General features: G+C 47.6%; 2 protein-coding genes across 2 annotated transcripts; one reads left to right on the top strand and one right to left on the bottom strand.

Annotated features, from left to right (window-relative positions):
* Positions 1-11,106: 11,106 nt before the first annotated feature.
* Positions 11,107-19,088, top strand: LOC116520170 (cystatin-1-like). Its single transcript, XM_032234321.1, has 4 exons — positions 11,107-11,316; positions 15,623-15,745; positions 18,134-18,217; positions 19,020-19,088. Exons 1-4 carry the CDS (start codon positions 11,107-11,109, stop codon positions 19,086-19,088), a joined length of 486 nt encoding a protein of 161 aa, XP_032090212.1.
* A 9,265-nt stretch (positions 19,089-28,353) lies between these two features.
* Positions 28,354-30,316, bottom strand: LOC116520169 (cystatin-1-like). The gene is made up of 3 exons (XM_032234320.1): positions 30,101-30,316; positions 29,219-29,341; positions 28,354-28,431 (listed from the first exon to the last, which is right to left on the bottom strand). The coding sequence occupies exons 1-3, from the start codon at positions 30,314-30,316 to the stop codon at positions 28,354-28,356; spliced, it is 417 nt and encodes a 138-aa protein (XP_032090211.1).
* Positions 30,317-70,943: the final 40,627 nt, after the last annotated feature.

Genomic DNA, 70,943 nt, shown 5'->3' with positions numbered 1-70,943 from the left:
TTCCCTGGAAATGGCTCACATTCCTGAATCTTCTCATATGTCAATCTTCCGGTGTTCTTTTGACATGTTGTGTTCACCAACTCCACCTTCAGACCATATACGATTGCATCCCCAATTTCCACCTAGATTTAATAATAAGTAAGTAAGCCTTTTAATCAATTACAAAACATGATCGGCTTCATCAGTTTCAACCATGAAAACACTTTATGCCTCGAGAGCAGCAAGAACATCAGTTCAAGCGGAAATATTTCTGTATCAGATACAAACAGCAGAAATCATCAGAACACCCCCTAAGCTCCCTCCAGCACCCCATAACCCTTCTATTAAGAGCCCTGGTGGCAGAGTGGGTAGACTGCAGCATTGCCAGCTTACTCTGCCAACTGCCGGGATTTCAATCCTGACTGGCTCAAGGGTGACTCAGCCTTCCGTCCTTCCGAGGTCGGTAAAACGAGGACCCAGATCACATTCCTGGATCTTCATATATGTCAACCTACCGGCCTTCTTTTGACATGTTGTTTTCACCAACTCCACCTTAAGAAAGTAATCCTTCCAAGGAACCCCCTGGATTTCAAAAGGAATACGTGTCCTTTTAATTAATTCAGAAACATGATCGGCTTCATTGGTTAACGACTTTATGCCTCGAGAGCAGCAAGAACATCAGTTCAAGCGGAAATATTTCTGTACCCGATACGAACAGCAGAAATCATGTCCTTTTGGGCCACGATAACAGTCCCTCCACTAGGACACCCCCTAAGCTCCCTCCAGCAGCCCCAAACCCTTCGAGCCCAGGTGGCACAGTGGTTAGGCTAACTCTGCCAACTGCCAGGAGTTCAATCCTGTCTGGCTCAAGGGTGACTCGGCCTTCCATCCTTCCGAGGTCGGTAAACGAGGACCCAGACTGTTGGGGGCAAGAGACTGATTCTGTAAACTGCTTAGAGACACTTGAAACGGGATATGTCTAAATGTTATCCCTTCCTTCCTTCCTTCCTTCCTTCCTTCCTTCCTTCCTTTTATAATGCAGTATTACAGGCTAATTCTGCTCGCTGCCAGCAGTTTGATCCTGACCCACTCAAGGTCGACTCAACCTATAGTCCTTCCAAGGTGGGTAAAATGAGGACCCGGATTGTTGGGAGCAAGAGGCTGACTCTGTAAACCGCTTAGAGAGGGCTGGAAAGCATCGTGAAGCGGTATAGAAGTCTAACCACTCTTGCTATTGTTTTTAGAACAATTCCGAATCCTTTGGCTACTTCAAGGACCCAAGGAGGCTGCCCCCTCCCAAAAAAACCTCCCCACCTCCAGATACACACCTCCGACTGGGCCTTCCAAAGGCGCAGCTGTTTGAAATAGTTGGCAGCTTCATTATCGTCCTCGTTGTATTGCTCCACGGAGAAGGCGAGGGCTTTCTGCACCCCCGCATCGCTGTGGGGTACGTCGGAAAGTTTCCAGGGAGTCCACAGGAGCGGCTCCGGGCACAGCATCAGGAGGGCGCCGAAGAGGCCGAGGAGGGAGGGGACAGGCAGCCGGGAGCGCGCCATGGGGCTGGCGAGAGAGAGGGTCGCAGGCAGGGAAGCAGACCGGCCTGGAGGTTTTTGCCTTAAATGTGCAAGCAGCAGTTATAGCAGTTAGGCTTATAGCAGTTAGGCTTATATACCGCTTCATAGGGCTTTCAACCCTCTCTAAGCGGTTTTACAGAGTCAGCATATTGCCCCCAACAACAATCTGGGTCCTCATTTTACCCACCTCGGAAGGATGGAAGGCTGAGTCACCCCTGAGCCGGTGAGATTTGAAACGCCGAACTGCAGATAGCAGTCAGCTGAAGTGGCCTGCAGTACTGCACTCTACCCACTGCGCCACCTTGGCAAGGAGCTGCAGATGGCAGCGGCGCTCACCTGCGCGGAGGCCACGCCCATTCTTCAGAAGCCGCGCCTCCCCTGGCTAGCCCGCCTCCGCTGCCCAGGTGCTCGCCGACTCCGCGCGGTTTGGGTTCCCCTCCGGCCCAATTCTCCCCCTTAGTTGAGGTTAGGCTGAAGTATGTTGTGGGAGGGCGAGGGATACCATTAAGTTACTACTCGGGACTGCTACAAAACGCCAGCGTTCCTGGTAATTCTGTATTACCTAAGCAGAAGCCAAGGCTCCACGTGGACAATGGGATGCGGGGAAATACCCCCTCAACCAGGATTGTCGCCCCCTCCCCAAAGCCATGGAGAAGAAAGGGGAGCCCCTCCCACCCTACTACGGACGTTACTAAGCATCTGCTCCTGTTAGTTTTCAAGAAGCTTTCAATAAGAGACTGGACTGCCCATCTGTCAGAAATGGTGTAGGGTCTCCTGCTTGGGGTTAATCATGTGAGGGAGGGAGGGGTCTCAAGAAACAGTATTAATTCGGTGAAAATTGCTAATTGTAGTTCCCCAAAAGAAAACTGGCATCCAACAACCACAGCTAAAGTTTCGAGAAGTTTGGGAAAGAACCAAATTCCTTCCCCATTCAGCATCTGGCAGCTGTTGCAGTTCCCACCAAGGATGCTTCAGGGGTCTCTGATGGCCTCTCTTCCTCCCAGGTGGGACACTCATGGGTTAAAAAGGGCCGCATGGATGGGCAAAGCAAAAGCCAAGGGGAGACCCCATCCCTCCTTTCTTGGACAAGCCATTGTGCTTTGTAGTCCAACTTTAAGGTTGGATGGGATTGGGACAAGAAAGGGACACAAGCAGGAACATCATGCTGATGGATTTATTAAGCTTAATTAACTGAATAAGCAAAATATTGATTCTTCTCAAAGATGAACATGATAGAAAAGAGGAGAAGTGGAAGAAAAGGCCTCCCTGGATGTCAAGGAACAATTTCAGACACTCAGAAGAGGTGAATTTGGGCTGAAGCAAACCGTCTCATTCCTGATTTGTGTCAGAAGAATCAAAGCTTGGTGTGAACTCAGCTTGCACACCAGAGGTTGCTCGGCTGCTGGACACCCTCAGAATCCTTAGCTTGAGCAGAAGAGGCTCCTTTGGAGGTCCAGATCAAATACAGATTGTGTTTGGCAACTTCATTTCATTCGGTGAATCTCCCCGTATAATTATAAATTGGCAGGTTGGTTCCTGGAAGGGAGCGAGAGAGAAGAATAGACTTGGCGGGACCTTGGAGGTCGTCTAGTCCCGTGACACGACATAACCGCGGTAGACTAAAGCGCGCCAACAACACCGTGTTCCCTTCTCCCCCATAGTTGAGGTATTTCAGGTGTTCCCATCCGTTGTGTCTTATCCTGCTTTCAGGTGCTTTGGAGAATAGGTTGACCCCGTTTTCTTTGGAGCAGCCCCTCAAATAACAAACACACGAGGTAGTAGCACCACTTCATAATGCCTTGATAAGGCCACCCTTGGAATATATTGCATCCAGCTTTGGTCGCCACAATTTATTTATTTCTATAATAGAAGGAGGGCAGAGAAGATCAACAAAGAGGATTAAGGAGCTGAAGCAAAAACATACAAAAAAGGTTTCAGGAATATAGTAGGACTAGGAGAGACAGGACAACCATATCCCAATATTTGAGGGGCTTCCAGAAAGAGGAGGGGGCCCACCCGTTTTCCAAAGCAGCAGAAAGCAGGACATGAAGCAACAGATGGAAACCCATGAAGGAGAGAACTAAGGAGAAACTTCCCAACAGTGAGAAAAGTTAACCATGGACTGCTTTCCTCCAGAGATTGTGGGTGTTCCATCACTGGAAATGTATAGGAAATGACAAGTGTTTGTCTGAAATGGTGTAGGGACCCTTGTATGAAGAAGGGGTCGGACTAGACGACCTCCAAGGTCCCTTCCAACCTTGTTTTTTCTCTTTCATTCCCTTCCAGAAACCAATCTGCTACTTTAAAGTTATAAGCAGTACGATCCCGCCAGCGCCAATGACGTTGTCACTCACAGTTTGTGGCTGATCTGGACCTCCAAAGGAGCCTCTTCTGCTCAGGCGAAGGATTCTGAGGGTGTCCAGCAGCCGAGCAACCTCTGGTGTGGAATCTGAGTTCACACCAAGCTTTGATTCTTCTGACACAAATCAAGAATGAGACGGTTTGTTTCAGCCCAAATTCACCTCTTCTGAGTGTCTGAAATTGTTCCTTGACATCCAGGGAGCCTTTTCTTCCATTTCTCCTCTTTTCTATAACGTTCATCTTTGAGAATAATCAATATTTGGCTCATTCAATTAATTAATCTTAATAAAGCTTTCAGCATTATATTGCTTGTGTCCCTTTCTTGTCCAAATCATCTCCATCCTTCAGGTTTTGACACCCACAGCACAAACACAAAATGGCTTGTCCAAGAAAGACTTTGCGTTGTCCAGAGTGGGGCGGGGAATGGGGTCTTCTCTGGGCTTTTCCAGTCGTTTTTAACCCATGAGTGTCCCCCCTGGGAGGAAGAGAGGCCATCAGAGACCCCTGAAGCATCCTTGGTGGGAACTGCAACAGCTGCCAGATGCTGAATGGGATGGAATTTGGTTCTTTCCCAAACTTCTCGAAACTTTAGATTTTCCCCCCTCCCAGTAACTACAATCAAAGCAGAGGAGATGGTGTAGTCATGGGGTCGTGGCTTGCATGCACGTGAGCGCCGGGCTACCTGCGGCTCCTTCAGATCTAAGGCAAACACGTCGAGGTCTCTCTACTTCCGCGCCTCTCTTACCTGACTGACCTAACCTTGACTTCTGCTGAGGAAATACACGACTAACAGGAGCGCTGGCGTTTTGTAGCAGACCGAAACTTGTAACTCAACTGTCTCTCTCCCCCTCCCCCGTTCACCCTAACCTCAACTAGGCGGGAGAATTGGGCCGGAGGGGAACCCAAATCGCACGGAGGCGGCGAGCACCTGGGCGGAGGAGATGGTCCAGCCATTGGGGCGGGGCTTCTACAAAATGGGCGTGGATTCCACGCAGGTGAGCGTCACTGCCACCTGCGGCTCTTGCAGATCTAAGGCAAATCCGGGGAGATCGGTCTGCTTCTGCGCCTGCCAGCGACCCTCTCCCTCGCCAGCCCCATGATGCGCTCCCGGCTGCCTGTCCCGTCCCTCCTCGGCCTCTTCGGCGCCCTCCTGATCCTCTCTCCGGAGCTGCACGGGTATCAAGACAAACCTTCCACTGATAAAATGGTGCAGAACGCCCTCGAAGCCGCCGTGGAGAAATACAACAAGGACGGAAGTGACAGCGCCAACTATTTCAAGGTCCTTCGCTTTCTGAAGGCGCGGTATCAGGTGTGTGTTTGCAGGTGGGGGAGGATTTTTTTGGGGGGGGCAGCCTTGTTGGAGTAGCCAAAGGACTCGGGATTGTTCTGGAAACAATAGCAAGAGCGGTTAGACTTATATACCACTTCACAGCCCTATCTAAGCGGGTTAAAGAATTGGCCTCTTGCTCCCAGCCATCTGGCTCCTCATATTAGCCACCTCGGAAGGCTGAGTTAACTTTAACCCGGTCGGGATCGAACTGGTGGACGTCAGCAGAATTAGCCTGCAATCTAACCCCAGGGAAGTAGGGAGGGAGGGAGGAAGAACACTTAGGCTTATATCCTGCTTTCCAGTGTCTTTAAGCATTTTACAGAATCAGCCTCTTGCCCCCAACAATCCGGATCCTCAATTTACCAACCTGGGAGGGAGTGAAGGCTGAGTCACCCTTGAGCCAGTCGGGATCGAACTCCTGGAAGTTAGCAGAGTCAGCCTTCGAGGCTGCAGTCTAACCAATGTGCCACGGGGCTCTTAATAGAAACTATTTGGGGAGTGCTGGAGGGAGCTTAGGGGGTGTCCCAGCGGAGGGACTGTTATCCTGGCCCAAAAGGACAGGATTTCTGCTGTTCGTATCTAATGCAGGAATATTTCCTCCTGAACTGATGTTCTTGCTGCTCTCGAGGCATAAAGTCCTTTCCGTGTTGCATTCAACGAAGCTCATCATTGATTTCTAATTAATTAAAAGGCCATGTTTTTCTTTTTAAATCCAGCCAGGTGATGTGCAGGAACATCATCTTCTGGTGGAGTTGGTAGAAACAATCTGCGAAAAGAAGGCTGGTTTCGTTAAAAGATATAGGAACATTCAGAAATGTCCGCCACTTGCAGGGAAACATGAGGTGAGATTGGATGCCAATTGCCGATTATCTATTAGCGGTTTAATTGATAAAACCTGCCTTGTCTGAGCTCAGCAGCCAGCTCTGCAAAGGGGATTTTAATAATTTCAATGGACGATTTCAATTCAAAGCATTAGGGGGTGTGTGACACGATAGCGGTGTCTGCTATTTGAGGGGCTGCCCCAAAGAAAAGGGGGGGGGGGTCAGCCTTTCTTCAAAGCGCATGAAGGCAGGAGAAAATGCAATGGATAGGAATACACGAGGTAGTAGCACCACTTCATAATGCCTTGATGAGGCCACCCTTGGAATAAATTGCATCCAGCTTTGGTCGCCACAATTTATTTGTTTCTATAATAGAAGGAGGGCAGAGAAGATCAACAAAGAGGATTAAAGAGCTGAAGCAAAAACATACAAAAAAGGTTGCAGGAATTCAGTAGGACTAGGAGAGACAGGACAACCATATCCCAATATTTGAGGGGCTGCCAGAAAGAGGAGGGGGGGTTTCCACTTGTTTTCCAAAGCAGCAGAAAGCAGGACATGAAGCAACAGAACCCATGAAGGAGAGAACTAAGGAGAAACTTCCCAACAGTGAGAAAAATTAACCATGGACTGCTTTCCTCCAGAGATTGTGGGTGTTCCATCACTGGAAATGTATAGGAAATGACAAGTGTTTGTCTGAAATGGTACAGGGATTCTTGTATGAAGAAGGGGTTGGACTAGACGATCTCCAAGGTCCCTTCCAACCTTGTTTTTTCTCTTTCATTCCCTTCCAGAAACCAATCTGCTACTTTAACGTTATAAGCAGTACGATCCCGCTAAGGCCAATGACGTTGTCACTCACAGTTTGTGGCTGATCTGGATCTCCAAAGGAACCTCTTCTGCTCAGGCACAGGATTCTGAGGGTGTCCAGCAGCCGTGCAACCTCTGGTGTGCAAGCTGAGTTCACACCAAGCTTTGATTCTTCTGGCACAAATCAGGAATGAGACGGTTTGTTTCAGCCCAAATTCACCTCTTCTGAGTGTCTGAAATTGTTCCTTGACATCCAGGGAGGCCTTTTCTTCCACTTTTTTCTATAACGTTCATCTTTGAGAAGAATCAATATTTTGCTCATTCAATTTATTAATCTTAATAAAGCTTTCAGCATTATATTGCTTGTGTCCCTTTCTTGTCCAAATCCTCTCCATCCTTCAGGTTTTGACACCCACAGCACAAACACACAATGGCTTGTCCAAGAAAGACTTTGCGTTGTCCAGAGTGTGGGGGGGGAATGGGGTATTCTCTGGGCTTTTCCAGTCGTTTTTAACCCATGAGTGCCCCACCTGGGAGGAAGAGAGGCCGTCAGAGACCCCTGAAGCATCCTTGGTGGGAACTGCAACAGCTGCCAGATGCTGAATGGGAAGGTATTTGGTTCTTTTCCAAACTTCTCGAAACTTTAGGTTCCCCCCTCCCCCCCTCCCCCGCCCTCCCCCCTCCCCCGCCCTCCCCCCCTCCCCCGCCCTCCCCCCCTCCCAGTAACTACAATCAAAGCAGCGGAGATGGTGTAGTAATGGGGGTGTGGCTTGCACGCACGTGAGCGCCGGGCTACCTGCGGCTCCTTCAGATCTAAGGCAAACACGTCGAGGTCTCTCTACTTCCGCGCCTCTCTTACCTGACTGACCTAACCTTGACTTACGCTGAGGAAATATACGACTAACAGGAGCGCTGGCGTTTTGTAGCAGACCGAAACTTGTAACTCAACTGTCTCTCTCCCCCTCCCCCCTTCACCCTAACCTCAACTAGGCGGGAGAATTGGGCCGGAGGGGAACCCAAATCGCACGGAGGCGGCGAGTACCTGGGCGGCGGAGATGGTCCAGCCATTGGGGCGGGGCTTCTACAAAATAGGCGTGGATTCCCCGCAGGTGAGCGTCACTGCCACCTGCGGCTCTTGCAGATCTAAGGCAAATCCGGGGAGGTCGGTCTGCTTCTCCGCCTGCCAGCGACCCTCTCCCTCGCCAGCCCCATGATGCGCTCCCGGCTGCCTGTCCCGTCCCTCCTCGGCCTCTTCGGCGCCCTCCTGATCCTCTCCCCGGAGCTGCCCGGGTATCTTGAAGACAAACCTTCCACTGATAAAAAGGTGCAGAAAGCCCTCGAAGCCGCCGTGCAGCAATACAACAAGGACAGAAGTGACAGCGCCAACTATTTCAAGATGCTTCGCTTTGTGAAGGCGGGGTATCAGGTGTGTGTTTGCAGGTGGGGGAGGATTTTTTTTTGGGGGGGCAGCCTTGTTGGAGTAGCCAAAGGACTCGGGATTGTTCTGGAAACAATAGCAAGAGCGGCTAGACTTATATACCACTTCACAGCCCTATCGAAGCGGGTTAAAGAATTGGCCTCTTGCTCCCAGCCATCTGGTTTCTCATATTAGCCACCTCGGAAGGCTGAGTTAACTTTAATCCGGTCGGGATCGAACTGCTGGAAGTCAGCAGAATTAGCCTGCCATCTAACCCCGGGGAAGGAGGGAGGGAGGGAGGAAGAACACTTAGGCTTATATCCTGCTTTCCAGTGTCTTTAAGCATTTTACAGAATCAGCCTCTTGCCCCCAACAATCCGGATCCTCAATTTACCAACCTGGGAGGGAGTGAAGGCTGAGTCACCCTTGAGCCAGTCGGGATCGAACTCCTGGAAGTTTTCAGAGTTAGCCTTCGAGGCTGCAGTCTAACCATTGTGCCAAGGGGCTCTTAATAGAAACTATTTGGGGAGTGCTGGAGGGAGCTTAGGGCGTGTCACAGCGGAGGGACTGTTATCCTGGCCCAAAAGGACAGGATTTCTGCTGTTCGTATCTAATGCAGGAATATTTCCTCCTGAACTGATGTTCTTGCTGCTCTCGAGGCATAAAGTCCTTTCCGGGTTGCAATCAACGAAGCTCATCATTGATTTTTAATTAATTAAAAGGCCATGTTTTTCTTTTTAAATCCAGGTAAGTCTTTTGGAGGAACATCATCTTCTGGTGGAGTTGGTAGAAACAAGCTGCAAAAAGAAGGCTGGTTTCGTTATAAGATTTACGGACATCCAGAAATGTGAGCTACTTCCAGGGAAAGAGGAGGTGAGATTGGATGCCAATTGCCGATTATCTATTAGCGGTTTAATTGATAAAACCTGCCTTGTCTGAGCTCAGCAGCCACCTCTGCAAAGGGGATTTTAATAATTTCAATGGACGATTTCAATTCAAAACATTAGGGTGTGTGTGACACGATAGCGGTGTTTGCTATTTGAGGGGCTGCCCCAAAGAAAAGGGGGGGTCAGACTTTCTTCAAAGCGCATGAAGGCAGGAGAAAATGCAATGGATGGGAACACACGAGATAATAGCACCACTTCATAATGCCTTGATGAGGCCTCCCTTGGAATATATTGCATCCAGTTTTGGTCGCCACAATTTATTTATTTCTATAATAGAAGGAGGGCAGAGAAGATCAACAAAGAGGATTAAGGAGCTGAAGCAAAAACATACAAAAAAGGTTGCAGGAATTCAGTAGGACTAGGAGAGACAGGACAACCATATCCCAATATTTGAGGGGCTGCCAGAAAGAGGAGGGGGCCCACCCGTTTTCCAAAGCAGCAGAAAGCTGGACATGAAGCAACAGATGGAAACCCATGAAGGAGAGAACTAAGGAGAAACTTCCCAACAGTGAGAAAAGTTAACCATGGACTGCTTTCCTCCGGAGATTGTGGGTGCTCCATCACTGGAAATGTATAGGAAATGACAAGCGTTTGTCTGAAATGGTACAGGGATTCTTGTATGAAGAAGGGGTTGGACTAGACAACCTCCAAGGTCCCTTCCAACCTTGTTTTTTCTCTTTCATTCCCTTCCAGAAACCAATCTGCTACTTTAACGTTATAAGCAGTACATTCCCGCCAATGCCAATGACGTTGTCACTCACAGTTTGTGGCTGATCTGGACCTCCAAAGGAGTCTCTTCTGCTCATGCTAAGGATTCTGAGGATGTCCAGCAGCCGAGCAACCTCTGGTGTGCAAGCTGAGTTCACACCAAGCTTTGATTCTTCTGGCACAAATCAGGAATGAGACGGTTTGTTTCAGCCCAAATTCACCTCTTCTGAGTGTCTGAAATTGTTCCTTGACATCCAGGGAGGCCTTTTCTTCCATTTCTCCTCTTTTCTATAACGTTCATCTTTGAGAAGAATCAATATTTTGCTCATTCAATTAATTAATCTTAATAAAGCTTTCAGCATTATATTGCTTGTGTCCCTTTCTTGTCCAAATCCTCTCCATCCTTCAGGTTTTGACACCCACAACACAAACACACAATGGCTGGTCCAAGAAAGACTTTTGCTTTGTCCAGAGTGTGGGGGGGAATGGGGTCTTCTCTGGGCTTTCCCAGTCCTTTTTAACCCATGAGTATCCCACCTGGGAGGAAGAGAGGCCATCAGAGACCCCTGAAGCATCCTTGGTGGGAACTGCAACAGCTGCCAGATGCTGAATGGGGAAGGAATTTAGTTCTTTTCCAAACTTCTGGAAACTTTAGGTTCCCCCCCCTCCCAGTAACTACAATCAAAGCAGAGGAGATGGTGTAGTCATGGGGTCGTGGCTTGCATGCACGTGAGCGCCGGGCTACCTGCGGCTCCTTCAGATCTAAGGCAAACACGTCGAGGTCTCTCTACTTCCGCGCCTCTCTTACCTGACTGACCTAACCTTGACTTACGCTGAGGAAATACACGACTAACAGGAGCGCTGGCGTTTTGTAGCAGACCGAAACTTGTAACTCAACTGTCTCTCTCCCCCTCCCCCCTTCACCCTAACCTCAACTAGGCGGGAGAATTGGGCCGGAGGGGAACCCAAATCGCACGGAGGCGGCGAGTACCTGGGCGGAGGAGATGGTCCAGCCATTGGGGCGGGGCTTCTACAAAATGGGCGTGGATTCCACGCAGGTGAGCGTCACTGCCACCTGCGGCTCTTGCAGATCTAAGGCAAATCCGGGGAGGTCGGTCTGCTTCTCCGCCTGCCAGCGACCCTCTCCCTCGCCAGCCGCATGATGAGCTCCCGGCTGCCTGTCCCGTCCCTCCTCGGCCTCTTCGGCGCCCTCCTGATCCTCTCCCCGGAGCTGCACGGGTATCTAGACAAACCTTTCACTGATATAAAGGTGCAGAACGCCCTCGAAGTCGCCGTGGAGAAATACAGCAAGGACAGAAGTGACAGCGCCAACTATTTCAAGGTCCTTCGCTTTCTGAAGGCGGGGTATCAGGTGTGTGTTTTCAGGTGGGGGAGGATTTTTTTTGGGGGGGCAGCCTTGTTAGAGTAGCCAAAGGACTCGGGATTGTTCTGGAAACAATAGCAAGGGCGGTTAGACTTATATACCACTTCACAGCCCTATCTAAGCGGGTTAAAGAATTGGCCTCTTGCTCCCAGCCATCTGGCTCCTCATTTTAGCCACCTCGGAAGGCTGAGTTAACTTTAACCCGGTCGGGATCGAACTGCTGGAAGTCAGCAGAATTAGCCTGCAATCTAACCCCAGGGAAGTAGGGAGGGAGGGAGAAAGAACACTTAGGCTTATATCCTGCTTTCCAGTGTCTTTAAGCATTTTACAGAATCAGCCTCTTGCCCCCAACAAGCCGGATCCTCAATTTACCAACCTGGGAGGGAGTGAAGGCTGAGTCACCCTTGAGCCAGTCGGGATCGAACTCCTCGAAGTTAGCAGAGTTAGCCTTCGAGGCTGCAGTCTAACCACTGTGCCACGGGGCTCTTAATAGAAAACATTTGCTGGAGGGAGCTTAGGGGGTGTCACAGCGGAGGGACTGTTATCGTGGCCCAAAAGGACAGGATTTCTGCTGTTCGTATCTAATGCAGGAATATTTCCTCCTGAACTGATGTTCTTGCTGCTCTCGAGGCATAAAGTCCTTTCCGGGTTGCAATCAACGAAGCTCAGCATTGATTTCTAATTAATTAAAAGGCCATGTTTTTCTTTTTAAATCCAGCCAGGTAGTGTGCAGGAACATCATCTTCTGGTGGAGTTGGTAGAAACAAGGTGCAAAAAGATGGCTGGTTTCGTTGTAATATTTACGAAGATCCAGAAATGTCCGCCACTTCCAGGGAAAGAGGAGGTGAGATTGGATGCCAATTGCCGATTATCTATTAGCGGTTTAATTGATAAAACCTGCCTTGTCTGAGCTCAGTAGCCACCTCTGCAAAGGGGATTTTAATAATTTCGATGGACGATTTCAATTCAAAACATTAGGGGGTGTGTGACACGATAGCGATAGATAGATATATATATTAGTTTATTTATATGCCGCCCTTTTCCCTGGGGGGACTCAGTGGGGCATGATTGAGAGAATGGTTGTGTAGCATGCATGGGAGGACCTGGAGCACCGCCTGGTGCCCCCTCCACTGAGTGCATAAGCAGAAGATAAGATCGCACAGGGTGGGCCTTCTCCGGGTGCCGTCAGCCAGACAATGTCGGCTGGCAACCACCCGGGGGAGGGCCTTCTCTGTAGCTGCTCCGACCCTATGGAATGAACTGCCCCCAGAGATCCAGACCCTACCAACTCTCATGGCCTTCCAAAAGGCTATTAAGACCTGGCTATTCCGGCAGGCCGGGGGCTATTGACCTCATGACTGAGGTCCAGCCCCGATTAGACTGGGTGTATGTTGTGACTTTTTTTTAACCTATGTTTCTTTGTTTGTTTTTAACTTTTCTATTTTTTAAATGTATTTGTTGTAAGCCGCCCGGAGTCCTTCGGGATTGGGCAGCCTATAAATTCATTAAATCTAATCTCAAATCTAATCTAATCAACCGAGAACTAAGGAGAAACTTCCCAACAGTGAGAAAAAATAACCATGGACTGCTTTCCTCCAGGGGTTGTGGGTGTTCCATCACTGGAAATGTATAGGAAATGACAAGTGTTTGTCTGAAATGGTGCAGGGACTCTTGTATGAAGAAGGGGTTGGACTAGATGACCTCCAAGGTCCCTTCCAACCTTGTTTTTCTCTTTCATTCCCTTCCAGAAACCAATCTGCTACTTTAACGTTATAAGCAGTACATTCCCGCCAATGCCAATGAGGTTGACAACCACAGTTTGTGGCTGATCTGGACCTCCAAAGGAACCTCTTCTGCTCAGGCGAAGGATTCTGAGGGTGTCCAGCAGCCGAGCAACCTCTGGTGTGCAAGCTGAGTTCACACCAAGCTTTGATTCTTCTGGCACAAATCAAGAATGAGACGGTTTGTTTCAGCCCAAATTCACCTCTTCTGAGTGTCTGAAATTGTTCCTTGACATCCAGGGTGGCCTTTTCTTCCATTTCTCCTCTTTTCTGTCATCTTCATCTTTGAGAAGAATCAATATTTGGCTCATTCAATTAATTAATCTTAATAAAGTTATCAGCGTGATGATCCTGCTTGTGTCTCTTTCTTGTCCAAATCCTCTCCAACCTTCAGGCTTTGATACCCACAGCACAAAGACACAATGGCTTGTCCAAGAAAGACTTTGCTATGTTCAGATTGGGGGTGGTGGTGGAATGGGGGTCTTCCCTGAGCTTTCCCAGTCCATGTGGTCTTTTTTAACCCATGAGTGTCCCACCTGGGAGGAAGAGAGGCCATCAGAGACCCCTGAAGCATCCTTGGTGGGAACTGCAACAGCTGCCAGATGCTGAATGGGGAAGCAATTTGATTCTTTTCCAAACTTCTGGAAACTTTAGCTGTGGTTGTTTGACGTGTTTGACAGTTTTCTTTTCGGTAACAACAATTAACAAGTTTTAATATTGTTTCTTGAAACCCCTCCCTCCCTCACTTGCTTAAATTGTGTCCTTGGCTCATGCTTAGGCAACACACAACCCGGGTAACAGATAAATGGAGGAGACCTTTCTGAGCCAACATGACTGGAGGAGGAATTCTGGGAGTTGAAGTCCACAAATCTTAAAGTTGTCAGGTTTGAAAACCCCTGGGATTTTTTTTTCTAAAGGGTTAGGGATGCAAGGATCTTGTAACAACAGCTTTAAGATTTGCATGCTTCAATGCCAGAGTTTCTGAGCCAACATTTTGGTTGCTAAGCAGGACCGTTGTTAAGTGATACTGATATTATATAACACTTTTAATTAAGCGGGTACCTTGAATAAACATAACTTTGAGTTTCAAATAATGCTGATTTCGTTGTTGTCTTAGGTGACACCTGTGAAAAAAAGCCAGGTGCTCAGGCATGAAAATATGCCGCTCAAACACTATACTTTTCTGCTCACACTGAAATAAAATTAGAGGGAACATTGCTTGTAGGACATCTAGACCAACCATCTGTCCAAGCTTGCTTAAAATGTGTCCACGGATTTTTTTCCCTTTAGATTTCTATTCAGAAAGATGCCCAGATGCCCCTTGGCTGTAAACTCTCAACGGGGGAGCGGGGACTTGCTCACCATGGCTTGGGGGGGGGGGGCGACAATACTGGTTGAGGAGGGGATTTTTCCCGCATCCCCGTTGGCCACGTGGAGCCTCGGCTTCTGCTTAGGAAATACACTAGCAGGAACGGTGAGGTTTTTTAGCAGACCGCGAGTAGTAACTCAACTGACTCCCCCGCCCTCCCCCCCCCCGACTTCAGCCTAACCTCAACTGGGGGGGGGGGAGAGAATTTGGCCGGAGGGGCACCCAAAGGTCGTGGAGACGGCGTGCATCTGGGCAGCGGAGGTGGTGTAGCCACGGAAGGCGTGGCTTCTGGAGAATGGGCGTGGCCTCCACGCGGGTGTGCCCCGCTGCCACCTGCGGCTCCTGCAGATCTCAGGGAATTCTATGGAGGTCGGTCTGCTTCCTCGCCTGCCAGCCACATGGTGCGCTCCCGGCTGCCTGTCCCGTCTCTTCTCGGCCTCATCGCAGCCCTCCTGGTGCTGTCCCCGGAGCTCCTAACGGGGAGACTTCCATACGTGCCCCTCACTGATCCGGAGGTGCGGGTACCCCTCGCCATAGCCGTGGAGCACTACAACCGGGAGAGAACGGACTGGCCAAACTATTACAAGGTGGTGAGCCTTAGGAAAGAGCGGTACAAGGTGTGTATCTGGGGATGGGGAGGGGTTTTTTTTTGAGGGGGAGAAAAGCCTCGTTGGATCCTTGGAATAGGATCCAAAGGACTCGGGATTGCTCTGGAAACTATAGCAAGAGCGGTTAGACTTATATACCACTTCATGGTGCTCCACGGCCCTCTCTAAGCGGGTCCTCATTTTACCCACCTCGGAAGGACGGAAGGCCGAGTCACCCTTGAGCCAGTCAGGATCGAACCCCCGGCAGTTGGCAGACTTAGCCTGTAATGCTGAATTTTAACCACTGTGCCATCTGGACTCCTAATAGAGGGGTTTGGGGATGCTGGAGAGAGCTTAGTGGGTGTCCTAATGGAGGGACGGTTATCGTGGCCCAAAAGGACAGGATTTCTGCTGTTCGTATCGGGTACAGAAATATTTCCGCTGGAACTGATGTCCTTGCTGCTCTTGAGGCAGAAAGTGCTCTCCTCGTTGCAACCAAAGAAGCCCATCATGCTTTTTAATTAATTAAAAGGCCACGTACTTATCTTTAAATCCAGGTGGGTGGTTCGGTGGAAGTCCATCTTAAGGTGCTCCTGGTGAAAACCGCATGTGAAAAGAAGGCCGGTTGGCTGATCTATAGAAGGTTCCAGGAATGTGAGGAACTTCCAGGCAATCAGGAGGTGAGATTGGATGGCCAAAGTCCGATTATCTATTTGGGGTTTATTTCAACAAACCTGCCTTGTCTGAGCTCATCAGCCACCTCTGCAAAAGGACGTTTTAATTAAGGATGTTTAAATGATTTTCATGGATGACTTCAATTCAAAACATTAGGGGTGACACATTAGCCGTGTTTGCTATTTGATGGGCTGCTCCAAAGAAAACGGGGGTCAACCTATTTTCCAAAGCACCTGAAGGCAGGATAAGAATCAATGGATGGGAACACCTGAAATCGTAGCACTGCTTTATAATGCCTTGATAAGGCCGCCCTTGGAATATCGCAGCCAGTTTTGGTCGCCACAATATTAAAAAAAGATGTTGAGACTCTGGGAAAAGGGCAGAGAAGAGCAACAAGGAGGATTAGGGAGCTGGAGACAAAAAGACATAAAGAAGGGTTGCAGGAATTCATTGGGACTAGGAGAGACAGGATAGCAATATTCCAATATTTGAGGGGCTGCCATAAAGAGGAGGGGCGTCAACTTATTCTCCAAAGCAGCAGAAGGCCAGATGAGAAACAATGGATGGAAACTTATGAAGGAGAGAAGCAACCTAGAACTAAGGAGAAACTTACTAAAAATGAGAAAAATTAACCATGGGACTGCTTTCCTCCAGAGGTTGCGGCTCCTCCATCACTGGACATTTTTTATGAAAAGATACAATAAATGTTTGTCTGGAATGGTGCAGGTTCTCCTGTTGGAGCAGTGGGTTGGACTAGATGACCTCCAGGGTCCCGTCCGACTCTGTTTTTCTCTCTCATTCCCTTCCAGATACAACGCTGCACCTTCAGACTTACATACCGCTCTCCGAAGGATGAAATGTTCACGCTAGATAACTTCTGTACCTGATCTGGACCTCCAAAGGAACCTCTTCTGCTCAGTCTAAGGATTCTGAGGGGGTCCAGCAGCCGAGCAACCTCTGGTGTGCAAGCTGAGTTCACACCAAGCTTTGATTCTTCTGGCACAAATGAAGAATGTGACGGTTTTCTTCAGCCCAAATTCACCTCTTCTGAGTGTCTGAAATTGTTCCTTCAAATCCAGGGAGGCCTTTTCTTCCACTTCTCCTCTTTTCTATCATGTTCATCTTTGAGAAGAATCAATATTTGTCTCATTCAGTTAATTAATCTTAATAAAGTTATCAGCGTGATGTTTCTGCTTGTGTCCCTTTCTTGTCCAAATCCTCTCCAACCTTCAGGTTTTGACACCCACAGCACAAAGACACAATGGTTTGTCCAAGGAAGACTTTGCTTTGACCAGAGTGGGGGGGGGGATGGGGGTCTTCCCTGAGCTTTGCCAGTCCATGTGGTCTTTTTTAACCCATGAGTGTCCCACCTGGGAGGAAGAGAGGCCATCAGAGACCCCTGAAGCATCCTTGGTGGGAACTGCAACAGCTGCCAGATGCTGAATGGGGAAGGAATTTGGATCTTTTCCAAACTTCTGGAAACTTTAGCTGTGGTTGTTTGATGTGTTTGGGAGTTTTCTTTTCGGTAACAACAATCAACAACTTTAACAATTAATACTGTTTCTTGGAACCCCTCCTCCCTCCCTCCCTCGTTTGCATAAAATGTATCCACGGATTTTCTCCTTTAGATTTCTCACATAAACCCCAAGCTTCTTATCCCACGCACGTCTATTCAGAAAGATGCCAAGATGCCCCTTAGCTGTAAACTCTCCATGGGGGAGGGGGGACTTGCTCTCCATTGCTTTGGGGAGGGGGGCGACAATAGTGGTTGGGGGAGGATTTCCCCGCATCTCCATTGTCCACGTGGAGCCTCGGCTTCTGCTTAGGAAATACACTAGTAGGAACGGGGAAATTTTCTAGCGAACCGCGAGTAGTAGCTCAGCTACTCTCCAACGACTTAACCTAATCTCAACTATGGTGGAGAAGGGAACCGAAGGGGAGGAAGGAAGGAAGGAAAAATAGCAATACCACTTAAATAGCACTTAGACTTAGATACCACTTCACAGAGCATTACAACCCTCCAAGCAGTTTACAGAGTCAGCCTCTTGCCCACAACAATCTGGGTCCTCATTTTACCAATCTTGGAAGGATGGAAGGCTGAGTCAACTTTGAGCCAGTCAGGATCAAACTCCTGGCAGTTGGCAGAGTTAGCCTGCAATGCTGCAGTCTACCCACAGTGCCACCATGGCTCTTAATAGAAGGGTTTGGGGGTGCTGGAGGGAGCTTAGAGGAGGGACATGATTTCTGCTGTTCGTATCGGATACAGAAATATTTCCTCTTGAACTGATGTTTTCGTTGCTCTCAAGGCATAAAGTGCTTTCCTGGTTACAACCAATGAAGCTGATCATATTTTCTAATTAATTAAAAGGCCATGTACTTATTTTTAAATCCAGGTGGACACTAGGGATGAATACCATCTTTCGGTGGACTTGGAGAAAACAACATGTAAAAAGGACAGTTTGAGTATCACATGTAAGGTGAGATTCTGATTATCTATTTGTAGTTTAATTGATAAATGAAATTAATTGATAAACCTGCCTTATCTGAGCTCAGCAGCCACCTTTGCAAAAGGGATTTTAATTATTTTCATGGACGATTTCAATTCAAAACATTAGGGGTGACACAATAGCGGTGTTTGCTATTGAAGGGGCTGCCCCAAAGAAAACAGGGGTCAACCTATTCTCCAAAGCACTTGAAGGCAGGACAAGAAGCCATGGATGGAAACACATAAAATAGTAGCACCAGTTTATAAGGCCTTGATAAGACCATACATGGAATATTGCATCCTGTTTTGGTCACCACAATATATTAAAAAGATGTTGAGATGCTGGAAAGAGCCCAGAGAAGAGCAACAAAGAGGATGAGGGGACTGGAGGCTAAAACATATGAAGAACAATTGCAGGAATTGGGCATGTCTAGTTTTATGAAACGAAGGAATAGGGGAGACATACCATTGTCCCAATATTTGAGGGGCTGCCACAAAGATGAGGAAGTCAAGTTATTCTCCAAAGCACCTGTGGGTAAAACAAGAAACAAAGGGTGGAAACTAATCAAGGAGAGAAGCAACGTGGAATTGAATTTCCTGACAGTGAGAACAATTAATCAGTGGAATGGCTTGCCACCAGAAGTTGTAGGTGCTCCATCACTGGTGGTTTTCAAGAAGTGAATATGCAGCCATTTGACTGGAATGGTACAGGGTTTCCTGCTTAAGCACGGGGTTGGATTAGATGACCTCCAAGGCCCCTTCCAACTCTGTTTTTCTCTTTCATTCCATTCCAGAAACAAAACTGCTACTTCAAAGTTCTATCCGGCCCTCCACAGAAATTGGAAATCACTGCCTGTACCTGATCTGGTGTCCAGCAGCCCAGCAACCTCTGGTGTGGAATCTGAGTTCACACCAAGCTTTGCTTCTTCTGACACAAATCAGGAATGAGACAGTTTGCTTCAGCCCAAATTCACCTCTTCTGAGTGTCTGAAATTGTTCCTTGACATCCAGGGAGGCCTTTTCTTCCACTTCTCCTCTTTTCTATCCTGTTCATCTTTGAGAAGAGTCAATATTTTGCTCATTTAATTAATTAATCTTAATAAAGCTATCAGCATTATATTGCTTGTGTCCCTTTCTTGTCCAAATCCTCTCCAACTTTCAGGTTTTGACACCCACAGCAGCACAAAGAAACAATGGCTGGTCCAAGAAAGACTTTGCTTTGTCCAGAGTGGGGGGAAATTGGGGTCTTCCCTGGGCTATGCAGTCCATGAGGTCTTTTTTAACCCATAATTGTCCCAGCTGGGAGGAAGAGAGGCCATCAGAGACCCCTGAAGCATCCTTGGTGGGAACTGCAACAGCTGCCAGATGCTGAATGGGGAAGCAATTGGGCGGGGCTTTTGGAGAATGGGCGGGGCCTTCGCCCAGGTGAGCACCGCTGCCACCTGCGGTACCTGCAGATCTAAGGCAAATCCGTGGGGATCAGTCTGCTTCGCCACCTGCCAGCGACCCTCTCTCCCGCCAGCCCCATGGTGCGCTCCCGGCTGCCTGTCCCGTCGCTCCTCGGCCTGTTCAGCGCCCTCCTGATGCTGCCCCCGGAGCTGCTCGGGGATCTTTCCGACACGCCCGTCACTGATCCGAAGGTGCAGGTATTCCTCGCCGTAGCTGTGGAGCAATTCAACCAGGACAGAAGTGATAGTGCCAACTATTACAAGGTGCTGAGCCTTATGAAAGCGCAGTACAAGGTGTGTACCTGGAGGTGGGGAGGTTTTTTTGGAAGGGGGGGCAGTGGCAACTGTTGCAGTTCCCACGAAGGATGCTTCAGGGGTCTCTATTGGCCTCTCTTCTCAGGTGGGACACTCATGGGTTAAAAAAAAACCACATGGATGGGCAAAGCAAAATCCAAGGGGAGACCCCCCCCCCCAATTTCTGGACAAAGCAAAGTCTTTATTCAAAGACAAACAATTGTATCTTTGTGCTGTGGGTGTCAAAACCTGAAGAATGGAGAGGATCTGGACAAGAAAGGGACACAAGAGATATAATGTTGATAGCTTTATTAAGATTAATTAACTGAATAAGCAAAATATTGATTCTTCTCAAAGATGAACATGATAGAAAAGAGGAGAAATGGAAGAAAAGGCCTCCCTGGATTTGAAGGAACAATTTCAGACACTCAGAAGAGGTGAATTTGGGCTCAAGCAAACCGTCTCATTCCTGATTTGTGTCAGAAGAATCAAAGCTTGGTGTGAACTCAGCTTGCACACCAGAGGTTGCTCGGCTGCTGGACACCCTCAGAAACCTTAGCCTGAGCAGAAGAGGTTCCTTTGGAGGTCCAGATCAGGAACAGCCGATGCCCACCTTGAACATTTTATCCTTTGGAGAGCTGTATTCAATTATAAAGGTGCAAGTACGTATCTGGAAGGGAATGAAAGAGAAAAACAAGGTTGGAAGGGACCTTGGAGGTCATCTAGTCCAACCCCCTGCTCAAATAGGAGATCCTGCGCCATTCCAGACAAACATTTCTTGTATCTCTTCATAAAAATATCCAGTGACGGAGCACCCACAACTTCTGGAGGAAAGCAGTCCCATAATTAATTTTTCTCACTGTTGGGAAGTTTCTCCTTAGTTCTACGTTCCTTCTCTCCTGCATAAGTTTCCATCTGCTGCTTCATGTTCTGCTTTCTGCTGCTTTGGAAAATAAGTTGACCCCTCTCCTCTTTATGGCAGCCCCTTAAATATTGGGATATGATTGTCCTGTCTCTCCTAGTCCTACTGAATTACTGCAACCGTTCTTTATATGTTTTAGTCTCCAGCTCCCTAATCCTCTTTGTTGATCTTTTCTGCCCTCTTTCCAGAGTCTCAACATCCTTTTTTTAAATATTGTGGCGACCAAAACTGGATGCAATATTCCAAGGGTCGCCTTATCAAGGCATTATAAAACTGTGCTACTATCTCAGATGTCCCCATCTGTTGCTTCTCGTCCTGCCTTCAGGTGCTTTGGAGAATAGGTTGACCCCCGTTTTCTTTGGGGCAGCCCCTCAAATAGCAAACACCGCTATTATGTCACCCCGAATGTTTTGAATTGAAGTCGTCCATGGAAATAATTAAAACGTCCTTTGCCGAGGTGGCTGCTGAGCTCAGACAAGGCAGGTTTGTTCAAATAAACCCCAAATGGATAATCAGAATTTGGCATCTAAACTCACATCCTGAATCCCTGGAAGCTCCTCACATTCCTGGATCTTCTTATATGTCAGCCTATTGGTCCTCTTTTCACATGTTGTTTTCGCCATTACCACCTTAAGATAGAGTTTTGCCGGAGCCTCCTGGATTTAAAGATAAGTACGTGGCCTTCTAATTAATTAGAAACCATGATCGGGTTCAGGAAGCACTTTATACCTCGAGAGCAGCAACATCAGTTCAAGTGGAAATATTTCTTTATCAGATACAAACAGCAGAAATCCTGTTCTTTTGGTCCACGACAACCGTCCCTCCCCTAGAACACCCCCTAAGCTCCCTCCAGCACCCCCAAAACTTTTCTATTAAGAGCCCTGGTGGCACAGTGGTTAGAATGGAGCATTGCAGGTTAGTCTGCCAACTGCCAGGAGTTCAATCCTGATTGGCTCAAGGGTGACTCAGCCTTCCGTCCTTCCGAGGTTGGTAAAACGGGGATCCAGATTTTGTGGGGGGCAAGAGGCTGACTCGGTAAACTGCTTAGAGACACTGTGAAGCGGGATATAATCTTCCTTCCTTCCACCCTCCCTCCCTCCCTGGGGTTAGGTTGCAGGCTAACTCTGCTGACTGCCAGCAGATCGATCCTGACCGGGTTAAATTTAACTCAGCCTTCCGAGGTGGTTAAAATAGGGACCCAGATGGTTGGGAGCAAGTGGCCAACTCTGTAAACATCTTAGAAAGGGCTGTGAAGCACCAAGAAGCGATACATAAGTCTAACCGCTCTTGCTATTGTTTCCATGTTTCCAAGACAATCCCAGTCCTTTGGCTACTCCAACGAGGCTGACACCGCCCCCAAATCCTCCCCAACTCCAGACACATACCTCATATCGGGCCTTCCTAAGGCTCAGCACCTTGAAATAGTTGGCACTGTCACTTCTGCCGTTGTATTTCTCTATGGCGGCAGCGAGGGGTTGCTGCACCTCTGGATCAGTGACGGACGCGTCCATAAAATGCCCGGGCAGCACCGGGGAGAGCATCAGGAGGGTGCCGAAGAGGCACAGAAGGGGCGGCACAGGCAGCTGGGAGCGCATTATGGGGCTGGCGAGAGAGAGGGTCTCTGTCAGGCGCGGAAGCAGAGCGACCTCCACGGATTTGCCTTTACATCTGGCAGGAGCCTCAGGTGGCAGCGGCGCTCACCTGCGCGGAGGCCACGCCCATTCTCCAGAAGCCCCGCCCCATGGCTGGACCATCTCTGCTTCGCAGGTGCTCGCCGCCCCTCCACGCTTTGGGTTCCGCTCCGGCCCAATTCCTCCCCCCCTCCCAGTTGATGTTAGGATGAAGTCGGTAGAAGGAGGGGGGGGGGGTCAGTATCCAGGTGGGTAATGAGGATTTTGGGAGCCCCGGGATTGCCTCCCCCTTCCCAAAACCCTGGAAAGCACGTCCACCGCCCACGGAGAATTTACAGCCAAGGAGCAATTTGGCATCTTTCTGAATAGATGTGCGTGGGAAACGGAGAGTGGGATGTATGTGAGAAATCCAATGGAGAAACTCCCTGGACACATTTTATGCAAACGAGGGAGGGAGGGGTTTCAAGAAACAGTATTAATTCTGTTAAAAATTGTTGATTGTAGTTATGGAAAAGAGAACTGTTCAAAGGCATCCATCAACCACAGCTAGTTTCCAGAAGTTTGGGAAAGAACCAAATTCCTTCCCATTAAGCATCTGGCAGCTGTTGCAGTTCCCACCATGGATGCTTCAGGGGGCCTGATGGCCTCTCTTCCTCCCAGGTGGGACACTCATGGGTTAAAAAGGACCTCATGGATGGGGATAGCAAAAGCCAAGGAGAGACCCCATCCCCCTTTCTTGGACAAACAATTGTGTCTTCGTGCTGTGGGTGTCAAAACCTGAAGGATGGAGAGGATTTGGACAAGGAAGGGACACTGCTTGTGTTGATGCTGATGGCTTTATTAAGATTAATTAACCGAATAACCAAAATATTGATTCTTCTCAAAGATGAAGATGATAGAAAAGAGGAGAAGTGGAATTAAAGGCCTCCCTGGATGTCAAGGAACAATTTCAGACACTCAGAAGAGGTGAATTTGTGCTGGAGCAAACCGTCTCATTCTTGATTTGTGTCAGAAGAATCAAAGCTTGGTGTGAACTCAGCTTCCACACCAGAGGTTGCTCGGCTGCTGGACACCCTCAGAATCCTTAGACTGAGCAGAAGAGGCTCCTTTGGAGGTCAAGATCTCGTACAGGCAGTGACTGCTACGTTCCGTGGAGAGCGGAGTATAACTTTGAAGTAGCAGGTTTGTTTCTGGAAGGGAATGAAAGAAAAAAAAAGTTGGATGGGACCTTGGAGGTTGTCTAGTCCAACCCTGTGCTCGAGCAGGAGACCCTTTCAGACAAGGGGCTGCATAATCGCTCCTTGAAAACAACCAGTGATGGAGCACCCACCACTTCTGGTGGCAAGTCATTCCACTGGTTAATTTTTCTCTCTGTCAGGTAATTTCTCCTTAATTCCAGGAGGCTTCTCTCCTTGATTAGTTTCCATCCATTGTGTCTTGCACTACCTTCTGCTTCTTTGGAAAATAGGTTGACCCCCTCCTCTTTGAGGCAATCCCTCAAATATTGGGACATTGTTATGTCTCCCCTAGTCCTTCTTTTCATTAAACTAGACATACCCAACTCCCGCAACCATTCTTCATATGTTTTAGCCTCCAGTCCCCTAATCACCTTTGTTGCTTTTCTCTGCTCTCTTTCCAGAGTCTCAACATCTTTTTTTTAATATTGTGGTGACCAAAATTGGATGAAAGATTCCAAAGGCATTATAAAGCGATTCTACTATTTCATGTGTTTCCATCCATTGCTTCTCATTCTGCCTTCAGGGGCTTTGGAGAATAGGTTGACCCCCGTTTTCTTTGGGGCAGCCCCTCAAATAGCAAACACCGCTATCGTGTCACCCCTAATGCTCTGAATTGAAATCGTCCATAAAAATTATTAAAATCTCTTCTGCAGAGGTGGCTGTTGAGCTCAGACAAGGCAGGAAATCAATTAATTTAATTTATCAATGGAACTGCAGATAGATAATCGGAATTTGGCATCCAATCTCACCTCCTGATTCCCTGGAAGTTGTTCACATTCTGGGAATAACAGATTCCAATGTATCCTTTTACATGTTGTTTCCACCAACTCCACCATAAGATGGTATTCGTCCCTAGTACCCACCTGGATTGAAAAAGGAGTATGTTGTCTTTTAATCAATTACAAAACATGATCAGCTTCATCAGTTTCAACCAGGAAAACACTTTACGCCTCGAGAGCAGCAAGAACATCAGTTCAAGCGGAAATATTTCTGTATCAGATACAAACAGCAGAAACCATGTCCTTTAAGCCACGATAACCGTCCCTCCCCTAGAAGACCCCCTAAGCTCCCCCCAGCATCCCCAAACCCCTCTATTAAGAGCCCTGGTGGCACAGTGGTAAAATGCTGGATTGCAGGCTAACTCTGCCAACTGCCAGGAGTTCAATGGTGACTCAGCTCAAGGGTGACTCAGCCTTCCGTCCTTCCGAGGCCGGTAAAACAAGGGCCCAGATTGTTGGGGGCAAGAGGCTGATTCTGTAAACCGCCTAGTGACACTGTGAAGCGGAATATCAGTCTAAGTGTCCTTCCTTCCTTCCTTCCTTCCTTCCTTCCTTCCTTCCTTCCTTCCTTCCTTCCTTCCTTCCTTCCTTCCTCCCCCTCCTTCCTTCCTTCCTTCCTTCCTTCCTCCCTCCCCCTCCTTCCCACTTAAAATGCAGTATTGCATCCTTATTCTTCCCACTCCTAGCAGTTCAATCCTGACCTGCTCGAGGTTGATTCAACCTTCCGTCCTTCCGAGGTTGATAAAATGAGGAGCCAGATCTAAGCATCAAACAAGATGCGGACTTTGTAAACAGCTCAGAGAGGGCTGTAAAAGCATCGTGAAACAGTATATATCTCTAACCGCTCTTCCTATTGTTTCCAGAACAATTCCCAGGCCTTTGCTACTGGAAGGATACAAGAAGCTTCCCCCCTACCTCCCCCCCCCACCAATAAACCTCCCCATCTGCAGACAAATACCTGCGACTGCGCCTTCAGAACACGCAACACCTTGAAATAGTTCGCGCTCTTAGGTCTGCGCCGATTGTATATCTGCGTGGCGAAGGCGACGGCATCCGCCACCCCCGGATGAGTGAGGGGCAAGTCCGAAAGACCCTCGGGGAGCAGGAGGGGCAGCTCCGAGGAGAGCACCAGGAGGGGGCCGAAGAGGCAGAAAAGGGTCGGGACATGCAGCTGGGAGCGCATTATGGGGCTGGCGAGAGAGAGGGTCGCTGGCAGCCGCGGAAGCAGACCGACCTCCACGGATTTGCCTTAGATCTGCAGGGCTCTCAGGTGGCAGCGGCTCACACCTGCGCGGAGGCCACGCCCATTCTCCAGAAGCCCCGCCCCAAGGCTGGACCATCGCTGCTTCGCACGTGCTCGCCGCCCCTCCGCGCTTTGGGTTCCCCTTCAGTTCCATCCCCACCCCTTGTTGAAGCAACGGCTGAAGTCGGTGAGTGGAGGGCGGGGGAGACAGTTGAGTTATTACTCGCGGACTGCTGCAAAACCTCTCCACTCCTGCTGGTGTATTTCCTAAGCTTCACGTGGACAATGAGGATGGAGAGGAAGCCTCCCCTTCTCTAGCTGTTACTCAGCGTCTCCTCCTGCTAGTTTTCAAGAAGCTTTCAAGAAGAGACCGGGCTGGCCATCTCTCAGAAATGGTGTAGGGTTTCCTACTGGGAGGGCATGGGTGGGGTTGGACGAGATCCCATAAGACTAGATCCTATAAGATCCTTTCCATTAATCTGTTAGCGTTATTATGTTTTTCCTAAGCAGAAACGTTCTCCTGTATAGTGAAATATCAAGGCAATTTCAGGGGTTTTCAATTCAATTCTCTATAATGTCTCGCTTTGGGTTCCCCTCCGGCCCAATTCTCCCCCCTCCTCGTAACCTCCTCTCCCCTTGAGGTTAGGCTGAATTGGAGGGGGGGGAGAGAGAGAGTTGAGTTACTATTTGCGGTCTGCTACAAAACCTCAGAGCTCCTGCTAGTTGTGTATTTCCTGAGCAGAAGCCAAAGCTCCACGTGGACAATGGGGATGATGGGAAATCCTCCCCCAACTAGGATTGTCGCCCCCTCACCAAAGCCACGGAGATGAAGCTCCCCCCCCCACTATATGGACGTTACTAAGCTTCTGCTCCTGCTAGTTTTCAAGAAGCTTTCAAGAGGAGACTGGACTGCCCATCTGTCAGAAATGTTGTATGACAGTGGTTCCCAAACTTGGCAACTTTAAGACTTGTGGACTTCAACTCCCAGAATTCTCCAGCCAGTCTTAAAGTTGCCAAGTTTGGGAGCCACTGTTGTATGACATTCTTGGGAAGCGGGAGGTTGGACTAGATGACCTCCAAGGTCCCTTCCGTTAATCTGTTAGCGGTCTACTGTATAGTGAAATATTAAAGCAATATAGTTGGTTTTCAATTCAATTCCATTGAATGGAAGGGATCCGTGTTTGTGTTTTATTTATTTTTTTGTACACTGAAGAGGGCATTTAATTTCGTTGTACGAGGAGCAATGACAATAAAGTAAACTACTACTATTACATAAGCCAAGGCTACATTTAGACAAGTGGAAAATGAGGAATTGGGGGGGGCAGGATGGTCTCCCCCTCCCCAAAGCCCCGGAGAGTAAGTCCATCCCCTCCTGGAGAGTTTACAGCCAAGGGGCATCTTATCATCTTCCTGAATAGATGTGCGTGGGATACGGACCTTGGGACGTATGTGAGAAATCTAAAGGAGAAAATCCGTGGACACAATTTATGGGAGGGAGGGGTTTCCAAGAAACAGCATTAATTTTGTTAAAAATGTGAATTGTAGTTACCAAAAAGAAAACTGTCAAAGGCATCCAACAGTCACAGCTAAAGTTTCCATGAGTTTGGAAAAGAACCAAATTCCTTCCCCATTCAGCATCTGGCAGCTGTTGCAGTTCCCACCAAGGATGCTTCAGGGGTCTCTGACGGCCTCTCTTCCTCCCAGGTGGGACAATCATGGGTTAAAAAAGACCACATGGACTGCATTGGACAAAGCATTGTGTCTTTGTTCTGTGGGTGTCAAAACCTGAAGGTTGGAGAGGATTTTGACAAGAAAGGGAGACAAGAGATATAATGCTGATAGCTTTATTAAGATTGATTAATAGAATGAGTCAAACATTGATTCTTCTCAAAGATGAACATGATAGAAAAGAAGAGAAGTGGAAGAAAAGGCTTCCCTGGATGTCAAGGAACAATTTCAGACACTCGGAAGAGGTGAATTCGTGACCTGTCAAAAGCGTGAACGTCATAAGCGCGCCAACAACACCGCAGCGCTAAAACCGCGATTTCAAAACCACGCCAACAGCGTGCCGACAACAGCGCGCCGATCGAAGCGCGATTTCATTTAAGGTAAGATTTACAGTTAGGTTTAGGGTTAGGTTTAGGGTTAGGTTTAGGGTTAGGTTAAGGGTTAGGGTTAGGGTTAGGTTGAGGGTTAGGTTTAGGGTTAGGTTGAGGGTTAGGTTTAGGGTTAGGTTGAGGGTTAGGTTGTGGGTTACGTTGAGGGTTCCGTTACAGCACGCTTCTGTCGGCGCGCTTTTGTCGGCGCGCTTTAGGGCTAATTAGTTTCTAATACGTCGTGCGGTTTTGTCACCGCGCTTTAGACACCGCGGTTTAGTCAGACGCGCTTTTGTTGTGCGCGCATTTGTGGTTGAACCAGGTGAATTTGGGCTGAAACAAACCGTCTCATTCCTGATTTGTGTCAGAAGAAGCAAAGCTTGGTGTGAACTCAGCTTCCACACCAGAGGTTGCTCGGCTGCTGGACACCCTCCGAATCCTTCGCCTGAGCAGAAGAGGTTCCTTTGGAGGTCCTGATCAGGAACAGAATTTGTCCATGGTGAACATTCCATTCTTCTTTGGGCGGTTTTTAACTTTAAAGGTGCAGGTTCGTATCTGGAAGCAAATGAGAGAGAAAAACAGAGGCGGATGGGACCTTGGAGGTCATCTAGTCCAACCCCCTGCTCAAATAGGAAATCCTGTGCCATTCCAGACAAACATTTCTTGTATTTCTTCATTAAAATGTCCAGTGATGGAGAACCCACAACTTCTGGAGGAAAGCAGTCCCTTGATTAATTTTTCTCGCTGTTAGTAAGTTTCTCCTTAGTTCTATGTTCCTTCTCTCCTTCATACGTTTCCATCTGTTGCTTCATGTCCTGCTTTCTGCTGCTTTGGAAAATAAGTTGACCCCCCACTCCTCTTTCTGGCAGCCCCTTAAATATTGGAATATGGTTGTCCTGTCTCTCCTAGTCCTACTGAATTCCTGCAACCGTTCTTTATATGTTTTTGTCTCCAGCTCCCTAATCCTCCTTGTTGCTCTTCTCTGACCGCTTTCCAGTCTCAACATCTTTTTTTAATATTGTGGCGACCAAAACTGGATGCGATATTCCAAGGGCGGCCTTATCAAGGCATTATAAAGCAGTGCTACTATTTCAGGTGTTCCCATCCATTGATTCTTATCCCGCTTTCAGGTGCTTTGGAGAATAGGTTGACCCCCGTTTTCTTTGGAGCAGCCCCTCAAATAGCAAACACGGCTAATGTGTCACCCCTAATGTTTTGAATTGAAGTCATCCATGAAAATAATTAAAACGTCCTTTTGCAGAGGTGGCTGCTGAGCTCAGACAAGGCAGGTTTGTTCAAATAAACCCCAAGTGGATAATCTGACTTTGGCATCCAATCTCACCTCCTGATTCCCTGGAAGTTCCTCACATTCCTGGATCTTCCTATATGGCAAGCGACCGGCCCTCTTTTCACATGTTGTTTTCACGAAGTCCACCTTAAGATGGAGTTCCATTGAAGCACCCACCTGGATTTAAACGTAAGTACGTGGCATTTTAATTAATTAGAAAACATGATGGGCTTCATTGGTTGCAACCAGGAAAGGACTTTATGCCTTGAGAGGAGCAAGAACATCAGTTCAAGCGGAAATATTTCTGTACCCGATACGAACAGCAGAAATCATGTCCTTTTGGGCCACGATAACCGTCCCACCGCTAGGACACCCCCTAAGCTTCCTTCAGCACCCCCAAACCCTTCGAGCCCAGGTGGAACAGTGGTTAGGCTAACTCTGCCAACTGCCAGGAGTTCAATCCTGCCTGGCTCAAGGGTGACTCGGCCTTCCGTCTTTCCGAGGTCGGTAAAACAAGGACCCATATTGTTGGGGGCAAGAGGCTGATTTTGTAAATCGCTTAGAGACGGCTGTAAAGTGGGATATAAGTTTAAGTGTTATTCCTTCCACCCTTCTTCCCTCTCAGCCTCCCTCCCTCCCTCCCTCCCAGTGGTTAGATGGCAGGCTAATTCTGCTGACTGCCAGAAGTTCGATCCCGACCGGATTAAAGTTAACTCAGCCTTCGAGGTGGCTAATATGAGGACCCAGATGGTTGGGAGCAAGAGGCCAACTCCGTTAACCACTTAGAGATGGCAGTGAAGGACCATCAGGCGGTATATAAGTCTAACTGCTCTTGCTATTGTTTCAAGAACAATCCCGAGTCCTTTGGATCCTATTCCAAGGATCCAGCAAGGCTGCCCCCCTTCCAAAAAAACCTCCCCACCTCCAGGTACACACCTTGTACTGCGCCTTCATAAGGCTCAGCACCTTGTAATAGTTGGCGCTGTCACTTCTGTCCTGGTTGTATTGCTCCACAGCTACGGCGAGGAATACCTGCACCTCCGGATCAGTGACGGGCGTGTCGGAAAAATACCCGAGCAGCTCCGGGGACAGCATCAGGAGGGCGCTGAAGAGGCCGAGGAGCGACGGGACAGGCAGCCGGGAGCGCACCATGGGGCTGGCCGGAAAGACGGTCGCTGGCAGGTGGCGAAGCAGACCGATCCCCACGGATTTGCCTTAGATCTGCAGGTACCGCAGGTGGCAGCGGTGCTCACCTGGGCGAAGGCCCCGCCCATTCTCCAAAAGCCCCGCCCAATTGCTTCCCCATTCAGCATCTGGCAGCTGTTGCAGTTCCCACCAAGGATGCTTCAGGGGTCTCTGATGGCCTCTCTTCCTCCCAGGTGGGACAATTATGGGTTAAAAAAGACCTCATGGACTGCATAGCACAGGGAAGACCCCAATTTCCCCCCACTCTGGACAAAGCAAAGTCTTTCTTGGACCAGCCATTGTTTCTTTGTGCTGTGGGTGTCAAAACCTGAAAGTTGGAGAGGATTTGGACAAGAAAGGGACACAAGCAATATAATGCTGATAGCTTTATTAAGATTAATTAATTAAATGAGCAAAATATTGACTCTTCTCAAAGATGAACATGATAGAAAAGAGAAGTGGAAGAAAAGGCCTCCCTGGATGTCAAGGAACAATTTCAGACACTCAGAAGAGGTGAATTTGGGCTGAAGCAAACCGTCTCATTCCTGATTTGTGTCAGAAGAAGCAAAGCTTGGTGTGAACTCAGAGTCCACACCAGAGGTTGCTGGGCTGCTGGACACCAGATCAGGTACAGGCAGTGATTTCCAATTTCTGTGGAGGGCCGGATAGAACTTTGAAGTAGCAGTTTTGTTTCTGGAATGGAATGAAAGAGAAAAACAGAGTTGGAAGGCACCTTGGAGGTCATCTAGTCCAACCCCGTGCTTAAGGAGGAAACCCTGTACCATTCCAGTCAAACGGCTGCATATTCACTTCTTGAAAACCACCAGTGATGGAGCACCCACAACTTCTGGTGGCAAGCCATTCCACGGATTAATTGTTCTCACTGTCAGGAAATTCAATTCCATGTTGCTTCTCTCCTTGATTAGTTTCCACCCTTTGTTTCTTGTTTTACCCAGAGGTGCTTTGGAGAATAACTTGACTTCCTCATCTTTGTGGCAGCCCCTCAAATATTGGGACAATGGTATGTCTCCCCTATTCCTTCGTTTCATAAAACTAGACATGCCCAATTCCTGCAATTGTTCTTCATATGTTTTAGCCTCCAGTCCCCTCATCCTCTTTGTTGCTCTTCTCTGGGCTCTTTCCAGCATCTCAACATCTTTTTAATATATTGTGGTGACCAAAACAGGATGCAATATTCCATGTATGGTCTTATCAAGGCCTTATAAACTGGTGCTACTATTTTATGTGTTTCCATCCATGGCTTCTTGTCCTGCCTTCAAGTGCTTTGGAGAATAGGTTGACCCCTGTTTTCTTTGGGGCAGCCCCTTCAATAGCAAACACCGCTATTGTGTCACCCCTAATGTTTTGAATTGAAATCGTCCATGAAAATAATTAAAATCCCTTTTGCAAAGGTGGCTGCTGAGCTCAGATAAGGCAGGTTTATCAATTAATTTCATTTATCAATTAAACTACAAATAGATAATCAGAATCTCACCTTACATGTGATACTCAAACTGTCCTTTTTACATGTTGTTTTCTCCAAGTCCACCGAAAGATGGTATTCATCCCTAGTGTCCACCTGGATTTAAAAATGAGTACATGGCCTTTTAATTAATTAGAAAATATGATCAGCTTCATTGGTTGTAACCAGGAAAGCACTTTATGCCTTGAGAGCAACGAAAACATCAGTTCAAGAGGAAATATTTCTGTATCCGATACGAACAGCAGAAATCATGTCCCTCCCCTAAGCTCCCTCCAGCACCCCCAAAGCCTTCTATTAAGAGCCCTGGTGGCACTGTGGGTAGACTGCAGCATTGCAGGCTAACTCTGCCAACTGCCAGGAGTTTGATCCTGACTGGCTCAAAGTTGACTCAGCCTTCCATCCTTCCAAGATCGGTAAAATGAGGACCCAGATTGTTGTGGGCAAGAGGCTGACTCTGTAAACTGCTTGGAGGGTTGTAATGCTCTGTGAAGTGGTATATAAGTCTAAGTGCTATTTAAGTGGCATTGCTATTTTTCTTTCCTTCCGTCCTGCCTTCCGTCCTTCCGTCCGTCCTTCCGTCCTTCCTTCCTGTCATAATGCAGTATTGCAGCTGACTCTGCCCACTGCCAGCAGTTCGATCCCGACTGGCTCAAAAGTTGACTCAGCCTTCCGTCCTTCCAAGGTCGGTAAAATGAGGACCCAGATTGTTGGGGGCAAGAGGCTGACTCTATAAACCGACACTGTTAGAGACACTGTGAAGCGGGATGTCCTTCCTTCCTTCCTCCCTTCCTTCCTCCCTCCCTCCCTCCCTTCCTGTTATAATGCAATATTGCAACTGACTCTGCCCACTGCCAGCAGTTCGATCCTGACTGGCTCAAGAGTTGACTCAGCCTTCCATCCTTCCAAGGTCGGTAAAATGAGGACCCAGATTGTTGGGGGCAAGAGGCTGACTCTGTAAACCGACACTGTTAGAGACACTGTGAAGTGGGATGTCCGTCCTTCCTTCCTTCCTTCCTTCCTTCCTTCCTTCCTTCCTTCCTTCCTTCCTTCCTTCCACTTAGAATGCAGTCTTGCAGGCTAATTCTGCCCACTCCTAGCACTTCAATCTTAACCTGCTACGTGTGGACTCAACCTTCCCAAGGTTGATAAAATGAGGACCCAGATCTAAGATGCTGACTTTGTAAACAGCTTAGAGAGGGGCTGTAAAGCACCATTGAAGCGGTATATAAATCTAAGCCCTCTTGCTATTGTTTCCAGAACAATCCCGAGTCCTTTGGTTACTCCAGCGGTCGAAAAAGCTACCCACCTAACTACTCCCACCCCCCACAACAAACCTCCCCACCCCCAGACACTCACGTGCGACTGCGCAGTCACAACACGCACCACCTTGTAATTGTTGGCGGTGTTACAACTGCGCAGGTTATATTGCGCATGGCGAAGGCGAGGGCGTGTCGCACCCCCGGATCAGTGTCGGGCAAGTTGGAAGGATCCTTGCAGATCCCCGTTAGCAGCTCCGGGGAGGCCACCAGGAAGGCTCCGAAGAGGCAGAAAAGGCTCGGGACAGGCAGCCCGGAGCGCAGCATGGGGCTGGCGAGAGAGAGAGGGAGAAGGTGGCTGGCAGGCGCGGAAGCAGAGCGGCCTCCAGGTATCTGCCTTAGACGTGCAAAGGAGCCGCAGGTGGCAGCGGCGCTCACCTGCGCGGAGGCCCCGCCCCTTCTCCAGAAACCCCGCCCCATGACTGGACCCTGTTAAGAAAGGTGTCTAAAGTGAGACATGGTCTCGCTTAGCCAAGTGAATTGTGGCTTAATGGTGGCTTGTAAGACGAGGACTGTCAGGGAATTCAGCAGCCGGCGTCTGAGACACTCAGACGAACTTGTAGCTTTATATAAATCAATATATTTTAGATCGAAACTCGAGAGTTCAGGCCCAACAGGAGCCTCGTGAGGTAAATCCACCCAGCGGGAATTCCCTGAGGTAAATTACAGAGCACCAAAGGTGAAAACGGCGGGGAAAAAAGGAACCGCCCCCTTCGCGCTCACAGCACCAATCACAGTTGAGATTTCCCGATGGACAGCTCTCCTCCACCAATTAGCTACAGCGGTGGGCTCTTGCTCATTGCCCAACCCTTCACTGCTCCAGGTGTTCCGTTAAACACAGGTGGGCCTTGACTTGCGGCCACAATGGAGCCCATTGTTTCTGTTGCTAAGCGAGACATTGGCTAAGGGGGTTAGTGCAGCTAGTCTTCGACCTACGACCACAATTCAGAATGCCTGTATGTCAAGGACTGCCTTTATAGGAGCTATTTTTATTTATTTAGGGTTTTTTGAGCCCCCCCCCCCCATTTCAACACGAGGTGACTCTAGGCAGCTTGCAAGGTTACATTTGTAATTTTAAAATGTAAAATTACACTAATTTTTTAAAATTACAAAGGATAAAGCAATAGAAAAACACGTATAGAAGAACATTGGACTCAAATTTCTGTTGCTGAGGGAGACAGTTGCTGTGAGTCTTTTGCCCCATTTTATGACCTTTCTTGCCACCGTTGTTAAGTGAATCACTGCAATTGTTAAGTTAGTCACAACAGCGGTTAAGTGAATCGGGCTTCCCCATTGACTTTGCTTGTCAGGAGGTCACCAAAGGGGATGACATGACTGTGACCGTCATAAATGTGAGTCGGTTGCCAAGCATCTGAATTTTGATTATGTGGTTGTGGGGAATGCTGCACTATGGTTATGTGCCTGAGAATCAGCCACAATTCATTTTTCCCCAGTGCCATTGTAACTTTAAACGGTCATTAAATGAATGGTTGTAAATTGAGGACCATCTGTAGGGGGTTGGACTAGAAGACCTTCAAAGTCCCTTCCAACTCTGTTGTTCTATTCCAAAGCTGTACAATTGTAAGCTGAGGACCACCTCCTTATTTCTCTCCTGGAATTTCATGGATAGGAAGCCAAGGAGGCTGGAAAACAGAATAGAATAGAACAACAGAGTTGGAAGGGACCTTGGAGGTCTTCTAGTCCAACCCCCTGCTTAGGCAGGAAACCCTACACCACTTCAGACAAATGGTTATCCAACATCTTCTTAAAACACCGGAGAGAAGGTGATGCAATGAAGGGATGCCAGCCCTTCAAGGTAGGCCAGGTCAGGAAACAGACCTAGATTCACTACTGGAGTTCCCAGTGTTGTAAGGGGTCTGAATTGGGGTCCTGGGTGGTGTATACAATTTTCTTATTTTTAAACTAGCAAAAAAAAAAGTGCTTTCTTTTTGTCCTTCCTTCTGATCTCCTTGCAGGGCCTTTTCTGAGGTTCCGGGCAAAGCAATTCATTGACTTTCAAAATGATAAATGATTCAGGCTGGCTCAAGGCTCCAGGTGGTTGGGAGCCGATCCATCACTTGACCCTTGCCTGCTTTGGTCTCCTCGTTCCTTCGTCGCAAGTCCAGGAAGTTGGCTTATGAAATTTGCAGGGCCTCTCCAAGCCATCCATAGCTATTGCACCATTCCCTCTGGGGTTGTTCTGCTGCATTCTCTGGCAGGTAAGAAAGGAGAAAGAAGAGAAACTAGAACATTCATTGTCTGTGGTAAGAAGAAGGAAAGATGTTTAAGCTGTTTCATGTTTATGATGTTCAGTGATTTCTGTCCTTGCTAATTGGCCTCGTTTCCTCCTCATCTCTGCAGAGTACAGAGAAGAGAAACAAAGAGGATTAGGGGGCTGGAGGCTAAAATGTATGAAAAACGGTTGCAAGAATTGGGTATGTCTAGTCTAGGGAAGGGAAGGACTGGGGGTGATATGATAACATTCTTCCAATATTTGAGGGGCTGCCACAAAGAAGAGGGGAGGGTCAACTTATTTTCCAAAGCATCTCAAGGCAGGGGCTTTGCAAGCAACAGATAGAAACGAATCAAGGAGAGAACCAACCTAGAAATAAGGAAACAATTTCTGACAGTGAGGACAATTAATCAGTGGAACTGCTTGCCACCAGAGGTTATAGGTGCTCCATCACTGGAGGCTTTTAAGAAGCGACTGGACAACCGTTTGTTCAGAATGGTACGGGATTTCCTGGAAGTTCCCTTCCACCTCTTTACACTGCCTTTAAAAGCAGTCCTCAACTTACAACCATTTCATGGCCAATTCAAAGTTACAATGGCACTGAAAAGAAGTGATTTACAACCAGTTCTCATTCAACCATTTCCACATCCCCATGGTCACATGATCATAATGTGGTTGCTTGGCAACCAGCATGTATTTATGACCATTGCATCAGCCCGGGGTCATGTGATCACCATTTGCAATTTCCCCCCGTCAGCTTCTGACCAGCAAAGTCAATGTGTGAAGCTAGATTCGCTTACTGACCATATAATTCACTTAACAGCTGCAGGAATTGGCTTAATCATGACAAAAAAGGTCAATTTGGGCACAACTCACTTAATGACCGTCTTGCTTAGCAACAGAAATTCTGATCTCAATTGCGGTCATCAAGAACTACCTGTAGTTCTTTCAACTTTTTACTAAATTAAATATCAATTTAAATAGCAATAATACATTCTGGGTTAGTGCGCTTGAGATTGTGATTTTATGTTATTTCAAAATGACTGGAGTTAGTTCAATATAATAGCTATTTTGCACCTGTCTTTCGCAGTACTCTTTTCAAATTTGGATACTGTCCCCTTTGTAAACAAATTACTAGTCTACATAGGCAGATTATCTATATAGAATCTCTAATCTGTGGTCTCCAAGCAGAAATTAGGTGTCCAATTCAGCCATTCCACTCAATGCAGATGCCACACTATCAGCCCCTTCTACCACAAAGATCCCACAGGAGAAGAGCGGTCTGGACAACCGTGGGATCTGGCAGGGTGAGAGCTGTGAACCATAGACACAAAGCTTTTGCTGTGACCCAGCATAACAGATATAGCGCCCTTGCTGACCTTAATGGGGACACTAAAGAGACGGGTCAAGGTAATAATAATGACTCAAATAAGTAGGGGATCGTGGTCCAAAATAAAGAAATTACTTCAGAAAGGCGAAATGGGAAACCGGGTATCACACATCAGTCGCACAAGAAGAGCAAGGTATGCAAAAAGAGAAGTCACCTTCTGATTGGTGATTCAATCATAAGCGATGTAAATTTAGGAAAGGAGATGGAGGTTTTGAAAGAGGTCAGGTGTTTGCCAGGTGCAGAGACAAGAGGCGTATTCTTAAGATAGTTAAGAATGCAAGTAAGGACTGTGACGTTGATGCTATTATACATCTTGGCACATATGATCTGTCCCAAAAAGATGTTATTTCTGTGCAGAATGATTTCCAGAGCTTGGGGTATGAATTTAGTAGTATATTCTATTCCCCCAGCTGGACAAAGCAAAGTCTTTCTTGGACAAGCCATTGTATCATTATGCTGTGGGTGTCAAAACCTGAAGGTTGGATGGAATTTGGATAAGAAAGGTAAACATGCTGGAACATCATGATAATGGCTTTATTAAGGTTAAGGAACTGAATTTGCAAAATATTGATTCTTCTCAAAGATGAAAAATATAGAAAAGGGGAAAAGTGCAAGAAGAGGCCTCCCTGGATGTTGAGGAACAATTTCAGAAGAGGTGAATATGGGCTGAAGCAAATTGTCTCATTCTTGATTTGTGTCAGAAGTTCATCAGAGGTTGCACTGCAGAATCCTTAACCTGAGCAGAAAAGGTCCTTCAGATATCAGGTACAGGAGGAGATTGCAAAGTTCGGCGGAAAGTGGTGTATAACGTTTAAGTTGTAGATTGGTTTCTGGAAGGGAATGAGAGAAAAACAGGGTTGGAAGGGATGTTGGAGGTCATATTGTGGCACCCAAAACTGGATGCAAAATTCCAAGGGTGGCCTTATCAAGGCATTATAAAGTGATGCTACTATTTCATGTATTCCCACCCGTTGCTTCTCATCCTGCCTTCAGGTACTTTGGAGAATAGGTGTTCTTTGGGACAGCCCCTCAAATAGCAAACACTGCTATTCCCCCCCCCCCCCCGCGCTTACTGTTTTCAATTTATCCGTCCATGAAAATAATTAAAATCCACTTATGGAAAGGTGGCTGCTGAAGCTTAGATAAGGCAGGTTTTTTTCAATTGGAACCTGGCATCCAGTCTCATCTCCTGATTCCCTGGAAATTGCTTACCGGTACATCTCTGGATCCCCTCATCACTCAATTTCCAAATGACCTTCTTTTCACATGTTGTTTTCACCAACTCCATCTTAAGATAGTATTCACGTACCTTCCCATTTTCCCCCTGGATTTAAAAATAAGTACATGGGCTTAATTACAAAACATGATTGGTTGCAACCTGGAAAGCACTTTATTCCGTGAGAGCAGCAAGGACATCAGTTCAAGTGGAAATATTTCTGTATCAGATATGAACAGAAATCATGTCCTATTGGTCCATGATATCAGTCCCTCCCCAGGACACCCCCTAAGCTCCCCCCTGCAGCCCCAAACCCTTCCATTTAGAGCCCTGGTGGCACAGTGGTTAGAATGCAGCATTGCAAGGTAAGTCTGCCAACTGCCGAGAGTTCGATCCTGACTGGCTCAAGGGTGACTCAGCTTCTGTCCTTCCGAGGTCGGTAAAATGAGGACCCAAATTGTTGGGGGCAAGAGGCTGACTTTGTAAACAGCTTAGAGAGAGGTGTAAAGCACAGTGAAGTGGTATATAAGTCTAACCACTTTTGCTATTGTTTCTAGAACAATTCCAAGTCCTTTGGCTACTCTAAGGACCCAAGGAGACTGCTCACCTACATCCCCCCCCCCCAAGAAACTTCTCTACCTCCAGACACACACCTGTGACTGTGCCCTCAGAACACGCAGCACCTTGAAATAGTTGGTGCTGTTATATCTGAGTCGGTTGTATTGCTCCATGGTGAAGGCGAGGACTCTCTCCACCCCCGGATCAGTGACTAGCAAGTCGGAAAGACCCTCTGGGATCCCCATTAGTAGCTCCTGGGACAGCATCAGGAGGGCGCCGAGAAGGCCGAGAAGGGAGCGCACCATGGGGCTGGCAATAGAGACAGTCCAGACGCAGGAGCAGGCCGACCTCGATGTATTTTTCTTAGATCTGCAGGAGCCGCAGGTGGCAGTGACACTCACCTGCACAGAGACCCCGCCCATTTTCAATTCAGCCCAATTCTCAGGTTAGGCTGAAGTCGGGTGTGGGGGGCAGTCTGGTACAAAATGTCACTGTTCCTGCTAGTTTTGTATTTCCTGAGCAGAAGCCAAGGGTGGCAGGATGGGGTGGGTATTGGACTAGATGACCTACAAGACCCCTTACAGCTCTGTTAATCTGTTAGCCTGGTTAAGTGTTTCCTAAGCAGAAGTCAAGGCTACCTTTATCCACCTGGATGATGAGGATGTGGGAAACCCACCCACCCACCCCCAGATTGTCGCCCCCTCCCCAAACCATGGAGATTCCCCCCACAACTCTGGACAAAGCAAAGTCTTTCTTGGACAAGCCATTATGTCTTTGTGCTGTGGGGGACAAAACCTGGAGATTGGACAAGATTTGGGCAAGAAAGGGACACAAGCAGGAAAATCATACTGATAGCTGTCAGCCTCTGCTTCGCTTGCTTGCTATTGGCTGCCATAGAAACGGCGAGGGTGGGGGTATGGTATTGGGAAAGGGAGTTTTGTTGTTACCATCCTCTGCGCATGCGGATGGTTGATGTTTGGACACCCCACATGACACCTTAGGGAGTTGCAGATTGGACACTGGGCTGGGGTAACGGGGAGGGGCCTGGGCAATCATTTGATATGTATGTATTTGCGCCTTTCTGGCTCGGATCGTACTTTCCTTTTTGCTGCTTTCAATTCATATCTAGTAAGAGTACTTTATCTCTATTCAAATGGAGTTGAGGTTCTTCTTTCTTGGATATTGAAGGAGGCTTGCCTGACAATAGCTTTATTAAGATTAATTAACTCATTAAGCAAATATTGATTCTTCTCAAAGATGAAGATTATAGAAAAGAGGAGAAGTGGAGGAAAAGGCCTCCCTGGATGTCAAGGAACAATTTCAGACACCCAGAGAGGTGAATTTGGGCTGAAGCAAACCGTCTCATTCTTGATTCTTCAGAAGAAGCAAAGCTTGGTGTGAACTCAGCTTGCACACCAGAGGTTACTCGGCTAGATATACTCAGAATTTTTAGCCTGAGCAGAAGAGGTCCTTCGGAGGTCCAGATCATGTACAGACAGACAAGACAGTGTATATCAAATTCGGCAAAGAGCGGGGTGTCACTTTAAAGTAGCAGATTGGTTTCTGGAAGGGAACAAAAGAGAAAAACAGAGTTGGAAGGGGCCTTGGAGGTCATCTAGTCTACTAGATGACTACTTTTCTACTAAAGCAGAAAATCCTGTACCATTCCAGACAAATAGCTGCACAATCTCTTCTTGAAAACCTCCAGTGATGGAGCACCCATCACCTCTGGTGGCAAGCCATTCCACTGGTTAATTTTTCTCATTATTAGAAAAAAATATTCTTAATTCCAGGAGGCTTCTCTCCTTGATTAGTTTCCATCCATTGTTTCTTGTTCTACCTTCTGGTTCCTTTGAAAATAGGTTGAACCCCTCCTCTTTGTGGCAGCCTCTAAATATTGGGACATTGTTGTGTCTCCCCTAGTCCTTCTTTTCATTAAACTAGACATACCCAACTCCTGCAAGTGTTCTTCATATGTTTTAGCCTCCAGTCCCCTAATCACTGTTGTCGCTGTTCTCTGCTCTCTTTTCAGAGTCCCAACATCTTTTTTTTTTTTTAATATTGTGGTGACTGGTGACCAAAACTAAATGCAATCTTCCAAGTACTGTCTTATCAAGGCATTATAAAGCAGTGCTAATATTTCATATGTTTCCATTGTTGCTTCTTGTCCTGCCTTCAGGTGGCTTGGAAAATAGGTTGACTCCTGTTTTCTTTAGGGCAGCCTCTCAAATAACAAAGACTGCTATCATGTCACCTCTAATGTTTTCAATTGGAACCATCCATGAAAATTATTAAAATCCCCTTTGCAGAGGTGGCTGATGAGCTCAGGTTTGTTCAATTAAACCACATATAGATAATCGGAATTTGGCATCCAATCTCACCTTCTGAGTCTCTGGAAGTTGCTCACATTCCTGGATCTTCTCATACGTGAGTTTATTGGCCTTCTTTTCACATGTAGTTTTTACCAATTCCACCCTAAGGTGGTATTCCGTCCAACCATCCACCTGGATTTAAAAATAAGTACACGGCCTTTTAATTAATTAGAAAACAGGATCAGCTTCATCAGTCTCAATGAGGAAAGCACTTTATGACTTGAGAGCAGCAAGAACATCAGTTCAAGCGGAAATATTTCTTTATCAGATATAGAGGACTGTAAAGCAGCAGGAAGCGCTATATAAGTCTAACTGCTCTTGCTATTGTTTCCAGAACAATTCCGAGTCCTTTGGCTACGCCCAAGATTCAAGTAGGCTGCGCACCTCTCTGCCTCCCCCCCAAAACTCCCTACCTCCAGACACTCACCTGTGACTGGGATTGCGCCGCACACAGCACCTTGAAATAGTTGGCGCTGTCCTCTCTGTCCTGGTTGTACTGCTGTACAGCGAAGGCGAGGGCGTGCTGCACCTCCGGATCAGTGAAGGGCACCTTGGAAAGAGTCTCAGGGATCCCCATTAGCAGCTCCGGTGACAGCACCAGGAGAGCTTCGAAGAGGAAGAAAAGGGACGGGACGGGGAGCCGGGAGCGCACCATGGTGCAGGCGCTGAAGTAGACCGACCCTGATGTATTTGCCTTAGATGTGTAAGGAGCCGCAGATGGCAGCGGCATTCACCTGCGTGGAGGCCACGCCTATTTTCAAGAAGCCCCTCCCCATGGCTGGACCATCTCTGCTGTCCAGGTGCTCGCCGCCTCTGCGGGATTTGAGTTCCCCTCGGGTCCAATTCTTCCTCCTAGTTGTGGTTAGGCTGAAGTCGGGGTTGTGTATTTCCTAAGCAGAAGCATGGCTACCTTTAGCCACGTGGACAATGAGGATTTGGGAGCCCCAGGATTGTCATCCGGGCATAATAGGACTTGAGACCAGTCCCCCCCACCTCCTATGGAGAGTTTACAACCAATGGGCATCTTGGCATCTATCTGAATAGATGTGGGTGTTAATCTGTTAGCCTGGTTGTGGGTTTCCTAAGCTATTCCTAAGAATAAGCCCTCCCCTTCCTCTATGGAAGTTACTAAGCTGCTGCTTCTGCTAGTTTTCAAGAAGATTTTAAGAACAGACCGGACAGTTCTCTGTCAGAAATTGTCTATGGTCTCTTGCTTGGGCGAGGGGGGGACGATTGACTAGATGACCTACAAGGTAGCTTCTGTTAATCTGTTACCCAGGTTGTGTGTTTCCTAAGCATGTCGAGGCTACGTTAGAGAAGTGGATAATGAGGATTTGGGGTGCCCCAGGATTGTTGCCACCTCCAAATCCTTCCCCATGGAGAGTTTACAGCCAAGGGGCATCTTTCTGAATGGATGTGCGGGGGTTACGGAGCCAGGGGGAGGGGAGATGAGAAATCTAAAGAAGATGATCCGTGGACATATTTGAAGCAAGGGAGGGAGGGGTTTCAAGAAGGGAAATTTTGACTGCAAAGCAAAGCTGGTGAGAATCCCCTGATTAAGATGATGAATAGAATACAGAATAACAGAGTTGGAAGGGACCTTGGAGGTCTTCTAGTCCAACTCCCTGCTCAACCAGGAGACCTTATACCATTTCAGACAAATGGCTGTCCAGTCTCTTCTTGAAAACCTCCAGGGATGGAGCACCCACAACTTCTGGTGGCAAGCAGCTCCATTGGTTAATTGTCCCCACTATTAGGAAGTTTCTCCTTAATTCCAGGTTGCTTAGTTTCCATCCCTTGCTTCTCATCCTGCGTTCAGGTGCTTTGGAGAATAGGTTGACACCCACCCACCTACCCGTCTTTCCTGTGGCAGCCCTTCAAGATGATGCCACGTCTCCCCTGGTCCTTCTCTTCCTTAGATTAGACCTGCCAAGATCCCTCACTGAACGTTGAGACAATTAAACCTGCAGAATTGATTAGGGTGGGATACCTGGGGTTTCTCTCTTCTGCTTCTTAATAAATTTATTATTTTAGGGGAGGGCTTTTCATTGTTCTTTTGTGAGGCTCATGGAAAAAGCTTGCCTCTTGGATTTGTGTGGTGGGGGGCTGTGTAATGCTAGGAGGGGGTGTTGAATGATTTGGGAGTGGGACCCAGGTGGGTTTGTGCAGCCGTTCACCGATGATGGGCGGCTAGTCTTGCGTAGCTTCGCAGGAGAGGGGATATGCTGGAGCCAGGGGTTGGACTAGAAGACCTCCAAGGTCTTTCCAACTCTTGGTATTGATGTCATCCTTCAATCTGGGAGCTAACCAACAAAACACATTTCAGTGTTAAGAAAAGTCTTCCACTTAAGGCAGGCTAAATCAAAGATGTAGGTACCGAACAGGTGGTACCCGACTCAGCAGGAGTAACTGCCAGAGGGATCCAGATGTCCCAGTGGATAACCCCTTAAATATGAGTGAGCCGTGTGCTACAGCTGCCAAAAAGGCCAACACAATCCTAGGCTACATCAAAAGAGGGATAGTTTTAAGATCACAAGAAGTGCTAATATCACTACACCACACTGGGTCAGGTCACCCTTGGAAGGCTGTGTGGGTCTGAAGGGGGGAGGGTTGTTTTTGAGGGGTGGGTGGACTCATTGGGTCCTTGGAGTTAGCCAAAGGACTCAGAATTGCCCTGGAAACAATATAAAAGTGTTGGGGGGGGGGCTGGAAAGAGCTCAGGGGGTGTCCTAGTGTAGGGACTGTTATCTTGGATCAAAAGGACAGGATTTCTGTTGTTCGTATCTGATAAAGAAATATTTCCACTTGAACTGATCTTCTTGCTGCTCTCAAGGCATAAAGTGCTTTCCGGGTTGCGACTGATGAAGCCGATCATGTTTTCTAATTAAGTACAAGGCCACGTACTTATTTTTAAATCCAGTTAATTACTGTGGTCTGTGATGAGCGGCTTCCCTAAGCATAAGCATAAGCTACGTTTAGCCACGTGCACAATGAGGATGTGGGAAACCCACCATCACCAGATTGTCACCCCCTCCCCAAAGCCATGGAGAGGAAGCCCTCCCCCCTCATGGTTAGACCCAGTTTGCTGCCCAGGTGCTCGCCCGTCTCCATGCGCTTTGGGTTCCCCTCCAGCCCAGTTCTCCCTAGTTGAGGTTAGGCTGAAGGGGAGGGAGAGGGAGTCTGCTGAGTTAATACTGGCAGACTTCTACAAAATGCCAGCTCTCCTGCTAGTTGTGCATTTCCTAAGCAGCAGACAAGGCTACCTTTAACCAGGTGGATAATGAGGATTTGGGTGCCCCAGAATTGTTGCCCCTCCCCAAAGACATTTAAGGAAGAGACTGGATGGCCCATTGGTCAGAAATGGTGTAGGGTCTCCTGCTCTGGAGCCTCAAATCCCTTGGCCACCAAGGAAAAGAGCCACAAAAGTTGCGTTCTCTGACGCTCCCATGAGGAACCCAAGGATAGATGATGGGGGCACAATGGGCAGGTGGGCATATGTGTTTTCTGCGTATTAGCACCTTGCTTTCTCTCCAGCTGGTTTCTCTTTCCTTTCTTCATATCCTCCCTCCCTCCCATTCAAACCTTTCTTCCACCCTCTTTATTTCTCCTTCCTTCCTCACTTTTCATTTCAACCTATCTCCCCTTTCTTCCTTCCTTCCTTCCTTCCTTCCCTCCTTCCTTCCTTCCTTCCTTCCTCCTTTCCTTCCTCCTTTCATCCTCCCTCCTCTTCCCTTCCTTCCCTCCCTCATTCAATACACCTGAAGGCTGCCTGTTAATTATGACTATTATCCCTTTCTCTCCAATCGGTTTCTTCTTCCTTCCTTCCTTCCTTCCTTCCTTCCTTCCTTCCTTCCTTCCTTCCTTCCTTCCTCCCTCCCTCCCTCCCTCCCTCCCTCCCTCCCTCCCTCCCTCCCTTCTGCTTAGAATGCAATGTTGCAGGCTAATTCTTTCCACTGCTAGCATTTAGACTCTGGGCCGCTGGAGGTTGACTCAAACATTCGTCCTTCCAAGGTTGATAAATGAGGACCCACATCTAAGCATCGAACAACATCCCTAAATGGCAAGACATATTCATAGGCATAGGCCTATAGGAAAAAAACAGTATTAATTCTGTTAACACTTGTTAATTGTTGTTACCAAAAAGAAAATTGTCAAAGGCATCCAAGAACCACAGTTAAGGTTTCCAGAAGTTTAGAAAGTTTAGAAATTTCTTCCTATTCAGGATCTGGCAGCTGTTGCAGTTCCCACCAAGGATGCTTCAGGGGTCTCTGATGGTCTCTCTTCCTCCCAGGTGGGACACTCATGGGTTAAAAAAGACCACATGGACTGGGAAAGGCCCAGGGAAGACCCCTATTTCCCACCCCACTCTGGACATAGCAAAGTCTTTCTTGGACAAGCTATTGTGTCTTTGTACTGTGGGTGTCAACGCCTGAAAGTTGGGTGGGATTTGTACAAGAAAGGGACACAAGCCCACATCACAACAATAACTTTATTGTGATTAATTGAATGAGCCAAACATTGATTCTTCTCAGAGATGAACATTATAGAAAAGAGGAGAAGTGGAAGAAAAGGCCTCCCTGGACGTCAAGGAACAATTTCAGAAACTCAGAAGAGGTGAATTTGGGCAGAAGCAAACCGTCTCATTCTTGATTTGTGCCAGAAGAATCAAAGCTTGGTGTGAACAGCTTGCACACCAGAGGTTGCTCAAATGCTGGGCACCCTCAGAATCCGTATCCTGAGCAGAAGAGGTTATACGGAGGTAGGTGTGCAGATATGGTACAGGCGGTCATTGCCAAGTTCAAATTGTTCGGCGAAGAACCAACCATAATTTTAAAGTAGCAGACTGGGCTCTGGAAGGAAAATAATGGAAGAGAAAAACAGAGTTGGAAGGCATCTTGAAGGTCATCTAGTCCAATCCCTTTGTGATGACCTGGGGCGTGGCACAAAAGCAACATAGCCAGAGTACCAGTCCAACTTCTCTTTATTGTTCCAACTGGGCTCCCAAATCATTCCCACAGTCAATACCAAGCTTTGCCTGGACGGACTCTGTCCGTCCCCAGTTTTCCACAAGGCCAATGGAGCCTCCCCCCCCCCACAGGTCACCCTCCCCACAAATTCCAATTCCGATGGGGGCATGACACCCTCGTTTAAGGAAGAGACCCTGTACCATTCCAGACAAATGGCTGCACAGTCTCTTCTTGAAAACCACCAGTGATGGGGCACCCATAACTTTTGGTGGCAAGTTGTTCCACTGGTTAATTGTTCTCATTTAGAAAAGTCCTCCTTAATTCTAGGTGGCTGCTCTCCTTGATTAGTTTCCAGCCGTTGCTTCTTGTCTTGCCTTCAGGTTTTTGGAAATTAAGTTGAGCCCCTCCACTTTATGGCAGCCCCTCAAATACTGGAATACTGCTATCTGCTAGACCTTAATTCATAGAAGTAGACATACCCAATTCCTGCAACTGTTCTTTATATGCTTTAGTCTCCAGCCACCTAATCTTCCATTGTTGCCTCTTCTCTGCCCTCTTTCTAGAGTCTCAACACCCTTTTTTAAATATCGTGGTGACCAACACTGGATACAATATTCCAAGGGTGGCCTTATCAAGGCATTATAAAGCAGTGCTACTATCTCAGGTGTTCCCATCTGTTGCTTCTTGTCCTGCCTTCAGGTGCTTTGGAGATTAGGTTGACACCCCCCGCTTTTTTTCTTTGGGGCGGCCCCTCAAATAGCAAACACCGCTATCGTGTCACCCCGAATGTTTTGAATTGAAATCGTCCATAGAAATTATTGAAATCTCCTTTGCAGAGGTGGCTGATGAGTCAAGGCAGGTTCTATCAATTAAACCCCAAATAGATAATCAAAATTTGGCATTCAATCTTACGTTTATGAGCCCAAGAAGACCTCTACATCTCTGGATCCCTTCATAATTCTTTCTCGATGTCTTTTCACAGTCTGTTCTAACCATCTCTGCCTGAAGACAGTATTTGTTCCGATTAGTCACCTGGATTAAAAATTTGATTAATTAGAATACATAATCGGCTTCATTGATTGCAATCCGGAAAGTACTTTATGCCTTGAGAGCAGCAAGAGCATCAGTTCATGCGGAAATATTTCTTAATCCGATACAAACAGCAGAAATCATGTCCCTTTGGTCCACCATAACCGTTCCTCCCCTATAACACCCCCTAAGCTCCCTCCAGCACCCCATAACCCTTCTATTAAGAGCCCTGGTGGCAGAGTGGGTAGACTGCAGCATTGCCAGCTTACTCTGCCAACTTCCAGGAGTTCAATCCTGACTGGCTCAAGGGTGACTCAGCCTTCCGTCCTTCCGAGGTTGTTGGGGGCAAGAGGCTGACTCTATAAACTGCATAGAGACACTGTGAAGCGGGATATAATCTTAAGTGTTCTTCCTTCCTTCCTCCCTCCCTCCCTCCCTCCCTTTCTTTGTCCCTCCCTCCCTCCCTCCCTCCCTTCCGCTTAGAATGCAATATTGCAGGCTAATTCTGCCCACTGCTAGCAGCTAGACTCTGACCTGCTCGAGGTTGATTCAAACATCCGTCCTTCTGAGGTTGATAAAATGAGGACCCAGATCTAAGCATCGAACAAGATGCTCACTTTGTAAACAGCTTAGAGGCTTGTAAAGCACGGTGAAGCAGTATATAACTCTAAACGCTCTTCGTATTGGTTCCAGAACAATTCCGAGGCCTTTGGCTACTTCAAGGACCCAAGGAAGCTGTTCACCTACCTACCCCCAAAACCTCCCCACCTCCAGACACTTACCTGTGAGTGAAACTTTACAATACGCTGCAGCTTGTAATAGTTGCCGTCGTCAGTTCTGTCCTTGTTGTATTGCTCCACGGCGAAGACGATGACGTTCTGCACCCGCGATTCATTGACGGGCAAGTCGGAAAGACCCTCGGTGTTCCCCAGTAGCTGCTCCGGACACAACATCAGGAGGGCACCGAAGAGACCTAGGAGGGACGGGGCATGCAGCTGGGAGTGCATCATGGGGCTGGCAAGAGAGAGGGTCGCTGGCAGGTCCAGAAGGTATTTGTCTTAGATCTGCAGAAGCTGCAAGTGGCAGAGGAACTCACCTGTGTGGAGGCCACGCCCATTCTCCAGAAGCCACACCCTCCATGGATAGACCACGTCTGCTGTCCAGATGCACACCGTCTCCACTCACTTTGGGTTCTCCTCTGGCCCAATTCTTACCCCTATTTGAGTTTAGGCTGAAGTCGGAGGGGCGAGGGAGCGGGAGTCTGCTGAGTTAATACTGGCAAACTTCTACAAAACGCCAGCTCTCCTGCTAGCTGTGCATTTCCTAAGCAGCAGCCAAGGCTACCTTTATCCAGGTGGATAATGAGGATTTGGGTGCCCCAGGATTGTCGCCCCTCCCCAAAGACATTTAAGGAAGAGACTGGACGGCCCATCGGTCAGAAATGGTGTAGGGTCTCCTGTTCTGGAGCCTCAAATCCCTTGGCCACCCAGGAAAAGAGCCACAAAAGTTGCGTTCTCTGACGCTCCCATGAGGAACCCAAGGATACATGATGGGGGCACAATGGGCAGGTGGGCATATGTGTTTTCTGCGTATTAGCACCTTCCTTTCTCTCCAGCTGGTTTCTCTTTCCTTTCTTCATATCCTCCCTCCCTCCCATTCAAACCTCCCTTCCACCCTCTTTATTTCTCCTTCCTTCCTCACTCTGTCCCTCCATTTCAACCTATCTCCCCTTCCTTCCTTCCTTCCTTCCTTCCTTCCTTCCTTCCTTCCTTCCTACCTTCCTTCCTCCTTTCATCCTCCTTCCTCTTCCCTTCCTTCCCTCCCTCATTCAATACACCTGAAGGCTGCCTGCTAATTATGCCTATTATCCCTTTCTCTCCAACCGGTTTCTTCTTCCTCCCTCCCCCTCCCTCCCTCCCTCCCTCCCTCCCTCCCTCCCTCCCACCCTCCCTCCCTCCCTCCCTCCCTCCCTCCCTCCCTTCTGCTTAGAATGCAATGTTGCAGGCTAATTCTTTCCACTGCTAGCATTTAGACTCTGGGCCGCTCAAAGGTTGAGGTTGAGTCAAACATTCGTCCTTCCAAGGTTGATAAAATGAGGACCCACAACTAAGCATCGAACAACATCCCTAAATGGCAAGACATATTCATAGGCATAGGCCTATAGGAAAAAAACAGTATTAATTCTGTTAAAACTTGTTAATTGTTGTTACCAAAAAGAAAATTGTCAAAGGCATCCAAGAACCACAGTTAAGGTTTCCAGAAGTTTAGAAAGTTTAGAAATTTCTTCCTATTCAGGATCTGGCAGCTGTTGCAGTTCCCACCAAGGATGCTTCAGGGGTCTCTGATGGTCTCTCTTCCTCCCAGGTGGGACACTCATGGGTTAAAAAAGACCACATGGACTGGGAAAGGCCCAGGGAAGACCCCTATTTCCCACCCCACTCTGGACATAGCAAAGTCTTTCTTGGACAAGCTATTGTGTCTTTGTACTGTGGGTGTCAACGCCTGAAAGTTGGGTGGGATTTGTACAAGAAAGGGACACAAGCCCACATCACAACAATAACTTTATTGTGATTAATTGAATGAGGCAAACATTGATTCTTTTCAAAGATGAATATTATAGAAAAGAGGAGAGGTGGAAGAAAAGGCCTCCCTGGACGTCAAGGAACAATTTCAGAAACTCAGAAGAGGTGAATTTGGGCAGAAGCAAACCGTCTCATTCTTGATTTGTGCCAGAAGAATCAAAGCTTGGTGTGAACAGCTTGCACACCAGAGGTTGCTCAAATGCTGGGCACCCTCAGAATCCGTATCCTGAGCAGAAGAGGTTATACGGAGGTAGGTGTGCAGATATGGTACAGGCGGTCATTGCCAAGTTCAAATTGTTCGGCGAAGAACCAACCATAATTTTAAAGTAGCAGACTGGGCTCTGGAAGGAAAATAATGGAAGAGAAAAACAGAGTTGGAAGGCATCTTGAAGGTCATCTAGTCCAATCCCTTTGTGATGACCTGGGGCGTGGCACAAAAGCAACATAGCCAGAGTACCAGTCCAACTTCTCTTTATTGTTCCAACTGGGCTCCCAAATCATTCCCACAGTCAATACCAAGCTTTGCCTGGACGGACTCTGTCCGTCCCCAGTTTTCCACAAGGCCAATGGAGCCTCCCCCCCCCACAGGTCACCCTCCCCACAAATTCCAATTCCGATGGGGGCATGACACCCTCGTTTAAGGAAGAGACCCTGTACCATTCCAGACAAATGGCTGCACAGTCTCTTCTTGAAAACCACCAGTGATGGGGCACCCATAACTTTTGGTGGCAAGTTGTTCCACTGGTTAATTGTTCTCATTTAGAAAAGTCCTCCTTAATTCTAGGTGGCTGCTCTCCTTGATTAGTTTCCAGCCGTTGCTTCTTGTCTTGCCTTCAGGTTTTTTGGAAATTAAGTTGAGCCCCTCCACTTTATGGCAGCCCCTCAAATACTGGAATACTGCTATCTGCTAGACCTTAATTCATAGAAGTAGACATACCCAATTCCTGCAACTGTTCTTTATATGCTTTAGTCTCCAGCCACCTAATCTTCCATTGTTGCCTCTTCTCTGCCCTCTTTCTAGAGTCTCAACACCCTTTTTTAAATATCGTGGTGACCAACACTGGATACAATATTCCAAGGGTGGCCTTATCAAGGCATTATAAAGCAGTGCTACTATCTCAGGTGTTCCCATCTGTTGCTTCTTGTCCTGCCTTCAGGTGCTTTGGAGATTAGGTTGACACCCCCCGCTTTTTTTCTTTGGGGCGGCCCCTCAAATAGCAAACACCGCTATCGTGTCACCCCGAATGTTTTGAATTGAAATCGTCCATAGAAATTATTGAAATCTCCTTTGCAGAGGTGGCTGATGAGTCAAGGCAGGTTCTATCAATTAAACCCCAAATAGATAATCAAAATTTGGCATTCAATCTTACGTTTATGAGCCCAAGAAGACCTCTACATCTCTGGATCCCTTCATAATTCTTTCTCGATGTCTTTTCACAGTCTGTTCTAACCATCTCTGCCTGAAGACAGTATTGTTCCGATTAGTCACCTGGATTAAAAATTTGATAATTAGAATACATAATCGGCTTCATTGATTGCAATCCGGAAAGTACTTTATGCCTTGAGAGCAGCAAGAGCATCAGTTCATGCGGAAATATTTCTTAATCCGATACAAACAGCAGAAATCATGTCCCTTTGGTCCACCATAACCGTTCCTCCCCTATAACACCCCCTAAGCTCCCTCCAGCACCCCATAACCCTTCTATTAAGAGCCCTGGTGGCAGAGTGGGTAGACTGCAGCATTGCCAGCTTACTCTGCCAACTTCCAGGAGTTCAATCCTGACTGGCTCAAGGGTGACTCAGCCTTCCGTCCTTCCGAGGTTGTTGGGGGCAAGAGGCTGACTCTATAAACTGCATAGAGACACTGTGAAGCGGGATATAATCTTAAGTGTTCTTCCTTCCTTCCTTCCTCCCTCCCTCCCTTTCTTTGTCCCTCCCTCCCTCCCTCCCTCCCTTCCGCTTAGAATGCAATATTGCAGGCTAATTCTGCCCACTGCTAGCAGCTAGACTCTGACCTGCTCGAGGTTGATTCAAACATCCGTCCTTCTGAGGTTGATAAAATGAGGACCCAGATCTAAGCATCGAACAAGATGCTCACTTTGTAAACAGCTTAGAGGCTTGTAAAGCACGGTGAAGCAGTATATAACTCTAAACGCTCTTCGTATTGGTTCCAGAACAATTCCGAGGCCTTTGGCTACTTCAAGGACCCAAGGAAGCTGTTCACCTACCTACCCCCAAAACCTCCCCACCTCCAGACACTTACCTGTGAGTGAAACTTTACAATACGCTGCAGCTTGTAATAGTTGCCGTCGTCAGTTCTGTCCTTGTTGTATTGCTCCACGGCGAAGACGATGACGTTCTGCACCCGCGATTCATTGACGGGCAAGTCGGAAAGACCCTCGGTGTTCCCCAGTAGCTGCTCCGGACACAACATCAGGAGGGCACCGAAGAGACCTAGGAGGGACGGGGCATGCAGCTGGGAGTGCATCATGGGGCTGGCAAGAGAGAGGGTCGCTGACAGGTCCAGAAGGTATTTGTCTTAGATCTGCAGAAGCTGCAAGTGGCAGAGGAACTCACCTGTGTGGAGGCCACGCCCATTCTCCAGAAGCCACGCCCTCTGTGGGTAGACCACGTCCACTGCCCAGATGCACACCGTCTCCACTCGCTTTGGGTTCCCCTCTGGCCCAATTCTTACCCCTATTTGAGTTTAGGCTGAAGTCGGAGGGGTGAGGGAGGGGGAGTCTGCTGAGTTAATACTGGCAAACTTGTACAAAACGCCAGCTCTCCTGCTAGCTGTGCATTTCCTAAGCAGCAGCCAAGGCTACCTTTATCCAGGTGGATAATGAGGATTTGGGTGCCCCAGGATTGTCGCCCCTCCCCAAAGACATTTAAGGAAGAGACTGGACGGCCCATCGGTCAGAAATGGTGTAGGGTCTCCTGTTCTGGAGCCTCAAATCCCTTGGCCACCCAGGAAAAGAGCCACAAAAGTTGCGTTCTCTGACGCTCCCATGAGGAACCCAAGGATACATGATGGGGGCACAATGGGCAGGTGGGCATATGTGTTTTCTGCGTATTAGCACCTTCCTTTCTCTCCAGCTGGTTTCTCTTTCCTTTCTTCATATCCTCCCTCCCTCCCATTCAAACCTCCCTTCCACCCTCTTTATTTCTCCTTCCTTCCTCACTCTGTCCCTCCATTTCAACCTATCTCCCCTTCCTTCCTTCCTTCCTTCCTTCCTTCCTTCCTTCCTTCCTTCCTTCCTACCTTCCTTCCTCCTTTCATCCTCCTTCCTCTTCCCTTCCTTCCCTCCCTCATTCAATACACCTGAAGGCTGCCTGCTAATTATGCCTATTATCCCTTTCTCTCCAACCGGTTTCTTCTTCCTTCCTTCCTTTCTCCCTCCCTCCCTCCCTCTCTCCCTCCCTCCCTCCCTCCCTCGCTTCCTTCTGCTTAGAATGCAATGTTGCAGGCTAATTCTTTCCACTGCTAGCATTTAGACTCTGGGCCGCTGGAGGTTGACTCAAACATTCGTCCTTCCAAGGTTGATAAATGAGGACCCACATCTAAGCATTGAACAACATCCCTAAATGGCAAGACATATTCATAGGCATAGGCCTATAGGAAAAAAACAGTATTAATTCTGTTAAAACTTGTTAATTGTTGTTACCAAAAAGAAAATTGTCAAAGGCATCCAAGAACCACAGTTAAGGTTTCCAGAAGTTTAGAAAGTTTAGAAATTTCTTCCTATTCAGGATCTGGCAGCTGTTGCAGTTCCCACCAAGGATGCTTCAGGGGTCTCTGATGGTCCCTCTTCCTCCCAGGTGGGACACTCATGGGTTAAAAAAGACCACATGGACTGGGAAAGGCCCAGGGAAGACCCCTATTTCCCACCCCACTCTGGACATAGCAAAGTCTTTCTTGGACAAGCTATTGTGTCTTTGTACTGTGGGTGTCAACGCCTGAAAGTTGGGTGGGATTTGTACAAGAAAGGGACACAAGCCCACATCACAACAATAACTTTATTGTGATTAATTGAATGAGCCAAACATTGATTCTTCTCAAAGATGAACATTATAGAAAAGAGGAGAAGTGGAAGAAAAGGCCTCCCTGGAAGTCAAGGAACAATTTCAGAAACTCAGAAGAGGTGAATTTGGGCAGAAGCAAACCATCTCATTCTTGATTTGTGCCAGAAGAATCAAAGCTTGGTGTGAACAGCTTGCACACCAGAGGTTGCTCAAATGCTGGGCACCCTCAGAATCCTTATCCTGAGCAGAGGAGGTTATACGGAGGTTGGCGTGCAGATGTGGCACAGGCGGTCACTGCCAAGTTCAAATTGTTCGGCGAAGAACCAACCATAATTTTAAAGAAGCAGACTGGGTTCTGGAAGGGAAATAATGGAAGAGAAAAACAGAGTTGGAAGGGATCTTGAAGGTCATCTAGTCCAATCCCTTTGTGATGACCTGGGGCGTGGCACAAAAGCAACATAGCCAGAGTACCAGTCCAACTTCTCTTTATTGTTCCAACTGGGCTCCCAAATCATTCCCACAGTCAATACAAAGCCTTGCCTGGACAGACTCTGTCCGTCCCCAGTTTTCCCCAAGGCCAACAGAGCCATCCTCCCCCACAGGTCACCCTCCCCACAAATTCCAATTCCGATGGGGGCATGAGACCCTCGTTTAAGGAAGAGACCCTGTACCATTCCAGACAAATGGCTGCACAGTCTCTTCTTGAAAACCACCAGTGATGGAGCTCCCATCACTTCTGGTGGCAAGTTGTTCCACTGGTTAATTGTTCTCATTCTTAGAAAAGTCCTCCTTAATTCTAGGTGGCTGCTGTCCTTGATTAGTTTCCATCCATTGCTTCTTGTCTTGCCTTCAGGCTCTTTGGAAATTAAGTTGAGCCCCTCCACTTTATTGCAGCCCCTCAAATACTGGAATACTGCTATCTGCTAGACCTTAATTCATAGAAGTAGACATACCCAATTCCTGCAACTGTTCTTTATATGCTTTAGTCTCCAGCCACCTAATCTTCCATTGTTGCCTCTTCTCTGCCCTCTTTCCAGAGTCTCAACATCCTTTTTTAAATATTGTGGTGACCAACACTGGATACAATATTCCAAGGGTGGTCTTATCAAGGCCTTATAAAGCAGTGCTACTATCTCAGGTGTTCCCATCTGTTGCTTCTTGTCCTGCCTTCAGGTGCTTTGGAGAATAGGTTGACACCCCCCCGCTTTTTTTCTTTGGGGCAGCCCCTCAAATAGCAAACACCGCTATTGTGTCACCCCGAATGTTTTGAATCGAAATCGTCCATAGAAATTATTGAAATCCCCTTTGCAGAGGTGACTGATGAGCTCAGTCAAGGCAGGTTCTATCTATTAAACCCTAAATAGATAATCGAAATTTGGCATCCAATCTTACGTTTATGTGCCCTAGAAGACCTCTACATTTCTGGATCTCGCGATAACTCTTTCTCGATGTCTTTACACAGTCTGTTCTAACCATCTGCGCCATAAGACAGTATTTGTTCCGATTAGTCACCTGGAGTAAAAATTTGATTAATTAGAATACATAATCGGCTTCATTGATTTCAACCCGGAAAGTACTTTATGCCTTGAGAGCAGCAAGAACATCAGTTCATGCGGAAATATTTCTGTATCAGATACAAACAGTGGAAATCATGTCCTTTTGGTCCACGATAACTGTCCCTCCCCTATAACACCCCCTAAGCTCCCTCCAGCACCCCATAACCCTTCTATTAAGAGCCCTGGTGGCAGAGTGGGTAGACTGCAGCATTGCCGGCTTACTCTGCCAACTTCCAGGAGTTCAATCTTGACTGGCTCAAGGGTGACTCAGCCTTCCATCCCTCCGAGGTTGTTGGGGGCAAGAGGCTGACTCTATAAACTGCATAGAGACACTGTGAAGCGGGATATAATCTTAAGTGTTCTTCCTTCCTTCCTCCCTTCCTTCCTTCCTCCCTCCCTCCCTTTCTTTCTCCCTCCCTCCCTTCCGCTTAGAATGCAATATTGCAGGCTAATTCTGCCAACTGCTAGCAGCTAGACTCTGAGCTGCTCGAGGTTGATTCAAACATCCGTCCTTCCGAGGTTGATAAAATGGGGACCCAGATCTAAGCATCGAACAAGATGCTCACTTTGTAAACAGCTTAGAGCCCTGTAAAGGACGGTGAAGCAGTATATAACTCTGAACGCTCTTCGTATTGGTTCCAGAACAATTCCGAGGCCTTTGGCTACTTCAAGGACCCAAGGAAGCTGTTCACCTACCTACCCCCAAAACCTCCCCACCTCCAGACACTTACCGGTGACTGAAACTTTAAAACATGCTGTAGCTTGTAATAGTTGTTGTCGTCAAATTTGTCCTTGTTGAATTGCTCCACGGCGAAGACAAGGACGTTATGCACCCCCGGACCAGTGGCAGGCAAGTCGGAAAGAACCTCGGTGGTCCCCAGTAGCTGCTCCGGGCACAGCACCAGGAGGGCACCGAAGAGACCTAGGAGGGACGGGGCATGCAGCTGGGAGAGCATCATGGGGCTGGCGAGAGAGAGGGTCGCTGGCAGGTCCAGAAGGTATTTGTCTTAGATCTGCAGAAGCTGCAAGTGGCAGAGGAACTCACCTGTGTGGAGGCCACGCCCATTCTCCAGAAGCCACACCCTCTGTGGGTAGACCACGTCCACTGCCCAGATGCACACCGTCTCCACTCGCTTTGGGTTCCCCTCTGGCCCAATTCTTACCCCTATTTGAGTTTAGGCTGAAGTCGGAGGGGCGAGGGAGGGGGAGTCTGCTGAGTCTGGCAAACTTCTACAAAACGCCAGCTCTCCTGCTAGTTGTGCATTTCCTAAGCAGCAACAAAGGCTATTTTTCTTCTCTCCTTGATTAGTTTCCATCCATTATGTCTTGTACTAACTTCTGGTTCCCTGGAGAATTGATTGACCCCCTCCTCTTTGTGACAGTCCCTCAAATATATCCAATACCTACAACTGTTCTTTGTCTGTATGTTTTAGCCTCCAGTCCCCTAATATCCTTCTTGGCTCTTCCCTGCACTCTTCCCAGCATCTCAACATCTTTTTAATATATGGTGGCGACCAAAACTGGATGCAATATTCCATGTATGGTCTTATCAAGGCATTATAAAGTGGTACTACTATTTTATGTGTTTCCATCCGTGGCTTCTTGTCCTGCCTTCAAGTGCTTTGGAGAATAGATTGTCTCCTGTTTTCTTTGGGGCAGCCCTTCAAATAGGAAACACCACTATCATGTCACCCCTAAGGTTTTGAATTGAAATCGTCCATGTAAGTTATTGAAATCCCCTTTGCTGCTGCCCTCAGCCAAGGCAGCTTTCTTCAATTAATTAGATTTATTAATTAAAATGCAAATAGATTTGGCATCCAATCTCCCCGGAATCCCTGGAAGTTCCTCGCATTTCTGGATCTTCTTATATGTCAGCCTACCGGCATTCTTTTGACACGTAGTTTTCACCAACTCCACCAGAAGATGGTATTCCATTACCTTCCCGTCTTCCACCTGGATTTAAAGATAAATACGTGGCCTTTTAATTAATTAGAAAACATGATCAGCTTCATTGGTTGCAACCAGGAAAGCACTTTATGCCTGGAGAGCAGCAAGAACATCAGTTCCAGCGGAAATATTTCTGTACCCGATACGAACAGCAGAAATCCTGTCCTTTTGGGCCACGATAATAGTCCCTCCATTAGGACACCCCCTAAGCTCTCTCCAGCAGCACCCCCAAACCCTTCTATTAAGAGCCCTGGTGGCACAGTGTTTAGAATGCAGCATTGCAGGCTAACTCTGCCAACTGCCAGGAGTTCAATCCTGACTGGCTCAAGAATGACTCAGCCTTCTGTGCTTCCAAGATGGATAAAATGAGGACCCAGATCTTTAGGGACAAGATGCTGGCTTTGTAAACAGCTCGAAGGATACAACGAGGCTGCCCATCTATATCCCCCCCCCAAATCTTCCCACCTCCAGACACACACCTGTGCCTGCATCTGTACAACACGCAGCAACTTGAAATAGTTGGCGCTCTCCTTTCGTCGGTCGTTGTGTTTCGCCACAGCAAAGGCGACGGCAAGCGGCACAATCGGATCAGTGAGGGGCACGTCGTAAAACCCCTCGGGGTCTCCCATTAGCATCTCCGGGAAGAGCACCAGGAGGGCGCCGAAGAGGGCAAGAAGGGACGGGACAGGAATCCCGGAGCGTACCATGGGGATGGCGAGAGAGAGGATGACTGGCAGGCGGGGAAGCAGACCAACGTCCACCTATTTGCTTTACATCCACAGGAGCCTCTGGCAGTGGCACTCACCTGCGAGGCGGCTACACCCATTCTCCAGAAGCCCCTCTCCCATGGCTACACCATCTCCGCTGCCCAGGTGCTCGCCGTCTCCGCTCGCTTTGGGTTCCCCTTTGGTTCCATTCTCCCACCTAGTTGAGGTTAGGCTGAAGTCGGTGGGGGGATGGCGGGGGAGTCACTTGAGTTACTCCTCGCGGTCTGCTAGAAAACGTCAGCGCGCCTGCTAGTTGTGTATTTTCTAAGCAGAAGCCGAGGCTCCACGTGGAGAATGAGGATGCCGGGAAATTCTCCCACTCCAAACCAAGATTGTCCCCCACCCTGCCCCAAAGCCACAGAGATGACCCCCTCCCTTTATGGACGTTACTAAGCTTCTGTTCCTGTGAGTTTTCAAGAAGCTTTTAAGAACAGACTGGGGGGGGGGACAACTAGCACCTTGAAGCGCACCCGGAGATCAACAGGCAGCCAGTGCAGCTCGCGGAGGATAGATGTTACGTGGGTGAAACAAGGTGCACCCACGATCGCTCGCGCGGCCGCATTCTGGACCAGCTGAAGTCGCCGAATACTCTTCAAGGGCAGCCCCATGTAGAGCACATTGCAGTACTCCAGCCTAGAGGTCACAAGGGCACGAGTGACTGTTGCGAGAGCCTCCCGGTTCAGGTAGGGACGCAACTGGTGCACCAGGCGAACCTGGGCAAATGCCCCCCTGGTCACAGCTGACAAATGATGTTCAAAAGTCAGCTGTGGGTCCAGGAGGACTCCCAAGTTGCGGACCCTATCTGAGGGGCGTAGTATTTGACCCCCCAGCCTGAGAGATGGAACACTTGGCCAATTAGTGGGAGGGAAGCACAGCAGCCACTCGGTCTTATCTGGATTGAGTACAAGCTTGTTAACCCCCATCCAGTCTCTAACAGCCTCAAGGCCCTGGCTCATCACGTCCATCGCTTCATTGAGTTGGCACGGGGCAGACAGATACAACTGGGTATCGTCCGCATACTGGTGGTATTTTATCCCGTGCCGTCGAATGATCTCGCCCAGCGGTTTCATGTAGATATTAAAAAGAAGGGGGGACAGGACCGAACCCTGCGGCACCCCATATGTTAGGGGCCTAGGGGTCGATCTCTGCCCTCCAACTAACACCAACTGCGACCTGTCCGAGAGGTAAGAGGAGAACCACCGTAAGACAGTGCCTCCCACCCCCACCTCCCGCAGTCGTCGCAGAAGGATACCATGGTCGATGGTATCGAAAGCCGCAGAGAGGTCAAGGAGTACCAGGATGGAGGCATGGCCTCCATCCCTGGCTCTCCAGAGATCATCGCTCAATGCGACCAAAGCGGTTTCTGTGCTGTAGCCAGGCCTGAAGCCTGACTGGAATGGATCAAGATAACTGGCTTCCTCCAAGGACCGCTGGAGCTGAAAGGCCACCACCTTCTCAACAACCTTCTCCAGAAGCCCTGCCTCCATGGCTGGACCGTCCCCGCTGCCCTGGTGCTCCCCGCCTCCTCCCGCTTTGAGTCCCCCTCTCGGTCCAGTACTTACCCCTAGTTGAGGTTAGGGGGAAAGTAGATGAGGGGATGGCGGGGGAGTCAGTTGAGTTACTCCTCGCGGTCTGCTAGGACACATCAGTGCTCCTGCCAGTTGTGTAGTTCCTAAGCAGAAGCCAAGCCTCCACGTGGACAATGAGGATGCGGGGAAATTCTCCCCCTCCAAACCAGGATTGTCGCCCCTTCCCCAATATAATTCAATATCAGGGGTTTTCAATTCAATTCTATAGATAATAAAGTAAACTACTACTACTGTATAAGGCTATGTTTAACCAGGTGGATAATGAGGATTTGGGGAACATCCATTGTTCCTTGTCTGGCCTTCAAAGGTGCTTTGGAAAATAGTTCGACTCCCTCCTCTCTGGGGCAGCCCTCCAAATATTGAAAGACTGATATCATGTCTTCACTGTTCCTTCTCTTCGCTAGATTAGCCATGTCCAGTTCCTGCAACTGTCCATTGTATGTTTTCGCCTCCAGTCCCCTAATCATCCTGGTTGCTCTTCTCTGCACTCTTTCTAGAGTCTCAACACTTTTTTTATAGTGTGGTGATCAAAACTGGATGCAGGATTCCAGGTGTGGCCTTACTAAGGCTTAATAGAGTGGTATTAGTACCTCCCTTGATCTTGATTGTATCCCTCTGTTAATGCAGTTTAGGATTGCATTGGCTTTTAGTCTTTTAGTCCCCCCCCCCAGCTCAACCAGGGGGTGGTACCATTTCAGACAAATGGCTGTCCAGTCTCTTCTTAAAAACTTCCAGTGATGAAACCCATACCACTTCTGGTGGCAAGCTGTTCCACTGGTTAATTGTCCTCAGTGTCAGGAAGTTTCTCCTTAATTCCAGGTTGCTTCTCTCCTTGATGAGTTTCCATCCCTTGCTTCTCGTCCTGCCTTCAGGTGCTTTGGAGAATAACTTGACTCCCTCTTCTTTGACGTTCTAGTATCGCTTTATACCACACTGGGTCAGATCACACTTGAAAACTTTGTGGGTCTGGAGATGGGAGGGTTTTGTTGAGGGATGGGTGGGCTCATTGGGTCCTTGGGGTTAGCCAAAGGACTCAGAATTGCTCTGGAAACAATAAAAAGATTTGGGGGTGCTGGAGGGAGTTTAGGGTGTGTCCTAACGGAAGGACTGTTATTATGCACCAGAAGGACATGATTTCTGTTGTTCGTATCTGATAAAGAAATATTCCCGCTTGAACTGATGTTCTTGCTGCTCTCAAGGCATAAAGTGCTTTCCGGGTCGCAATCAATGAATCCAATCATGTTTTCTAATTAATTATAAGGCCACGTATTTATTTTTAAGTCCGGGTAATTATTGGGGTCAAATACCATTTTACATATGGAGTTGGTTGAAGCAGAATGTAAAAAGAAAACCAGTAAGACAAAGATACATAAGAAGATCCGAATCAGGAGGTGAGAGTAGATGCCAAGTTCCAATTGTATACTTGCAGTTTAATTGATAAATTAAATCAATGGATTTCTTGCCTTGTCTGAACTCAGCAGCCACTATGCATAGGGGATTTTAATTATTTTCATGGACTACTATCAATTCAAAACATTAGGGGTGACACGATATCATTGTTTGCTATTTGAGGGGCTGCCCCAAAGAAGAAGGGGACCAACTGGAAGGGAATGGGGAGGGGACAGGAGGCAATTTAGGGGGTCTTCCCAAGGAGGGATTTTTGGATTGTGGACAGAAAGGGCTGTCATCATGGCCCAAAAGGACATGCTGTTCATATCTGTTCAAGAGGAAATATTTCCTCTTGAAATGATGTTCTTGCTGCTCTTAAGGCATAAAGTTCATCCCGTGTTGCAATCAATGAAGCTGGTCGTGCTTTCTAATTAATTAAAAGGCCACGTATTTATTTTTGGTTTGGCTCTGCAACCCAACGAGACAAACACAGACTTCAACGGATAATTAGAACTGCAGAAAAAACAATGGCTACCAACCTGCCTTCTGTCAAAGACCTGTATACTGCACGAATCAAAAAGAGGGCTGGGAAAATATCTACAGACCCTTCGCATCCTGGACATAAATTGTTTCAACTCCTACCCTCAAACTGACACTATAGGGCACTGCACACCAAGACAACTAGACACAAGGACAGCTTTTCCCCGAACACCATTACTCTGCTAAACAATTAATCCCCACAACACTGTCAAACTATTTACTAAGACTGTATTCCTATTCTTCTTCTCTTCCTTCCTAGTACCTCTCTCTCCCGACATATGACTATAACCATGTTGCTTGCATCTTTAACATTTATATAAGTATACTACTAATATAAGTGGTATGGTTGTCTTGCTTATTAGTAACCAATGACTTTCACTTTAACTTGTCTTTTGATTCTTGATGAATGTATTCTATTCTATTTTATTTTTCTTTATGTACACTGAGAGCATATGCACCAAAGACAAATTCCTTGTGTGTCCAATCACATTTGGCTAACAAAGAATTCTATCCGATTCTTATTTTTAAATCCAGGAGATTACTGGAGTCAAATACTATCTTACTGTGGAGGGGGTTGAAACAGAATATAAAAAGGAGAGCAGCAAGACAAAGATATATCAGAAGATCCAGGAATGTGAGCAACTTCCAGGGAATCATGAGGTGAGATTAGATGCCCATTTCTGATTATATATTTGCGGTTTAATTGATCAAACCTGCCATGTCTGAGCTCAACACTCACCTCTGCTGAAGGAGATTTTAATTATTTTCATGGACAATTTCAATTCAAAACATTAGGGGGAGACATGACAGCTCCCATATTCCAGGGGCTGACTTTGGCTACACGAAGGACCCAGCTGGCTGGGGAATTCTGGGAGTTGATGTCCACACATCTGGCTTTACACTGGCAAATCTGTGAAATTGCCCAGAAGGTCTCACTTGTGTCACTCTCTTGAGAACATGTGTCAGGAATGTTCCAACTGAATTCTTATAAGAGCAAATATTGAACTTGGTGGTGTGAAGGATATTGACAATGTCAGTGTTCTCTGCCAAATTAGAATAGAATACAATAGAATAGGATTCAGAATAGAATAGAATAGAAATAGGAATAGGAAGGAATAGAATAGGATTCAGAATAGAATAAAATAGAATAGAAAAGAAATAGGAATAGGAATAGGAAGGAATAGAATAGAATAGAATAGAATAGAATAGAATAGAATAGAAACAGGAACAGGCTCTGTAAACCATTTGGAGAGGACTATAAAGCACTGTGAAGTGGTATATAAGTCTAAGTGTTATTGCTTCCTTCCTTCCATTCGTCCTTTTTTCCTTCTTTCTTTCCTTCCTCCTTCCTTTCTCCCCTCCCCTCTCCCCTTCCTGCCTCCCTCCCCTTTCTTTCCCTCCCTTTCCTCTCTTCCCCACCTCCACCACTCCCACTCTCCCCCTCCTCTCTCCCTCATTCAATACGCCTGAAAGTTTCCCGGTAATTATCCCTAACTGGCAAGACATATTCATAGGCATAACAGGCCAATGAAGGAGAGTGTAGGAAAGAAACAGTATTGATTCTGTTAAATTTGTTAACTGTAGTTACCAAAAAGAAAACTACCAAACACATCAAACAATCACAGCTTAAGTTTCCAGAAGTTTGGAAAAGATCCAAATTTCTTCCTATTCAGCATCTGGCAGCTGTTGCAGTTCCCACCAAGGATGCTTCAGAGGGCCTGATGGCCTCACTTCCTCCCAGGTGGGACAATCATGGGTTAAAAAAGACCACATGGACTGGCAAAGCCCAGGGAAGGCTCCCATTTCCCCCCCACTCTGGACAAAGCAAAGTCTTTCTTGGACCAGCCATTGTTTCTTTGTGCTGTGGGTGTCAAAGCCTGAAAGTTGGAGAAGACTTGGACAAGAAAGGGACACAAGCATCATGCGGATAACTTTATTAAGATTAATTAACCGAATGAGCAAAATATTGATTCTTCTCAAAGATGAACATTATAGAAAAGAGAAGTGGAAGAAAAGGCCTCCCTGGACGTCAAGGAACAATTTCAGACACTCAGGAGAGGTGAATTTGGGCTGAAACAAACCGTCTCATTCTTGATTTGAGCCAGAAGAATCAAAGCTTGGTGTGAACTCAGCTTGCACGCCAGAGGTTGCTCAAATGCTGGACACCCTCAGAATCCTTAGCCTGAGCAGGAGAGGTTATTCGGAGGTGGGCGTGAAGTTTTGGTACAGGCGGTCATTGCCAAGGTCATTTCGTTCGACGAAGAACCGAGCGTAACTTTAAAGAAGCACTTTTGATTCTGGAAGGGAAATAATGGAAGAGAAAAACAGAGTTGGAAGGGATCTTGGAGGTCATCTAGTCCAACTCCTTGGTGATAACCTAGGGCATGGCATGAAAGCAACATAGCCAGAGAACCTATCCAATTTCTCTTTATTGTTTCAACTGGGCCCCCAAATTGTTCCCACAATCACTACCAAGCCTTGCCTGGACTGACTCTGCCCCTCCCCAGTTTCCCCCAAGGCCAACGGAGCCTTCCCCCCCACACAGGTCACCTTCCCCACAGATTCCAATTCCAATGGGGCCATGACACCCTGGTTCAAGGAAGAGACCCTGTACCATTCCAGACAAATGGCTGCACAGTCTCTTCTTGAAAACCACCAGTGATGGAGCACCCATCACTTCTGGTGGCAAGTTGTTCCACTGGTTAATTGTTCTCATTGTTAGAAAAGTCCTCCTTAATTCCAGGCGGCTGCTATCCTTGATTAGTTTCCATCCATTGCTTCTTGTCCTGCCGTCAGGTCCTTTGGAAATTAAGTTGAGCCCCTCCTCTTTCTGGCACCCCTTCAAATACTGGAATACTGCTATCTGCTAGACCTTAATTCATAGAAGTAGACATACCCAATTCCTGCAACTGTTCTTTATATGCTTTAGTCTCCAGCCACCTAATCTTCCATTGTTGCCTCTTCTCTGCCCTCTTTCCAGAGTCTCAACATCCTTTTTTAAATATCGTGGTGACCAACACTGGATACAATATTCCAAGGGTGGCCTTATCAAGGCATTATAAAGCAGTGCTACTATCTCAGGTGTTCCCATCTGTTGCTTCTTGTCCTGCCTTCAGGTGCTTTGGAGAATAGGTTGACCCCCCCCTTTTCTTTGGGGCAATCCCTCAAATAGCAAACACCACTATCGTGTCACCCCGAATGATTTGAATCGAATTCGTCCATAGAAATTATTGAAATCCCCTTTGCAGAGGTGGCTGATGAGCTGAGATAAGGCTGTTTGTATCTGATACAGAAATATTTCCGCATGAACTGATGCTCTTGCTGCTCTCAAGGCATAAAGTACTTTCCGGGTTGCAATCAATGAAGCCGATTATGTATTCTAATTAATCAAATTTTTAATCCAGGTGACTAATCGGAACAAATACTGTCTTAAGGCGGAGATGTCTAAAACAGACTGTGAAAAGACATCGAGAAAGAGTTATCGCGAGATCCAGAAATGTAGAAGTCTTCTAGGGCTCATAAACGTAAGATTGGATGCCAAATTTCGATTATCTATTTAGGGTGTCATGCCCCCATCGGAATTGGAATCTGTGGGGAGGGTGACCTGTGGGGGAGGACGGCTCTGTTGGCCTTGGGGAAAACTGGGGACGGAGAGAGTCCGTCCAGGCAAGGATTGGTATTGACTGTGGGATGATTTGGGGGCCCAGTTGGAACAATAAAGAGAAGTTGGACTGGTTCTCTGGCTATGTTGCTTTCATGCCACGCCCCAGGTCATCACAAAGGGATTGGACTAGATAACCTTCAAGATCCCTTCCAACTCTGTTTTTCTCTTCATTATATATCCCTTCCAGAACCCAGTCTGCTACTTTAAAATTATGGTTGGTTCTCCGCCGAACAAAATGAACTTGGCAATGACCGCCTGTACCACATCTGTACGCCAACCTCCATATAACCTCTTCTGCTCAGGATAAGGATTCTGAGGGTGCCCAGCATTTGAGCAACCTCTGGTGTGGAATCTGAGTTCACACCAAGCTTTGATTCTTCTGGCACAAATCAAGAATGAGACGGTTTGCTTCAGCCCAAATTCACCTCTTCTGAGTTTCTGAAATTGTTCCTTGACGTCCAGGGAGGCCTTTTCTTCCACTTCTCCTCTTTTCTATAATGTTCATCTTTGAGAAGAATCAATGTTTGACTCATTCAATTAATCACAATAAAGTTATTGTTGTGATGTGGGCTTGTGTCCCTTTCTTGTACAAATCCCGCCCAACTTTCAGGTGTTGACACTCACAGTACAAAGACACAATAGCTTGTCCAAGAAAGACTTTGCTATGTCCAGAGTGGGGTGCCTTCAGGTGCTTTGGAGAATAGGTTGACACCCACCCACCTACCCGTCTTTCCTGTGGCAGCCCTTCAAGATGATGCCATGTCTCCCCTGGTCCTTCTCTTCCTTAGATTCGACCTGCCAAGATCCCTCACTGAACGTTGAGACAATTAAACCTGCAGAATTGATTAGGGTGGGATACCTGGGGTTTCTCCCTTCTGCTTCTTAATAAATTTATTATTTTAGGGGAGGGCTTTTCATTGTTCTTTTGTGAGGCTCATGGAAAAAGCTTGCCTCTTGGATTTGTGTGGTGGGGGGCTGTGTAATGCTAGGAGAGGGTGTTGAATGGTTTGGGAGTGGGACCCAGGTGGGTTTGTGCAGCCGTTCACCGATGATGGGCGGCTAGCCTTGCGTAGCTTCGCAGGAGAGGGGATATGCTGGAGCCAGGGGTTGGACTAGAAGACCTCCAAGGTCTTTCCAACTCTTGGTATTGATGTCATCCTTCAATCGGAGCTAACCAACAAAACACATTTCGGTGTTAAGAAAAGTCTTCCACTTAAGGCAGGCTAAATCAAAGGTGTAGGTACTGAACAGGTGGTACCCGACTCAGCAGGAGTAACTGCCAGAGGGATCCAGATGTCCCAGTGGATAACCCCTTAAATATGAGTGAGCCGTGTGCTACAGCTGCCAAAAAGGCCAACACAATCCTAGGCTACATCAAAAGAGGGATTGTTTTCAGATCACAAGAAGTGCTAATATCACTACACCACACTGGGTCAGGTCACCCTTGGAAGGCTGTGTGGGTCTGAAGGGGGGAGGGTTGTTTTTGAGGGGTGCGTGGACTCATTGGGTCCTTGGAGTTAGCCAAAGGACTCAGAATTGCACTGGAAACAATATAAAAGTGTTGGAGGGGGGGCTGGAAAGAGCTCAGGGGGTGTCCTAGCGTAGGGACTGTTATCTTGGATCAAAAGGACAGGATTTCTGTTGTTCGTATCTGATAAAGAAATATTTCCACTTGAACTGATCTTCTTGCTGCTCACAAGGCATAAAGTGCTTTCCGGGTTGCGACTGATGAAGCCGATCATGTTTTCTAATTAAGTACAAGGCCACGTACTTATTTTTAAATCCAGTTAATTACTGTGGTCTGTGATGAGCGGCTTCCCTAAGCATAAGCATAAGCTACGTTTAGCCACGTGCACAATGAGGATGTGGGAAACCCACCATCACCAGATTGTCACCCCCTCCCCAAAGCCATGGAGAGGAAGCCCTCCCCCCTCATGGCTAGACCAAGTTTGCTGCCCAGGTGCTCGCCCGTCTCCATGCGCTTTGGGTTCCCCTCCAGCCCAGTTCTCCCTAGTTGAGGTTAGGCTGAAGGGGAGGGAGAGGGAGTCTGCTGAGTTAATACTGGCAGACTTCTACAAAACGCCAGCTCTCCTGCTAGTTGTGCATTTCCTAAGCAGCAGCCAAGGCTACCTTTAACCAGGTGGATAATGAGGATTTGCGTGCCCCAGAATTGTCGCCCCTCCCCAAAGACATTTAAGGAAGAGACTGGATGGCCCATCAGTCAGAAATGGTGTAGGGTCTCCTGCTCTGGAGCCTCAAATCCCTTGGCCACCAAGGAAAAGAGCCACAAAAGTTGCGTTCTCTGATGCTCCCATGAGGAACCCAAGGATAGATGATGGGGGCACAATGGGCAGGTGGGCATATGTGTTTTCTGCGTATTAGCACCTTCCTTTCTCTCCAGCTGGTTTCTCTTTCCTTTCTTCATATCCTCCCTCCCTCCCATTCAAACCTTCCTTCCACCTCTTTATTTCTCCTTCCTTCCTCACTTTTCATTTCAACCTATCTCCCCTTTCTTCCTTCCTTCCTTCCTTCCTTCCTTCCTTCCTTCCTTCCTTCCTTCCTTCCTTCATTCCTTCCTCCTTTCATCCTCCCTCCTATTCCCTTCCTTCCCTCCCTCATTCAATACACCTGAAGGCTGCCTGTTAATTATGCCTATTATCCCTTTCTCTCCAACCGGTTTCTTCTTCCTCCCTCCCTCCCTCCCTCCCTCCCTCCCCCCCCTCCCTCCCTCCCTCCCTTCTGCTTTGAATGCAATGTTGCAGGCTAATTCTTTCCACTGCTAGCATTTAGACTCTGGGCCGCTGGAAGTTGACTCAAACATTCGTCCTTCCAAGGTTGATAAAATGAGGACCCACACCTAAGCATCGAACAACATCCCTAAATGGCAAGACATATTCATAGGCATAGGCAAAACCAGTATTAATTCTGTTAACACTTGTTAATTGTTGTTACCAAAAAGAAAATTGTCAAAGACATCCAAGAACCACAGTTAAGGTTTCCAGAAATTTAGAAAGTTTAGAAATTTCTTCCTATTCAGGATCTGGCAGCTGTTGCAGTTCCCACCAAGGATGCTTCAGGGGTCTCTGATGGTCTCTCTTCCTCCCAGGTGGGACACTCATGGGTTAAAAAAGACCACATGGACAGGGAAAGGCCCAGGGAAGACCCCTATTTCCCACCCCACTCTGGACATAGCAAAGTCTTTCTTGGACAAGCTCTTGTGTCTTTGTACTGTGGGTGTCAACGTCTGAAAGTTGGGTGGGATATGTACAAGAAAGGAACACAAGCCCACATCACAACAATAACTTTATTGTGATTAATTGAATGAGCCAAACATTGATTCTTCTCAAAGATGAACATTATAGAAAAGAGGAGAAGTGGAAGAAAAGGCCTCCCTGGACGTCAAGGAACAATTTCAGAAACTCAGAAGAGGTGAATTTGGGCTGAAGCAAACCGTCTCATTCTTGATTTGTGCCAGAAGAATCAAAGCTTGGTATGAACAGCTTGCACACCAGAGGTTGCTCAAATGCTGGGCACCCTCAGAATCCGTATCCTGAGCAGAAGAGGTTATACGGAGGTAGCTGTGCAGATATGGTACAGGCGGTCAGTGCCAAGTTCATATTGTTCGGCGAAGAACCAACCATAATTTTAAAGTAGCAGACTGGGTTCTGGAAGGAAAATAATTGAAGAGAAAAACAGAGTTGGAAGGGATCTTGAAGGTCATCTAGTCCAATCCCTTTGTGATGACCTGGGGCGTGGCACAAAAGCAACATAGCCAGAGTACCAGTCCAACTTCTCTTTATTGTTCCAACTGGGCCCCCAAATCATTCCCACAGTCAATACCAAGCCTTGCCTGGACGGACTCTGTCCGTCCCCAGTTTTCCACAAGGCCAACAGAGCCATCCTCCCCCACAGGTCACCCTCCCCACAAATTCCAATTCCGATGGGGGCATGACACCCTCGTTTAAGGAAGAGACCCTTTACCATTCCAGACAAATGGCTGCACAGTCTCTTCTTGAAAACCACCAGTGATGGAGCACCCATCACTTCTTGTGGCAAGTTGTTCCCCTGGTTAATTCTCATTTAGAAAAGTCCTCCTTAATTCTAGGTGGCTGCTGTCCTTGATTAGTTTCCAGCCGTTGCTTCTTGTCTTGCCTTCAGGTTCTTTGGAAATTAAGTTGAGCCCCTCCACTTTATGGCAGCCCCTCAAATACTGGAATACTGCTATCTGCTAGACCTTAATTCATAGAAGTAGACATACCCAATTCCTGCAACTGTTCTTTATATGCTTTAGTCTCCAGCCACCTAATCTTCCATTGTTGCCTCTTCTCTGCCCTCTTTCCAGAGTCTCAACACCCTTTTTTAAATATCGTGGTGACCAACACTGGATACAATATTCCAAGGGTGGCCTTATCAAGGCATTATAAAGCAGTGCTACTATCTCAGGTGTTCCCATCTGTTGCTTCTTGTCCTGCCTTCAGGTGCTTTGGAGAATAGGTTGACACCCCCCGCTTTTTTTCTTTGGGGCGGCCCCTCAAATAGCAAACACTGCTATCGTGTCACCCCGAATGTTTTGAATTGAAATCGTCCATAGAAATTATTGAAATCCCCTTTGCAGAGGTGACTGATGAGTCAAGGCAGGTTCTATCAATTAAACCCTAAATAGATAATCGAAATTTGGCATTCAATCTTACGCTTATGAGCCCTAGAAGACCTCTACATTTCTGGATCTCGCGATAACTCTTTCTCGATGTCTTTTCACAGTCTGTTCTAACCATCTCCGCCTGAAGACAGTATTTGTTCCGATTAGTCACCTGGATTAAAAATTTGATTAATTAGAATACATAATCGGCTTCATTGATTGCAATCCGGAAAGTACTTTATGCCTTGAGAGCAGCAAGAGCATCAGTTCATGCGGAAATATTTCTGTATCAGATACAAACAGTGGAAATCATGTCCCTTTGGTCCACCATAACCGTTCCTCCCCTATAACACCCCCTAAGCTCCCTCCAGCACCCCATAACCCTTCTATTAAGAGCCCTGGTGGCAGAGTGGGTAGACTGCAGCATTGCCAGCTTACTCTGCCAACTTCCAGGAGTTCAATCCTGACTGGCTCAAGGGTGACTCAGCCTTCCGTCCTTCCGAGGTTGTTGGGGGCAAGAGGCTGACTCTATAAACTGCATAGAGACACTGTGAAGCGGGATATAATCTTAAGTGTTCTTCCTTCCTTCCTCCCTCCCTCCCTCCCTCCCTTTCTTTGTCCCTCCCTCCCTCCCTCCCTCCCTTCCACTTAGAATGCAATATTGCAGGCAAATTCTGCCCACTGCTAGCAGCTAGACTCTGACCTGCTCGAGGTTGATTCAAACATCCGTCCTTCTGAGGTTGATAAAATGAGGACCCAGATCTAAGCATCGAACAAGATGCTCACTTTGTAAACAGCTTAGAGGCTTGTAAAGCACGGTGAAGCAGTATATAACTCTAAACGCTCTTCGTATTGGTTCCAGAACAATTCCGAGGCCTTTGGCTACTTCAAGGACCCAAGGAAGCTGTTCACCTACCTACCCCCAAAACCTCCCCACCTCCAGACACTTACGTGTGAGTGAAACTTTACAATACGCTGCAGCTTGTAATAGTTGCCGTCGTCAGTTCTGTCCTTGTTGTATTGCTCCACGGCGAAGACGATGACGTTTTGCACCCCCGGATCAGTGGCAGGCACGTCGGAAAGAACCCCGGTGTTCCCCAGTAGCTGCTCCGGACACAGCACCAGGAGGGCACCGAAGAGACCTAGGAGGGACGGGGCATGCAGCTGGGAGTGCATCATGGGGCTGGCGAGAGAGAGCGTCGCTGGCAGGTCCAGAAGGTATTTGTCTTAGATCTGCAGAAGCTGCAAGTGGCAGAGGAACTCACCTGTGTGGAGGCCACGCCCATTCTCCAGAAGCCACGCCCTCTGTGGGTAGACCACGTCTGCTGCCCAGA

Source organism: Thamnophis elegans, chromosome 17 (genome assembly GCF_009769535.1).
Source record: "Thamnophis elegans isolate rThaEle1 chromosome 17, rThaEle1.pri, whole genome shotgun sequence".
NCBI lineage: Eukaryota > Metazoa > Chordata > Lepidosauria > Squamata > Colubridae > Thamnophis > Thamnophis elegans.
The sequence above is the reverse complement of the archived record's forward strand: the minus strand, read 5'-3'. Positions and strand labels throughout refer to the sequence as shown.

Coding starts and splice junctions, on each gene's coding strand:
- LOC116520170 (XM_032234321.1), top strand. CDS start 11,107: ATGAGCTCCCGGCTGCCTGTCCCGTCCCTCCTCGGCCTCTTCGGCGCC. Junction 11,317..15,622: donor TTCTGAAGGCGGGGTATCAG/GTGTGTGTTTTC, acceptor CTTTAAATCCAG/GTGGGTGGTTCGGTGGAAGT. Junction 18,218..19,019: donor GTTTGAGTATCACATGTAAG/GTGAGATTCTGA, acceptor ATTCCATTCCAG/AAACAAAACTGCTACTTCAA.
- LOC116520169 (XM_032234320.1), bottom strand. CDS start 30,316: ATGGTGCGCTCCCGGCTGCCTGTCCCGTCGCTCCTCGGCCTCTTCAGC. Junction 29,342..30,100: donor TTATGAAGGCGCAGTACAAG/GTGTGTACCTGG, acceptor GTTTAAATCCAG/GTGGGTGCTTCAATGGAACT. Junction 28,432..29,218: donor AACTTCCAGGGAATCAGGAG/GTGAGATTGGAT, acceptor ATTTGCTTCCAG/ATACGAACCTGCACCTTTAA.